At 46.4% G+C, this 71,338-nt stretch overlaps 2 protein-coding genes across 2 annotated transcripts in view; one reads left to right on the forward strand and one right to left on the reverse strand.

The window, feature by feature from the left end:
* The first annotated feature begins 17,511 nt into the window (after positions 1-17,511).
* On the forward strand, positions 17,512-45,213 carry LOC138733863 (lens epithelium-derived growth factor-like). Its single transcript, XM_069881370.1, has 12 exons — positions 17,512-17,605; positions 17,699-17,738; positions 20,478-20,577; positions 22,775-22,868; positions 24,554-24,629; positions 27,703-27,928; positions 28,535-28,653; positions 33,660-33,712; positions 37,184-37,254; positions 37,892-37,993; positions 44,101-44,320; positions 45,098-45,213. Exons 1-12 carry the CDS (start codon positions 17,512-17,514, stop codon positions 45,211-45,213), a joined length of 1,311 nt encoding a protein of 436 aa, XP_069737471.1.
* An 8,003-nt stretch (positions 45,214-53,216) lies between these two features.
* LOC138733856 (lens epithelium-derived growth factor-like) overlaps positions 53,217-71,338 on the reverse strand; it is a 115,354-nt gene continuing 97,232 nt past the window's right edge. The window contains exons 7-9 of the mRNA XM_069881358.1: positions 58,394-58,487; positions 56,633-56,708; positions 53,217-53,559 (exon numbers count right to left, since the gene is read on the reverse strand). Coding sequence (XP_069737459.1) covers positions 53,328-53,559; positions 56,633-56,708; positions 58,394-58,487 — 402 coding nt within the window. The 3' untranslated portion in view covers positions 53,217-53,327. The remainder of the gene's footprint in view (positions 53,560-56,632; positions 56,709-58,393; positions 58,488-71,338) is intronic.

Consider the following 71,338-nt stretch of genomic DNA (forward strand, 5'->3'; position numbering starts at 1 on the left):
GGTCTTGGAGGGTTTGGTGGTCAGGATAAGGGCTGTACTTGGAAGGGGTAGGGTCAAAGGAGTTGGCGGGCATAGAAAAGGTTGGGCTTGGAGTGCTTGGGGTTAGGGAAAAGGTTGGGCTTTGACAGGTTGACAGGCAGGGTGAGGGGTTGGCGGACAGGGTAACGGTTAGACTTGGAAGGATTGGAAACAGAGCTTGGAACCATTTGTCTTGGAAGGTTTGGTGGTTAGGGGAAGGGTCAGGGTAAGAGGGGTTGACATTTGAGTTGGGTAAAGTGTTGGTGTTTAAGGAGTTGGGGGGATCAGGCTGAGAGTTGGTGGTTAAGGTAAGGGGTTTGATTAGAGGGGTGCACTTAGGTTAGACTGTTGGTGTTAAGTGAGTTCGGTGGTTAGACGAGGCCATGTGTTTAGAGGGGTTGGGGGTTAATCTGGGGGCTGGGTTTGAGCTGCTTTCAGTTGGTGTTAGAGTGGTTGGATTTTAGGCTAAGGGTATGGGTTGGGCTTGGAGGAGTTGGCAGGAAGGGTAAAAGCTGGGGTCGGTGGGTTGGCTAGGCCTTGGGCATACAAGGGTTGGTGGTTGGGGATGTTGGCTGTTAGAGGAGTTGGGGTTTAAGCTAGAGGTTGGGCTGAGAGGGGGTTGATGGCTAGGGTGAGGTTTGGGCTTAGCATGCTTGGTACTTAGGGTTAAGGGATGGGCCTGGAGGGGGTGGGCTTAGAGGAGTGAGCAGATAGGTTTAAGGGTAGATCTTTGAGGGCTTAACCGTCTGGATATGGATTGAGCTTGGAGGGCTTGGTGGATAGGGTAGGGGTTGAGACTGGAGGGATGGGGAGACGGGGTAAGAGTTGGGCTTTTGAGGGTTTGAGTTTGGAGGGGTTGGCAGGCAAAGTAAGGATTGGATTTGAAGGAGTTTACTGGCAAGGTAAGAGTTAGGCTTAGAGATGAGCTTTCATGGCTTGGGCCTTGATGTCCTTCACGGGTAGGGGGAGGATTAGAGCCAGAGGGGTTGGCAGTTAGGGGATGTGTCAGGGCTTGGAAGAGGTTGGTGGGTAGAGGAAGAGTTGGGGTTGGCCATTAGTGGAAGTTCTGGGCTTGGATGGCTTGATGGTTGGGGTATGTTTGGGGGTTAAAGGACTTGGAGGTTAGGCTAAGGGTTGGGCTTGGAGGGGCTGGTGGGTAGGGTAAGGGGGGCTTGGAGGATTTGGGGTTGGGGAGAGGGTTGGGATTGGAGGGGATAGCACATGGGGGAAAGGTTGGAGAGATGTATCAGACGTAACTGGCCAAGTTTTGGAAGCGGGGGCAGGCTGCAGGGATGACCTGTGTAGGAGGAGGTCATGGACTGCCCTGTGCAGGTCTTACCCAGTTCCAGATGGCTTAGCGACAGACAAAATGGACCAACTACGCACCAATACTGAACCGCTCAGATGACTTTGTAGTGCCTCTGCGAAAACATATTTAAGGATGGTAGATGCTGAGAAAACAATGCCAGAGCAGGATGACCGGCCCGTGGGGAACCCCTGATGGGGTAGTCTGTTCCTGTACCCTGAGGAAAGGATCCATGCTAGAGCAAGGGAAAAGCGTGAGGAAGATGTGGCAGAGATGAACTGTTATGAACTGACTGCAACTCCCCATTCCCCACCCTCTCCCTGTACTGCTCGTGGGGGCAGGAGGTAGAAGAGTCAGGAAAAAGAAGTGAAGATGAGTCTGGGAAGAAGAGGTGGGAGAAGGTGGTTTTAGTTTCGTCTTTGTTTCTCACCATCCTGCTCTATTTTTAATTGGCAGCAAATTGAATCAAATTTTTCCCCAAGTTGAGTCTGTTTTGCCCATCATGGTAATTGGTGAATGATCTTCCTGTCCTTATCTCGACCCACGAGCATTTCTATCTTATTTTCTCCCCCTGTCCTGCTAAGGAGAGGGAGTGAGAGAGTGGCTGGGTGGGGGTTTGGCAGCCAGCCCAGGTCAATCCACCACAGTGTGTATATTTATTTGTATTGTATACCTCTGTTTGTTCGTGTGCCTACTGGGAATACATGCTTAGCCTTGCTACTGGTTGGACCTGGGGACATGGAGCTTTGGCAGCCTCGCTTCTCTCAGGCTGTCGGATTCAGGAACCCCTAACATCAGGGACAGAGAGAGAGGGAAAGCAGAGAGAGGGGGAGAGAGAAGGCGAAGACAGAGACAGGGCAAAAGGAGGGGCAGAGAAAGAGAGGCAGTGTCATGGTTTAGGTCAGGACAGACTAAATGCACGCATTAATTACTATGCAATAATTGTATCTACGTGAAGGAGTTTGGCAATTTATTGCCTCTGTGAAAGAGTGATTATTAATGCATAGAACCCTATTTCAAATGTCTACAGGGACAATTTTGGTTTGTTCACTGTCTTTTCATAGCCATGGAGACATCAAGCTATGCATCCATAACTGACCAGCCATTATGACTGGTAATTCCACATCTCAGACGTATGTAGCCCACACAGATTGGGTTTTCCACCTAATTCTTAGAAGTGCCCTCACATCTTAGGTGTGCAGCTCACAGCTAAGTACTTCTCCTGCTGAAGTATTAGGAAGATGCAACATACAGGCTCCGCTATCCCAATGTTTTCCTTCACAGATTAACCATACTTGTACATTATTAGTAAAGTGGCCCATTGCAGATAGTGTCCAAAGAGTCATTCTGAATACCAGTAGGAATAGTCTTAGATACGTTTTTCATGACTTCCCGCGTCTGTCTTTCTATTCAGTGCAATTGCAGGCGAGCCATTTCTAATTGTATAGCAGCTTTAGCTAGCCCCTCAAGGCACTGAGAGGTTAGTTGTCCAACCTGTTGCAGCTGGACTTGGAGGGCTTGGATATGCATGGTGTTTAGGGCAACTTCTCGTGTACCTGATATGTTTCTCTTAGTTCTTCTGTAGATGCCTTGTTCGGGGAACATGGTATGTTGAATACTTATAATAAAAGGCGCACAGGGGTATTGTATCAATTTACATTCCAGTCCCACTTGATGTGGTACTCCTTCTCTTATTGGATTGTTCCAAGTCAAGTTTGCCACTTGCCTATGGTAAACATATCAAAGGGTGGTGTTACAAATTGTGGGGTTCACCATGTTCTTTGGCAAGATAGTACTGAGGTTAATTCACTAGTGTTGGTTTCTGTTTCTTCCATTAGATAGGGTCTCATATTTAAATTTTAATCTTAGATTGTTTTGGGTACATTTATAAATGCTTGTGAAGTTGGTGGTCCAATAAAGTCTTGTCATCATACTGGTGAGAAGTCCTTTGTGTTCACTGATAAAGCCTACATACTAGGCTTCATTTTTACCTGCTCCCCTCTGGCTTCTATTCATAGAATCAAAAAATCATAGAATAGTTAGGGTTGGAAGGGACCTTAAATATCATCCAGTTCCAACCCCCCCTACAATGGGCAGGGGCACGTCCCACCACATCAGGCTGCCCAAGGCCCCATCCAATCTGGCCTTGAACACCTCCAGGGATGGGGTAGCCACAACTTCCCTGGGCAACCTGTGCCAGTGCCTCACCACTCCCATGGTGAAGAAATTCTTCCTAATGTCTAGTCTAAATCTGTCCCTCTCCAGTTTATACCCATTCCCCCTCCCCTATCACTACAAGCCTTTATGAATAGTCCCTCCCCAGCTTTCTTGTCGGCCCCCTTCAGGCACTGGAAGGTCACTATAAGATCTCCTCGGAGCCTTCTCTTCTCCAGGCTGAACAAGCCCAACTCTCTCAGCCTGTCCTCATATGGGAGGTGCTCCAGCCCTCGGATCATCTTTGTAGCCCTCCTCTGGACCCCTTCCAACAGTTCCATACTGTTCTGACAGGCTGTGAGCAAGAGTTCCCGCTGGAATATTAGGCTTCAAAACTAGCTAAGGCCTCTGATGGGAACCAGAGGTGTGATGAAAGCTCTTCAAGGGCAGAAGTATGGTGTGAGCACTAGCTGGGTTATGTCATTGCTCTGGTATGTAAACTGCTTGTGCTTAATTAGGAGTAGGTAGGGGTATCAAGGCTAAAGTAAGATAATTCTGTCCGAAAAGCATACAATGAAAATGAAATATAACCATCATGGACCAGAGTCAGAAGGGAGTTGTTGTGGGTTAACCCCGGTAGGCAGCTAAGCACCACACAACCAACCGCTGGCTCGCTCCTCACCCTCTACCCCCAGTGGGATGGGGGAAGAGGAAAAGAAGAGTGAAAGCAAGAAAACTCATGGGTCGAGATAAAAATTTATAAGCAAAGGAGCAGCGGAAGAAGTGAGGAAGAAAACAAAACAAAGCAAGTGCCCAGGAGAGCAGGCAGAGTAAGAAACAGAGAAGGCCTTGACTTTGTGCAACCACTGTTCAGCAATAGCTAAAACATGTGTGTGTTATCAGCACTGCTTTGGTCACAAATCTAAAACACAGCACCATACAAGCTGTTATGAAGATAATTAACTCCGTCCCAGCCAGACTCAGCACAGGAGTCTTGGGATGCAAGGCCACCTTAATCTAGGTAACTGTATTGGTAATGTCATAATACCATATTAGGCCAAAATTGCCTAGGTGACAGCGTTGGAAGCACCAAATTTGGGTACAGATGTAACAGATTTGGGACCAATGAGGAAAAGATAATTAGGAATGGGTTGTTTGTTTGGAACATGTTTGGGTGGAGAAAAGGAGATTGCAGGGGTGGTTAAAAGGTGTGTTTGGGAAAAGAGAAAATGGGTAATACGGGATAAAACCAGGTGGAGGACAAAGAACTGGAGGATTTTGCAGTGGTAGAAGTGCAGAGGCCTGCAAATGGTGGTGAAGCTGACCTGCAGACCCAAGCTCCCCAGGACACTAGAGGGAACCCCCTTGGACAACCTGCTGGACTCTCCATCAGGCCTTATGTCCAGAAGACTTGGTGTGGGAGGATGAATAAGAAGGAATAAGCTTGTATGGAGGGATAGACTTGTGCCTTACTACTAAGTGAAGGAGAAAAGGCAATAAAATTGCAACTTAATATCACTTATGTGTGTGTTTTATAAGTTTTCTTTATACTAATGCAACTGTGTATCAATAATGATACTACTAATAAGCAATAGAATCGTAACCCAATATTACTTGCAGTGATCTAATTGTGTACTAATATTGCTAATAATAGTGGTGAGTTTGTTAGCCAACTAAGGTATTACTAGTTTTTAAAGTTGTGTCTCTTAATCAGTAAATATAACCATCTCAATCAGCTATTTCTCAAGCCTTCAGTCTAAAAGGGGAGAGTCAGAGAGGTAAAACATGTCTAGCCTGGCCCGGGCCTGGTTGGGATGATGCCTCTCCAGTATTTACAAGCCAAGTGGCTTCTGGCAAATGAACATCCCAGTTTCTCATATCCCCTTTTCTCTGGGCTTGTAGCATTTTTTTCAGGAGTCCATTAAGCCATTCTACATTTCCCGAGGCCTGGGGTTAATAGGGAATACGGTATATCCAGTCAATTCCATGTTCCCAACTTTATAATTTCATTTTTTAAATGACAGCCATTGTCAGACTCAGTTCTTTCAGGTGTACCATGCCTCCACAAAAATTTGTTTTTCAACACTACCGTGCTTTTAGCAGTGACACGTGTCACTGGGTAAGTCGCAAGCCAGCCTGTAGTCATTTCTACCATGGCTAGGACCTATCAATGCCCCTTAGTAGTCCTGCACAAAGGTCTGGTGTAGTCTACTTGCCACGCATCTCCAAATTGGTGGTTTAAATGTCATCTTCCATGCCTCAATGTTTTTTTGCTGTTTAGCTTTTTCACTAATGCACAAATTTCAGCCCTTTGTTATTTGTATAATAGAATTTGTAGACAAGTCCACCCCTCATCTCTTGGCCAGCTATAGGTGACATCTCATCGCATATGTCCTGATGTTTCATGAGCCCATCGAGCTACAAATAGTTCCCCTTTATGTTCCCAGTCCAGGTCTTTGTCGATTGTGGTGATCTGAGCATCTTGGTCCACTTGATGGTTGCTGACTTGTTCTTCAGGGGCACTTCCCTTTGGTACATGGGTACTGTGAAACATGGACTCGAACTCCCTTCATATGCTGCTAGTATCTCTGTTTTGGGCAGGGTGTAGCAGGTTGTTCTTTCAGGCCACTCAATAGAGAGAGATCACAATCTAACTGTAACCTGGCATGTGCATTCCCCAGAAGCCCACAATGCCTGGGAAAGCTTGAGGGCTTTTTTTTTATTATTATTTGGTGGGGGCATAGCTGTTATTTTATTGATCACATCCATTGGGATATGATGATGCCCATCTTGCCATTTTATTCCTAAAAACTGAATCTCCTGTGCAGGTCCTTTGACCTTGCGTTCTTTTATGGCAAAGCCATCTTTCAGAAGGAAACACAAACATTTCCACTGCTGTGTTGCGCCACACGATGATGTCATCGATGTATTGCAGGTGTTGAGGGGCTGCGCCCTGTTCCAGCGCAGTCTGGATCAGTCCATGGCAAATGGTGGGGCTGTGCTTCCACCCCTGGGGCAGTCATTTCCAGGTGTACTGGACACTCCTCCGCCACATAAAAGCAAACTGTGGCCTGCACTCTGCTGCCAAAGGGATCAAGAAAAACACATTGGCAATATCAGTTGAGGCATACCACTTGGCTGCTTTTGACTCCAGTTCATATTGGAGTTCTAGCGTGTTCGATACGGCAGCACTCAACGGCAGCATGACTTTGTTCAGACTGCTGTAGTCCACTGTTGGCCTCCACCCTCCAACAGACGTTTGCACTGGCCATATGGGACTACTAAAGGGTGAGTGAGTCTTGCTGATCACTCCTTGGTTCTCCAGTCAATGGCAAAAAGCCCTCATGGATGGGAACCAGGGAGCCTCGGTTGGTGCGATATTGCTGCCGGTGCGCCATCATGGTAACAGTCGACACCTGCTGTTCCTCGATCCACAGCAAGCCCACGATGGAGGGATCCTCCAAGAGGCTGGGCAAAGTAGACACCGGTTTAATCTTCTCTGTACCCATGGCAGCTACACCAAAGGCCCACTGGTACCATTTTGGGTCTCTGAAGTACCCACTCCTGAGGTAGTCTATGCCAAGGATGCACGGAGACTCCAGACCCATCACAATAGGATACTTCTTATCACAGCCCACTTGAAAAGAGAGTGAGTTCTTTTTTCCCAGCACAGCGCCCGGGTAATTTAAAATCACTCAGAGGTAGAGGTGTACACTATATCTTTTACTAAATAAGATGCATGCCCTTAAAACACTGGATTCAAACGATTACACTGGATTCAAACGATCAAACAACCTGCACGGAACAGAGCACAGACAGGAAAAGCCGCACCCGCAAAAGTGACCGAAACAGCCCATCAGTGGCAACGTTTCACAACACCGTAACAATCTGCTTAACTGAGCCCCAAACAGCACTGAGAGCCCTAATGTTTCCTGGAGTCAAACCTGAAATCAAATCAAAACTGCCCACTACTGCCCACTGCAGCCGCACGCATTGCAAAGAGAAAAGGAGAAAGGCAGAAAAGGAGAAAAGCTAGGAAAGGATAAAAGAGTTACAAGAAGCAAATAGTTGCAAGAGATGAGAGGTAGTCACCACCTTAGGAGCTCCACATGTAGCAGCATGTGTTTCTTTGTCCAGTGGGTCCAGAAGATGGTGGGCGTCCACACACAACACACAAACACGAGACAAGACAAGCAGAGAGGGACAAGCAGACAGAGAGAGAGAGTTGCAGAGAGAGTTGCAGAGAGAGAGAGAGAACAGACAAACAGAGACAACAGACAAACAGAGAGAGACAAGACAAACAGACAAACAGAGATGAAATTACAGAGCGTTGCATAGAGAGTTGCAGGCTTTCGAGGGGTTTTTTGAACTCTCTGTCCCCATCCCTTACCTCGTCAGGTGGGGAGGACAGGTAACAGGCTCAGGCATGTCCCTCCTCCCTAGACAAGTTCAGACATGCTCTCCAGCACTTCCGGCCTTGCCACTGAGGCTGGGGGCATACACCTGCTTAGAGCCATTCAACCCATGCCAGGCCAGGTCCACACGCTTCTGCCACTTGTCCCCTGTTAGGCTCACCCCAGCCTCCAATACAGACAACTGTTGGGATGTCTCCGTCACTCCTGAAATCCAGATGGGTTCTGCTCCCTTGTACCCTGATGGCATTAGGGTATGCTGTGCACAGGTGTCCACCAGAGCCTTATACTCCTGTGGTTCCAATGTGCCACGCCATTGAATCTTGAATCCATATAGGCCAATAAACACAATTGTCCCTTTCTTCCACCTGGCCAGAGGCAGGGCCCTTCTGTTCCTGGTCAGAGTATCCATTATCTTACTCCTGTAACTGCAAACCAGAAGTCCCTTCATTAGGATCAGAAAAAGGATCATCCCTTCTGCTCTGCCTGGGGAATTGCTCAACAGTAACCAGAGCAGTAATCTTCCTGGATGGACCCTTTTTTGGCCACTGTTTTTCCTCGCAAGTCACTTACCTGATCTTCTAGGTTCGTCCCACTTCCTCATGTCCTCCCTGGGGTCACGCAGATAGAACCACAGGGTGGCATGAGGTGTGTGCCCACAGTACCCTTTCCTCTGAGAAGAGAAAGGCAGGCCAGTCTAGCCACAGTTGGTGCCTCGATGTCTGTCCATTCCATTAACACCAGGGTATTGGCATATGACATTGGTGCACTCTGTTCAAACTTCTGCCACGTGGATCACATGCGCTGGACTTCATCTGGGTCTTTGGATCCCTGGTCATTGTCTAGGTTGCTGTAGATCACCTCCACCGCTGCTTATTCCCTCAGATATTGCATACTTCCCTTGGTGGTGGCCCACTTGCCTCAGTAGTTTACAAGGTCTTCCTTGAGAGGCTACCTTGCCTTCACGCTCGTCAGGAGCTGCCTCCAGAGGCTGTGGATTGTTGCCCCTCTTCTGATCCCTTTGTCGATATCCCAGTCCCTAGTGAAGGATCCCAGCTGCTGGGCTTCCTTGCCCTCTAATTCCTGACTGTTGGCTCCAATATCCCAGCATTGGAGCAAACAGGAGATAATTTGCTTGCCTGGATGACAGCCAAAATCTTTCTGCATATCTCGCAGCTCACTCAGGGATAGGTACGGGGTGGTTTCTGTCTCGTTTATGATTTCAGTCTCTTTCCCCTCCTGTTCTTGCAACTGCTCTGCTGCAGAACACACTGTCTTTCTGATTCTCCCTCTCCTGCTCCCTCTTAGGAGAAGCTTCTTCCTCCCTTACTAACTGAGGTGACTTCCATTTCCATTGTTTATTCTCGACTACCAGGTGACTGATATATTTGAGGGTTGAGTCTCTGGTTTAGCCACAATGTCCATTTGTATGTCTTCAGATCCAGAGACCCTCAGAGACCCTCTCGCCCCCTTGAGGGTGCTGAACAGCGGCTCGGTTAGGCATAGGCCAGGCCCCAGCATAGTGTGAGAAGTTGTGTCTCTCTGGAATAGCCAGGGCATCCTTTTTTCAAGTGTTCTGTTGCTTCATCAGGATTCCACACTTGTTTAGAAGTGAAGTCCCAGACCATCGGAGCTGAAAACCGCTCTAGCTACCTGCCCATATTCTCCCATGCACCTTGCCACCCATGATCAGACTGCGTTAGGGCACATCCCTGTGTGATATTCCAAAATAGTCAGTTAACATTGCTTTTTCCAGAAAAGCCAGAAACAGATTCTTAACTGTACTGAATTTAGCTGGGACATTTCTTCATAGTAGCTTGTACGGGGCTACGTTTTGGATTTGTGCTGAAAACAGTCTCGATAATACAGGGATGTTTTAGTTACTGCTGAGCAGCACTTACACAGCATCAAGGCCTTTTCTACTTCCTACTGTATTGGGGTTGCGTGGTAGGGGGGCTACAGGGGTGGCTTCTATGAGAAGCTGCTAGAAGATTCCCAATAGATTGTCTGATAGAGCTGATGCCAGCCAACTCCAAGATGGACCCGCCACTGGCCAAGGCCATGCCAATTACTGATGGTGGTAGCGCCTCAGTGACAGCATATTTAAGAAGGGAAAAAGAGAATCCAAAACCCACCAGCACAACATCAGCAGCAGACGATTGAGGACCCTGCAGACACCAAGGTCAGTGAAGAAGGAAGGGGAAGAGGTGCTCCAGGCACCTGAGCAGAGATTGCCCTGCAGCCCGTGGTAAAAACCATGGTGAGGCCGGTTGTCCCCCTGCAGGTCATGGAGGTTAACGGTGGAGCAGCTATCCACCTGCAGCCCGTGGAGGACCCTACGCCAGAGCAGGTGGGCATGCCCGAAGGAGGCTATGATCCCATGGAGAGTCCGCGCTGGAGCAGGCTCCAGGCAGGTCCTATGAAACCATGGAGAGAGAGGAGCCCACACTGGAGCAGGTTTGCTGGCAGGACTTGTAACCTTGTGGGCGATCCACAAGGGTCCCCCAGTTTGTGAAGAAATCACAGAATCATAGAATAGTTTGAGTTGGAAGGGACTTTAAAGATCATCCAGTTCCAACTCCCCTGCCATGGGCAGACATCTCCCACCAGATCAGGCTGTCCAAGGCCTCATCCAACCTGGCCTTGAACACTTACTGCTTGCGGTAAGGAGGTAGCAAAAACTGGGAGTGAAGTTGAGCCCGGGAAGATGAGAAGGGTGTGGGGAAGGCATTTTAAAAGTTAGGTTTTATTCCTCATTATCCTACTCTGATTTGACAGGCAATAAATTAAATTAATATCCCCAAGTTGAGCCTGTTTTGCCTGTGATGATAATGGCTGAGTGATCTCTCCCTGTCCTTATCTCGACCCCCAAGCATTTTGTCATCTTTTCTCTCCCATTTCCAGCTGAGGAGGGGAGTGATAGAGTGGCTTTGGTGGATACCTGACGTCCACACTTACACCGCCCCACGAGTGAGTAGGCTGGGGGTATACAAGAAGCTGGGAGGAGACACATCTGGGACAATGGGTTCAAGTAACCACCCCTTGACTTTCAAGCTCTTTGACAAGACTGTATTATGGGACTGAGAAAAATTCCTTTTGGTTCGATATTACTGTCAGTGTACCGTTTGGGTTGCCACTAGCACTGATTGAGGCGATGCCAATAGCAGTCCTACTACTGACTCTCCCCCTGAGAGACCAGTTAGTTGAGGTACCAAAGGTGTGTCTATAGGGATATGTGGAAGGAGCGTGTCTGTTCCTTTAAGGGTATCTGGTCAAAGGAGCCGCAAAGAAGAATATACAGAGACAAACAGTACAGTACTTAAGGGCAAGGGAGCCCATGAGGACAGTACTTAAGGGCAAGGGAGCCCACGAGGGCTGGGAGCTCTACAAAAAGGAAATCCTAGCAGCTCAGGAGAAAGCCATCCCCATGTTCCAGAAAAAGAGCCGGCAGGGGAGAAAAACAGCTTTGTTGAACAGAGAGATCTTGAGTGATATCAAGAAGAAGAGAAATGTTTATGGGCTCTGGAAGAGGGGACAGGCCTCTTGGGTGGACTACAGGAGGGGAGTGAGATTGTGTAGAGAAAAAATCAGAAGGGCTAAGGCTCAACTAGAAATCAGATTGGCCAAGTCTGTGAAAGATAACAAAAAATCCTTCTATAAATATATAAATAATAAAAGGAGGACTAGGGAGACCATACAGTCCCTATTGGACGCAGAAGGAACAACAGTGAGAGGGGATGAGAACAAGGCTGAGGTACTTAATGCCTTCTTTGCCTCAGTCTTTAACAGTAAGGAAAGTTGTTCCATCTGTGTACAAACCCAGGAGCTAGAGGAGCAAAATGAGGCTCCCATGATCCAAGAGGAGGTGGTCAGAGCCTTGCTAGCCCGACTAGACATCCACAAGTCTATGGGGCCGGATGGGATTCATCCAAGGGTATTGAAGGAGCTGTCGGATGTGCTGGCCAAACCCCTTTCCATCATCTTCCAGGGGTCCTGGCTGACTGGGGAAGTCCCACTGGACTGGAGGCTGGCTGATGTTGTGCCCATCTACAAGAAGGGTCGCAGGGAGGACCCAGGAAACTACAGGCCTGTCAGTCTGACCTCAGTGCCAGGGAAAATCATGGAGCAGGTGATCTTGAGTGCTATCATGAAGCACATGCAAGAGAACCGGGTGATCAGGTCCAGTCAACATGGGTTCACAAAAGGCAGGTCTTGCCAAACTAACCTGATCACCTTCCATGACAAAGTGACTCCCCTACTGGATGAGGGAAAGGCTGTGGATGTGGTCTTCTTGGACTTCAGTAAAGCCTTTGACACAGTTTCTCACAGCATTCTGCTTAGGAAACTGTCAGCCTCTGGCCTGGACAGGCGCACACTCTCCTGGGTGGAAAACTGGTTGGATGGTCGGGCCCAGAGAGGGGTGGTAAATGGAGTTAACTCCAGCTGGAGGCCAGTGACAAGTGGGGTTCCCCAGGGCTCAGTGCTGGGTCCAGCCCTGTTCAATGTCTTTATCAATGACCTGGATGAAGACATTGAGTGCACCCTTAGCGAGTTTGCGGATGACGCTAAACTGGGTGGAAGTGTCAATCTGCTGGAGGGTAGGGAGGCTCTGCAAAGGGATCTGAAAAGGCTGGACCGCTGGGCTGAGTCCAATGGGATGAGGTTTAACAAGGCCAAATTCCGGGTCCTGCACTTGGGGCACAACAACCCTATGCAGTGCTACAGACTAGGAGAAGTCTGGCTAGAAAGCTGCCTGGAGGAGAGGGACCTGGGGGTGTTGGTTGACAGCCGACTGAACATGAGCCAGCAGTGTGCCCAGGTGGCCAAGAAGGCCAATGGCATCTTGGCTTGTATCAGAAACGGCGTGACCAGAAGGTCCAGGGAGGTTATCCTCCCTCTGTACTCGGCACTGGTGAGACAGCTCCTTGACTACTGTGTTCACTTCTGGGCCCCACACCACAAGAAGGATGTTGAGGCTCTGGAACGAGTCCAGAGAAGAGCAACAAAGCTGGTGAAGGGACTGGAGAACAGGCCTTATGAGGAGCGGCTGAGAGAGCTGGGGTTGTTTAGCCTGGAGAAGAGGAGGCTGAGGGGAGACCTCATTGCTCTCTACAACTACCTGAAAGGAGGTTGTGGAGAGGAGGGTGCTGGCCTCTTCTCCCAAGTGACAGGGGACAGGACGAGAGGGAATGGCCTCAAGCTCCGCCAGGGGAGGTTTAGGCTGGACATTAGGAAAAAATTCTTCACAGAAAGGGTGATTGGGCACTGGAACAGGCTGCCCAGGGAGGTGGTTGGGTCCCCTTCCCTGGAGGTGTTTAAGGCATGGGTGGACGAGGTGCTAAGGGGCATGGTTTAGTGTTTGATAGGAATGGTTCGACTCGATGATCCAGTGGGTCTCTTCCAACCTGGTTATTCTGTGATTCTGTGATTCTGTAAAAGAGGCCAGCATGCAAAGGCACACCCCCACATCATTGTGGTACATTTTTCATCCATTCCTTGTAGTTATGTGGTGGGTTGACCCCAGCCAGCAGCAAGGCACCCACCAGCTGCTTGGGTTTCAGTTCCCAAGCCACTAGAGGATTCATCCAAGCCGGGCATTGAGCCAAAGGCACCCATTCCTCATCCCACCCAGGCAATGGAGGTTCAGGAGCCACTTTTTAGGTCCCCTTGCTCTTACGTCAGAACATATTTGAAAATGTCCTACCTACCTCAAGTAGGAGTACTAAACATGCTTCCTGCCAGACTCTTACCCCCACGTGTCCACCTTCACGATCTGCAAGATTACACTCGGGCAAACACATTTGGCAGCTGTAGGTGGTCTCCGTGTTGTGGACATTTGTTGGATGGATGCACTACAGCCCCACAGTCCTCTTTTCACAGCCCAAAGCTTCCTTCAGATCCCACTTCTGACAGCGGTTTTAGTAATGTCATTGTTCAGGTCTGGACAGACTAAACACATGCATTGATTACTGTGCAATAATTGGTTGCACGTGAAGGAGTTTGGATATTTATTGTCCCTATGAAAGAGTGATTATTAATGCAAAGAACACTACAGAGTTACAGGAAAAGTGACTATCTCTAGTTCCCCTTTCCTTGCTGACAGGAGCAGCAGTTGTCAGAAGCGGGGAGGAGTAGGGTGCTGAGTGTGTCTGTTCTGGCCATGCATGAGCATGGTCCCAGGCATCCCCAAAGGCAGAGTCATGCTGCCCCCACTTCGAGTTGAGGTGGATGTGTTTTATAAGGGTAGAGAGCACCTTCCAGATTGCTTCATCTTTAGTTATTGTTGGACTTCTCTGAACTGTTGCGCATTGATTGGTGTAGAGAGTCACCAGGCAAATAGAATCATAGAATCATAGAATAGTTAGGGTTGGAAGGGACGTTAAAGATCATCTAGTTCCAAGCCCCCTGCCATGGGCAGGGACATCCCACTAGATCAGGTTACCCAAGGCTCCATCCAACCTGGCCTTGAACAACTCCAGGGATGGGGCATCCACAACTTCCCTGGGCAAACTCTGCCAGTGCCTCACCACTCTCATGGTGAAGAAATTCTTCCTAATGTCTAGTCTAAATCTGTCCCTCTCCAGTTTATACCCATTCCCTCTCATCCTATCACCACAAGCCTTTATGAATAGCCCCTCCCCAGCTTTCTCGTTGGCCCCCTTCAGGTACTGGAAGGCATCTATAAGATCTCCTCGGAGCCTTCTCTTCTCCAGGCTGAACAAGCCCAACTCTCTCAGCCTGTCCTCATAGGGAAGGTGCTCCAGCCCTCGGATCATCTTTGTAGCCCTCCTCTGGATCCCTTCCAACAGTTCTGTATCCTTCTTAAGTTGAGGATTCCAGAACTGGACACAGTACTCCAAATGAGGTCTCACAAGAGAGGGATAGAGGGGCAGAATCCCCTCCCTCGACCTGCTGGCCACACTTCTTTTGTATGCGGCCCAGGATACGGTTGGCCTTCTGGGCTGCGAGCGCACATTGCCAGCTCATGTCAAGCTTCTCATCAACCAGCACCCCCAAGTCCTTCTCTGCAGGGCAGCTCTCAACCACGTCATCCTCTATCCTGTACTGAAATTGGGGATTGCCCCGACCCGGGTATAGGACCTACACTTGGCCTTGTTGAACCTCATGAGGTTCTCACAGGCCCACTTCTCACGCCTGGCCAGGACCCTCTGGATGACATCCCATCCTTCCGATGTGGCAACTACACCACGCAGCTTGGTGTCATCTGCAAACTCGCTGAGGGTACACTCGATCTTGCTGTCAATATCATTGATGAAGATATTAAACAGCACTAGCCCCAGTATGGACCCCGAGGGACACTGCTTGTCACGGACCTCCATCTGGAGTTTCAACCATTGACCACTACTCTTTGAATGTGACCATTCAACCAGTTTCTTATCCACCGTACCGTCCACCCATCAAATCTATATCTCTCCAATTTAGAGAGGAGGATACACACACAAAATCACAAACAAATAATCACTAGGTTGGAAAAGACCCACTGGATCATCTAGTCCAACCATTCCTATCAATCACAAAATCATGCCCCTCAGCACCTCATCCACTCATCTTTTAAACACCTCCAGGGAAAGTGATTCAATCACCTCCCTGGAAAGCCTGTTCCAGCCTGAATCTCCCCTGGTGGAGCTTGAGGCCATTCCTTCGTGTCCTGAACCCTGTCACTTGGGAGAAGAGGCCAGCTTCCTCCTCTCCACAACCTCCTTTCAGGTAGTTGTAGAAAGCAATAAGGTCTCCCCTCAGCCTCCTCTTCTCTTGTTCTCTACACAACCCCCGTTCCCTCAGCCGCTCCTCCTAAGACTTTTTCTCCAGCCCCTTCACCAGCTTTGTCGCTCTTCTCTGGACTCGCTCCAGAGCCTCAACATCCTGCTTGTGGTGAGGGTCCCAGAAGTGAACACAGTATTTGAGGAGCGGTCTCACCAGTGCTGAGTACGGGGGGAGGATGACCTCCCTAGGCCTGCTGGTCACGCCGTTTCTGATACAAGCCAAGATGCCATTGGCCTTCTTGGCCACCTGGGCACACTGCTGGCTCATGTTCAGTCGGCTGTCAACCAACACCCCCAGGTCCCTCTCCTCCAGGCAGCTTTCTAGCCAGATTTCTCCTAGTCTGTAGCACTGCATAGGGTTGTTGTGCCCCAAGTGCAGGACCCGGCATTTGGCCTTGTTAAACCTCATGCCATTGGACTCAGCCCAGCGGTCCAGCCTGTTCAGATCCCTTTGCAGAGCCTCCCTACCCTCCAGCAGATCGACACTTCCACCCAGTTTAGCGTCATCCGCAAACTCGCTAAGGGTGCACTCAATGTCTTCATCCAGGTCATTGATAAAGACATTGAACAGGGCTGGACCCAGCACTGAGCCCTGGGGAACCCCACTTGTCACTGGCCTCCAGCTGGAGTTAACTCCATTTACCACCCCTCTCTGGGCCCGGCCATCCAACCAGTTTTCCACCCAGGAGAGTGTGCGCCTGTCCAGGCCAGAGGCTGACAGTTTCCTAAGCAGAATGCTGTGAGAAACTGTGTCAAAGGCTTTGCTGAAGTCCAAGAAGACCACATCCACAGCCTTTCCCTCATCCAGTAGGGGAGTCACTTTGTCATGGAAGGTGATCAGGTTAGTTTGGCAAGACCTGCCTTTTGTGAACCCGTGTTGCCGGGGCCTGGTCACCCGTTCATGTGCTTCATGTTAGCACTCAAGATCATCTGTTCCATGACTTTCCCCGGCACTGAGGTCAGACTGACAGGCCTGTAGTTTCCTGGGTCCTCCCTGCGACCCTTCTTGTAGATGGGCACAACATCAGCCAGCCTCCAGTCAAGTGAACTTCCCCAGTCAACCGGGACTGCTGGAAGATGATGGAAAGGGGTTTGGCCAGCACATCCGCCAGCTCCTTCAATACTCTTGGGTGGATCCCATCTGGCCGCATAGACTTGTGGGTGTCTAGCTGGGCAAGCAAGTCTCTAACCACCTCCTCTTGGATCATGGGAGCCTCATTTTGCTCCTCTAGCTCCTGGGTTTGTACACAGACGGAACAACTTTCCTTACAGTTAAAGACTGAGGCAAAGAAGGCATTAAGTACCTCAGCCTTGTTCTCATCCCCTCTCACTGTTGTTCCTTCTGCGTCCAATAGGGACTGTATGGTCTCCCTAGTCCTCCTTTTATTATTTATATATTTATAGAAGGATTTTTTGTTATCTTTCACAGACTTGGCCAATCTGATTTCTAGTTGAGCCTTAGCCCTCCTGATTTTTTCTCTGTACGATCTCACTTCCTCCCTGCAGTCCACCCAAGATGCCTGTCCCTTCTTCCAAAGCTCATAGACATTCCTCTTCTTTTTGATGTCTCTCAAGGTCTCCCTACTCAACCAAGCTGGTTTTTCCCCCGCTGGCTCCTTTTCCGGAACATGGGGACGGCTTGCTCCTGTGCTGCTAGGATTTCCTTTTTGAAGAGCACCCAGTCCTCGTGGGCTCCCTTGCCCTTAAGGACTGTCTCCCATGGGACTTTGTCAACCAGCCTTCTAAACAGTCCCAAGTCTGCCCTCTGGAAGTTTAATGTGACTGTTCTGCTAATCCCCCTCTTCATCTCACCTAGAACAGAAAAACCTATCATATCATGATCGCTTTGTCCCAGGCGTCCTCCAACCGTCACATCCCCCGCAAGGCCTTCTCTGTTCACAAACAGCAGGTCCAGGAGGGCGCCTTCCCTTGTCGGTTCACTCACCAGTTGTGCGAGGAAGTTGTCTTCCACGCACTCCAGGAACCTCCTACACTGCTTCCTTTCTGCTGTATTGTACTTCCAGCAGATATCCGGAAGATTGAAGTCTCCCACGAGGACAAGAGGTAGTGATCTGGAGACTACTCCCAGTTGTTTATAGAAGAGCTCGTCACCTGCTTCTTCTTGGCTGGGTGGTCTATAACGGACTCCCATCACAATATCTACCTTCTTTTGGGCTCCTCTGATTTTAACCCACAGGCACTCAATCCCATCATCACCATAATCGAGCTCAAGGGTATCAAAGCACTCTCTAACATAGAGAGCTACCCTGCCTCCTCTCCTGGCCTTCCTGTCCCACCTGAAGACTTTATACACCACCATAGCTGTACTCCAGTTATACGAGTCGCCCCACCACGTTTCCATGATGGCAACGACATCGTAGTCTCCTCAGTGCCAGTTTCATCCTTACCGTCACCAGATGTACTTGCCCCCACTCGTAAGGGCTTTAGTACCTCTAGGAGACAAGCGCGCCCCATCCCTAGCAAGGAAGCCTGGGGGTGCATTGGCCACCCCATGATCAAAGAACCCAAAGCCTCTCTCCTCACACCAGGCTCGGAGCCATGTATTAATCAAGTGATTTTTTTTTGACCTATTGCTTGTCATTCTTTAGCGTTGGAATGGAGCTAAACACTACTTGTGCCCCAGAGCCCTCCATCGTTCTACGCAGAGACTTGAAGTCTTTCTTAATGGCTTTCATGTGTGTCAATGATGCGTGTCATCATTACCGATTTAAAATACTACCAGAGGGTAATAATCTGTCTCTTTCACCAAGGAAGGAAGTTTTCTAGTTACGTCCTTCACTGATGCCCCGGATAAGCAGCAGACCTCCCTGTGGAGCAGGTCCGATCTGCAGATAGGTCCCTCTGTTCCTTTTAGAAGGGGATCCTTTGGGCATAATGATTCCAGTATTGTGTGTATGCTGGGGCGAGTGGCCGATGCCTTGGTATACCTGCAATATTAGCAGCAAGCACGGAACAAACGGCTGATATTCTCATACTTGCTAGCTTGTTGAGACCTTGGAATCTTTATTAAGACCCGTGGGTTAATAGGAAAGGAATGCACTAGGCAGAAAACATGAAGATAAGGGGAACATCTGTGGAAAACAGGGGGTTGCAATCTGTCGCTGTACTGCAGGATTCTCACGGGTGGAAATTCACTGGGATAGCTGTTACTGGATACAGAGGCACTATATAAGGTTTGCACCCGCTCAATAAAGTTGATCTCGTTTGTTGCCTCATTGATGGGGTCTGTGCCTTAATCGCTACAGAATCCCCTAAGACAATCACTCTCTTCTTTTTTTACGGAGGATGTTTTTATGGTTGTGGATGTTTTTTTATGGTGACGGATGTTTTTATGTTGTGGGGGACCATGTCAAAGGCTTTACAGAAGTCCAGATAGATCACATCCATTGGTTTACCCGTGTCCACTGCTGCAGTTACCCCATCACAGAAAGCCACTGAGTTGATCATACAGGATTGATTTGCCCTTGGTGAAGCTGTGCTGGCTGCCATTAATCGCCTCCCTGTCCTCCATGTGCATTAGCATAGCTTCCAGGAGGATCTGTTCCCTGATCTTCCCAGGCACAGAGGTGAGGCTGACAGATCTGTAGTTCTCAGGGTCGTCTTTTCTACCCTTTTTAAAAATGGGCACAGCGTTACCCTTCTTCTGTTCACCAGGGAATTCTCCTGATTGCCATGACTTTTCAAATATCATGGAGAGTGGCTTGGCAACCACACCAGCCAATTCCCTCAGGACTCTGGGATGCATCTCATCAGGTCCCATAGACTTATAAATGTTCAGGTTCCTCAGGTGGTCATGAACCTGATCCTCCTCTACTGTGGGAGGGGGTTTACCCCCTGGACACCCTCTTGCTTTCCCATAACCCAGGAGGGGTGAGAAGAGTGGTTATCGGTGAAGACTGAGGCAAAATTTGTTGAGTACCTCAGCCTTCTCCTCGTCTGTTGATACGAGATCACCATTCCCAACCATCAGTGGGGGTACGTTCTCTTTGACCTTCCTCTTTTGATTGATGTACCTGTAAAAGCCCTTCTTGTTAGTCTTCACTTCCCTTGCCAAGTTTAGCTCCAGCTGCGCCTTAGCCTTCCTGACTTGCTCCCTCCACATCCAGGCAGCGTCCCTATACACGTCCCAGGTTCCCTGTCCCTGCTTACAATGTCTGTGCAGTTCCCTCTTCTTCTTTAGCTTAACCAGCAGGTCTTGACTCAGCCACGCCGGTCTCTTCCCTTCCCTGCCTGATTTTCTACATATGAGGACTGAGCGCTCTTGCGCTTTGTGGAAAGCATACTTGAATATTTTCCAGCTCTGTTCTGCTCCCTTGTCTTGGATCATAGAATCATAGAATCACCAGGTTGGAAGAGACCCACTGGATCATCGATTCCAACCATTCCTATCAAACACTAAACCATGCCCCTTGGCACCTCATCCACCCGTGCCTTAAACACCTCCAGGGAAGGTGACTCAACCACCTCCCTGGGCAGCCTGTTCCAGTGCCCAATCACCCTTTCTGTGAAGAATTTTTTCCTAATGTCCAGCCTAAACCTCCCCTGGCGGAGCTTGAGGCCATTCCCTCTTGTCCTGTCCCCTGTCACTTGGGAGAAGAGGCCAGCACCCTCCTCTCTACAACCTCCTTTCAGGTAGTTGTAGAGAGCAATGAGGTCACCCCTCAGCCTCCTCTTCTCGGAGGACCATGTCCCAGGGGATCCTACTGAGTAACTCCTTGAAGAGCTGGAAGCCTGCTTTCCTGAAATTTAGTGTCCTGACTATACTCCTCACCTGTCCCGTAGCCCTCTGGACCTTGAACTCCACCAGTGCATGATCACTGCAGCCCAGGCTGCCTCCAATCCTAATATCACCGATGAGTTCGCTCCTATTGGTGACCATAAGGTCCAGTATTGCATCTCCTCGGGTGGGGGTCTCTATCAGCCGGAGTAGTCTTGTATACATTTAGTTCTGCTATTTCTGCCAACTATGTGTTTTTATAACACCTGCTTCCTTGTGCTTCATCTAACAAAGGTTACAACCCTAACAACTACATAGCAACATACCGAAGGCCAGGTCAAACAGTGGGTCGCCAACATTAATGTAGTTATTCGAGTGATGTCAGCTCAGTAGGCCAAGACAAGCAGAGGAGGGCAGAGAGCACAGGGAGCAGAGACAGCACAGTTAGAGAAGGGGGGCCAGGGGAGCAGAGAGAGAGAGAGAGTGTGCAAGGGGGTGAGTGGGTGGGGGAGGGAGCATTGCACGAGAGTGGGGACAGGGCTGAGGAATTTTACAAGTGTAGCATCTCTCTGTCTCCTTCCTTTCTTGCCTTCAGAAATCTTTACAAGTTGGGTTTGTTTGGGTTTTTTTGAATACCTAAGGTCTAAACCCCTCAAGTTCATGCCAAGGTAAAGTTCTTAACCGCTTTGATTTAGACATTCCAACAGTTATAGCCCTCATGAATGCCTTAATTTCTACAATTTGAACATTAGACTCATACAAAGAAGTTGATTCTTAAAGACTTTATTTTTTTTAAAAAGCATTCAAGACTGTTTTCTAACCAATGTGCATCACCGACAGGTTCAGTGAAAACAACAGATTTCTTCCTAGTATGACACCTATAATACCAAAAGCATACTATGAGAATTCACGCAGCATAAATTGGTACATAGCATCACTTGGTACAATGTTTTACAAGAACAAAATTAAACTCTAACATTAACTGCTATAAAAACAACATTTCCAACTCATACAAAGCACAGTAAAAAGCCATCCTGACACATGTTGAAAAACTACGCACTAACAGGTCAGTTTTATACAGATGAAGCAATTAAGGAGTTGAAAAACTATTTACATGCTTTCCTGGTATTAATTGGACAAACATACAGAAGTCAGTTTAAAACATGCTCTAACTTAGTCTCCTGTTTCCTGAATGGGGTTTTGAGATGTGCATTGCTTATTAATACTGGATAAAACCATCAGCAAAGCATTTAAATACTTTTTCAAATGAAGAGTAAAGGCAATTTAATGTTAAAATTGAATGTTAAAATGCTATGCTTATAAAATTTTTAAAACTTTTGATCCATAGATTTCAAATGCAAAGCTTAATAACTTATATTTTGTATTAAAAAAAATACTCCAGTGGCATCATTTCTTTTCAAAGAGATTCCTTTGGATTTTCAAGCTCTCTCTCTTCACCTGATGTTCTAGAAAAATAATAAAGCAACATTAATAGCTATAGAAAGAATCTTAGACATAAGTCTTATTTTAAAATTCATTGACCTGGAATAAGACGAGAATCTAAGTGTGTTGATGCACGTTCAGCAGCAGATGAATTTGGTAGACCGAAGCAGTTAGTGATGCCAGCTTCTCTCCTTGAGAGGACTGTGTGTCCCATCCCCCATCCTGTGTCCCCATGTCCCCATCCCCATTCCCCCTCCTGCCCAAACTGAGCTCAAGTCAACGTGCCAAGCTCTGAACTTGCAGTTATTCAGGATCTGATTTGCATTCCATTCAGGCGTTCCTGAATAGTAAGGCAAACAGTTTTTTACTGTAGTTTTGACACTGGTACCAATACCAAACTCGATGCCATTGGAAGCGTAGATGATGGAATCCAATATTCTTTTTGTGCTGGGAAAAGAAAAGGAAGTTTGTGTTGACTGCAGGACCATGCCGTCAGCAGCACGCACATTCAAACTTGTAGCTTCCTTTCACTCCAACCAGCACTAATGTATTGGTTTGCTAGAAAACTTTTCACATCCTCCTTCTGGATTTTAGCAGTGGGATTTCTTCCACTGAGTTATAAAACCTGAATGATTGCAGCATATTGCTCCAAGTTGTTTGGGGTGACCATTGCAACAATCATTTGAGGTTTACTTTCCCCCTTATGAAACAGAGTGCTTTGTCTCAAAAATTTATGAATTTTTATCGAGAAACTGTTGGGCTTTTTATGCATCCTCGCTCTATTAAACTAGTTTCTTTAATTTTTTTTAGCAGTTTAGAAACGTATTTTACGCAATATTTTAGGAAGCAAGTAAGAAATAGCTGCTTTATGGGGAGAGGGTCTGTGATTTTAATTTGTGAATTGCTCTTTTTAAATTAGGCTGAAAAACAAGCTGAAACTGTGGAAGCTGCAGTGGTAGCAGCTGCAGTAGCTGTGACTCAAAAAGTAAGCCCTAAAAGAGGAAGACCAGCAGGTAAGTTTAAACAGAAAGGAATTTTATGAATTTTTCCCCATACAAAATAACTTAATAGAGATGGCCGGAGGATTTATTGCCCCCAGTTCTCCAGAGTATTACAGAATATGTACTAATATGCAAAATTCCATTTATATACATATATATATATATATGTACACACACAGAGAGATCTAAATGATCCTACATGGCAACCTGAGGTATTCAGCAATTTAGCACATAAAGAACCTTAAAATGTTTATGGTTATGCTGCGTCCTCTGAAATAAGGATCATTGTAGGATTCTGCTAACTTACAGACTATGCAATATGACTTCTGTTTCACTGTGGCTTCACAAAGATTTATATTACTCAAAGTTGTATAAAATTGGTACTTAGGTTGTGATAGAATATCCGCAAAACAAGTTTTAAATAAATGGGGAGAGGGAGACTGTCTATAGGTAGAGCTCAGAGGACAGTCAAAACAAGTGAAGAGCTGGAGAGATTTTGCTAAAAAGACGTTTAAAGGCAATCTCTGTAGACCGACAGACAACTGAGAAGAAAATATAGCTAGTAGAAGAAGCGTGTAATTTACAAGATTTTGCTAATAGTTCTGCAGTACTTGTTTGTGAAAGTACCAATGATTTAATTGTAATTTTTATGGCAAGCTTGCAAGTATTCTTGAAAGAAACATTTTAAATTTCTTTACCACTGACATGGGAGAAGTTATTGGAGCACTTAAATATGCTATATGAACATTTAGTCTGGGAAACAGGTAATTTAATACTTTATACTCACCTGTATCTGGTAGCATTATGCAAATAACTTTTAGAAAGCACAACCACACTTAGCTCCCAAAGCAAACTATTTAAGACTAGATGTGAGGAAACAAAGTATTACCTTGGCGCTTCACCCACTTTCAGTATATTTATTAAATGAACTTTTAAAATATTTTAGTTTGTGTGGGATTATATTGATCATTCAAATGAATTGTGTTTACACAGGCTATTGTCTGTAAGAGCAGGAAAGGACCTTTACAAGAGATACTTTGGCACCACTAGATGTGTTTGGCACCCTATGGGAAATGTGTTGCTAGTCATGGCTGCCCCATCCCTGGAGGTGTTCAAGGCCAGGTTGGATGAGGCTTTGAGCAACCTGATCCAGTGGGAGGTGACCCTGCCTGTGGCAGGAGGTGGAACTGGATGATCTTTAACGTCCCTTCCAACCCAAACCATTCTATGATTCTATTCTGTGATATACTGTGCGGCATTCTCTCGCATAAATATGTTCACTGGGGATAGCAGATAAGTATGTTCCATAAATTTCAGTCCACAGTGGCAGCATACTAAGTATTTTCATTTTACAGAATTCAAAGGGTATAAACATCAAGAAGGAGGATAAACTATTTAGCTCACTTTTACACTGAAACATGGTGAATTGCACTGGGTGGAAAAGTCCCAGGAACAGATGTTTTAAACCCCTTAGACTGCTATCTTAAAGTACCAAAGCGTTGGTTGAGATTTTAATTTTTATCGATTAAACTTTGATACACAGTTCCAACAGTTGATTTTTTTTTTTTTTTTAGATAGAATATTTACCCTACTAAGTTTGACTCAATTGTTGCTTCTATCTGTTGACATGAGAAACAATCCTTTTAGATAGGAATGGGTGGTAGCTGTAGACTAACATGTTCTTTTTGTGTAATTAGCTACTGAAGTAAAGGTTCCGAAACCAAGAGGGAGACCCAAATTGATGAAACCAATTTGTCATTCAGGGACCGACATGTGAGTTGGCTTTTTATATAAAATGTCTGTCTTTATTGTAAACCAAGTGGTTGCATTTGATGAACTGTCATGAATTACTGAGTTCCTGCCCAGCATTTTCCTTGTAGTACTCAGTATAAGCTGGATGTTGCAGTTGGGATGGGTGGACAAAGAGATGGGTAAAACAGTGGTTGGAAGATTGGGTTCAGAGGATAGGGGTTAATAGGTTGTTTTCGACCGAGAGGCTGGTAACAAGTGGAATACTGCAGGGTCTATCCTGGGACCTGTCTTGCTTAACATCTTTATCAGTGACCTGGAGGAGGCGACAGAGGGCACTCTCTTCAAGTTTGCAGATTGCATCCAACTGGGGGAGGAGGGGTCAGTCACAGAATCACAGAATCACAGAATAACCAGGTTGGAAGAGACCCACCGGATCATCGAGTCCAACCGTTCCAATCAAGCACTAAACCATATCCCTCAGCACCTCGTCCACCCGTGCCTTAAACACCTCCAGGGAAGGGGACCCAACCACCTCCCTGGGCAGCCTGTTCCAGTGCCCAATGACCCTTTCTGTAAAGAATTTTTTCCTAACGTCCAGCCTAAACCTCCCCTGGCGGAGCTTGAGGCCATTCCCTCTTGTCCTGTCCCCTGTCACTTGGGAGAAGAGGCCAGCACCCTCCTCTCTAACACCTCCTTTCAGGTAGTTGTAGAGAGCAATGAGGTCTCCCCTCAGCCTCCTCTTCTCCAGGCTAAACAACCCCAGCTCTCTCAGCCGCTCCTCATAAGGCCTGTTCTCCAGCCCCTTCACCAGCTTTGTTGCTCTTCTCTGGACTCGCTCCAGAGCCTCAACATCCTTCTTGTGGTGAGGGGCCCAGAAGTGAACACAGTATTCGAGGAGCGGTCTCACCAGTGCCGAGTACAGAGGGAGGATAACCTCCCTGGACCTGCTGGTCACGCCGTTTCTGATCCAAGCCAAGATGCCATTGGCCTTCTTGGCCACCTGGGCACACTGCTGGCTCATATTCAGTCAGCTGTCAACCAACACCCCCAGGTCCCTCTCCTCCAGGCAGCTTTCTAGCCAGACTTCTCCTAGTCTGTAGCACTGCATAGGGTTGTTGTGCCCCAAGTGCAGGACCCGGCATTTGGCCTTGTTAAACCTCATGCCATTGGACTCAGCCCAGTGGTCCAGCCTGTTCAGATCCCTTTGCAGAGCCTCCCTACCCTCCAGCAGATCGACACTTCCACCCAGCGTAGTGTCGTCCGCAAACTTGCTAAGGGTGCACTCAATGCCTTCATCCAGGTCATTGATGAAGACATTGAACAGGGCTGGACCCAGCACTGAGCCCTGGGGGACACCACTTGTCACTGGCCTCCAGCTGGATTTCACACCATTTACCACCCCTCTCTGGGCCCGGCCATCCAACCAGTTTTCCACCCAGGAGAGCGTGCGCCTGTCCAGGCCAGAGGCTGACAGTTTCTCAAGCAGAATGCTGTGAGAAACTGTGTCAAAGGCTTTGCTGAAGTCCAGGAAGACCACATCCACAGCCTTTCCCTCATCCAGCAGCCGAGTCACTTTGTCATAGAAGTCAACATACTTGAGGACAGAGCTGCCATCCAGAGGGAACTAGACAGGTTGGATGAACAGGTTGACAAGAATCTCATGAAATCCAGCCACCACAAATGCAAAGTCCTGCTCCTGGGAAGGAAGAAGCCCTGGCGATGGTACAGGCTGGGGACTGACTGCAGAGCAGCTCTGCTGAAAAGGACCTGGGGATCCTGGTAGACAGAAAGCTGACCATGAGCCAACAGCGTACCCTGGCAGCAAAGGAGGCCAACAGTATCATGGGCTGTATGGGCAGGAGCATACACAGTTGTAGTGGGTCTGGCTGGGATGGAGTTAACTTTCCCCATAGCAGCCCTCATAGTGCTTTGCATTTGTAGCTAGAACAGTGTTGATAGCACAAGTGTTTTGGCTACTGCTGAGCAGTGCTCACCCAGCATCAAGGCTGTCTCGACACCACCCCCTCCATCTCCTCAAAGGCTGGTGGGCAAGAGGTTAGGAAGGGACATAGCCGTGACAGCTGACCCAAACTGGATATCCAAAGGGATATTGCATACCATATGGCATCATGCTCAGCAATAAAAGCGAAGAGAAAGGAGAGGGAGGAGGGAGGAGGGGCATTTGTCTTCTGAAGTAACTGCTATGTGTGCTGAGGCCCTACTACCCAGGAAGTGTCTGGACATGGCCTGCTGACCTTTGCTTTCTTTCATTAAACCACCTTTATCTCGACCCATGAGTTTTTCATCTTATTTTCTCACCCTGTGCTGCTGAGGAAGGGGAGTGACAGAACAACTTGGTGGGCATCTGGCCATCAGCCAAGGCCAACCCACCACAGCAGTAGATTGAGAAAAGTGATTATCCCCCTCTGTTCAGCACTTATTATACCACATCTAGAACCCTGGGTCCCCCAGTACAAGAAAGATGCCCACTAACTGGAGCGAGTTCAGTAGAGGACCACCAAGCTGGTGAGAGGAACATATGTCCTATGAGGAAGGGCTAAGGGAACTAAGTCTGTTCAGCCTGGAGAAGAGAAGGCTTTGGGGGAGATCTAATAACAGCCTTCTAATACCTACAAGAAGGAGCCAGGCTCGTCATGACGGTGCATGGTGGGAGGATAAGAGGCAATGGGCATAAACTGAAACAAGGGAGGATAAGACTGAATATAGGGAAATACTTTTTCACCCGGAGGACAGTCAAACGGTAGGGCAGGTTGCCCATAGAGGTTGTCCAGTCTCCATCCTTGGAGGTTTTCAAGACCAGACTGAAGAAAGCCCTGAGTAACTTGGCCTGACACACACACCCCCATCCCACACCCAGCAATGGGTTGGAGAAGAAACTTCCAGAGGCCCCTTTCTACCTGAACTATCCTATAACCCTATGTAACAAAAGATCTAGGAGCAAGCCAACTTTGTGCGGGTGGAGTATTTGATAGAAAAGAATGAAAAGTACATCTTTCTGAATTGAGGTCTAGGTTCTCTTTTAAACTGGGTATAGGTAATGAATACGAAACTGAAATAATTTACTGTGTTTTAGTGTTCATGAAGAGGAGAAGACAAAGAAAAAAGGATTGGAAGAAAAGACAAAAAAACAAGGGAAAAAAGATGAGGAGAGTCAAAAGGAAGAAGACAAATCGAGGAAGGAATTTGATAGAAGAGAAGCAAAGAGGGAGACTGAACCAAAAAGGAGAAATACTTCCCAAGTGGGTTCTGCATCAGCATCTGATTCTGAAGAGGGTGAAGGAGAAGACGATGATGATGAAGTATAGTGCTCTTTATTGACTTACTTATTGTAAAGAACAGTAGTTCACTGAAAATATTTCTTAAAGCTAATACTAGGTTTTCAATTTTGTCTATTAAGCATTGGTGCCTTTTGTCTGGCTAATATAGATGCATTTCTTGGAAATGAGAAGCTGCAGAATTCCTTTCTGTCAAATAATCATTTCAATAACTTTTAGATATTTACAAAGGAAAAAAAAAATCTAATACTTTTTTTTAATATGCTTACCTGAATGCATTTTTTTTCTTGAGTGTTGAGAATCTGTGGGGTCCGTGAAATATATTTTTGAGAGATAGGAAGCTGTCTCTAGCTGATCATTTGGGAATGACTTTGGAAGTTTTGATGTTTGGGTTACTCTTCTGCATATCTGAGAGAAAGCACTAATAAAATTCAGCTTCCTATCTCCATATAAAAGATTTGGATTTAGTTACAGAAGAATGCTAACTCATCAGGGTGTAGGGCGTTTCATGGACTAGAGCAATAACGTGTAGACATTTAGAGCAGGTAGGTTTAACTAGTAATGGTTTTGACGTCCAGTAATCTAAAGACTCCTTCTCTTTTCTCATCCTAAAATCCTAAATAAAAACAGAGGAAAAGAGGAGGGAGAAACTTTCAAGGAGCTCATAGAAGAAGCATGTTACAAGGCCAATATGAGAGAGAACTGGCAGAAAGAAAGTGTAAGCAAGAGGAGCAAAAGGAATCAGAGCCGTGAGTATGTTTTAATACATAGTGTCTATAGGTTGTGGTAGTATTTGAAACTAAGAAGAGGCACAAAACCTGACAAAATTCCCAATTAGTTTGCACTGTGTTCTGTGTCCTCTCTCTGTCTTTTCCTCCCAAGTATCATTTAAGTGGAGAATAAAAAGGCTCTTGTAAATCGATATGTAGTATTGTGGGAGGATGGGAAAAATTGAATCTGGAAATTAAGTGATGCCAGTCTTTCAGTGACTTAGATTTCCTAACAGTAGGACAGAGTTATACTATCAAGACAGAACAAGGAAGAAGTTGATTTGTGCTACCCCGGCTCTACAGAGCCAGTTGAGTAATAGCAAGCAGTTTGCAGTCAGAAGATAAATTATCACAAATGAACCAAGCATTAGCATGGAGAGAAGATCTTGTGAGAAACTTAAGGGGTTGGGACAGCAGGAAGAAATCAATCTGATCCATTCTCAAGACCTATTCCACAAGTGGGCGAAGAAGCCACCACCGTTCAAGATGTTCCCATTCACACATTTCTTGGGAAGAAGGAAGAAGGGGGAGAACAAGGTAAAACATCTGGGAATTAGGATAAGGAAACGGTTTCCTTCATCTATTACAATAAAATGATAACTATTCTCTATCCTTTAACAAGAATCTAGATTTATTTACTTCCCCCCCAGGTGATTTAGTCTCTTCCTTGTCAGTTATTCATTCTCTAGAAACCTAAACACACTTCTTCCTTGGGGCAAACCTAAACTTTAACAACGGCCCAAAGACACTAAATTGTTTTTATTGTTCCTGCAATTCTTAATATATCATTATGTAAATCTGACATGACTTTCAATCTCTGCAATAAATTGTCGTGTGTTGTTTTGGTTATTGTAGAATCATAGAATGGTTTGGGTTGGAAGAGACCTTAAAGATCATCCAGTTCCACCCCCCCTGTGATGGGCAGGGACACCTTCCACTAGATCAGGTTGCTCAAAGCCCCATCCAACCTGGCCTTGAACGCTTCCATGGAGGGAGCATCCACGACTTCTCTGGACAACCTGTGCCAGTGCCTCACCACCCTCATGGAAAAAAATTCTTCCTAGTATCTAATCTAAATCCCCTCTTTCAGCTTAAAACAGTCACCCCTCACTACACTCCCCGATAAAGAGCCCCTCCCCATCTCTCCTGTAGGCTCTCCCCTCCCCTCCCCTCCCCTCCCCACCCCTCCTCCTCTCCTCTCCTCCATGCTAAACAACCCCAACTCTCTCAGTCTGTCCTCATGGGGGTAGGGGGGGGGGGGTGGCGCTCCAAGTGCCCTGATCATCTTCTTGGCCCTCCTGTGGACCCACTCAAGCATGTCCACGTCTTTTTTTGCCTGGGGCCCCGGAGCTGAACACAGTACTCCAAATGAGGTCTCATGAGAGCCGAGTCTTAGAATCATAGAATCATAGAATCATAGAATAACCAGGTTGGAAGAGACCCACCAGATCATTGAGTCCAACCATTCCTATCAAACACTAAACCATTCCCCTTAGCACCTCGTCCACCCGTGCCTTAAACACCTCCAGGGAAGGTGACTCAACCACCTCCCTGGGCAGCCTGTTCCAGTGCCCAATGACCCTTTCTGTGAAGAACTTTTTCCTAATGTCCAGCCTAAATCTCCCCTGGCGGAGCTTGAGGCCATTCCCTCTTGTCCTGTCCCCTGCCACTTGGGAGAAGAGGCCAGCACCCTCCTCTCTAACACCTCCTTTCAGGGAGTTATAGAGAGCAATGAGGTCTCCCCTCAGCCTCCTCTTCTCCAGGCTAAACAACCCCAGCTCTCTCAGCCGCTCCTCATAAGGCCTGTTCTCCAGCCCCTTCACCAGCTTTGTTGCTCTTCTCTGGACTCGTTCCAGAGCCTCAACATCCTTCTTGTGGTGAGGGGCCCAGAAGTGAACACAGTATTCGAGGAGCGGTCTCACCAGAGCAGAGTACAGAGGGAGAATAACCTCCCTAGGCCTGCTGGTCACGCCGTTTCTGATACAAGCCAAGATGCCATTGGCCTTCTTGGCCACCTGGGCACACTGCTGGCTCATGTTCAGTTGGCTGTCAACCAACACCCCCAGGTCCCTCTCCTCCAGGCAGCTTTCTAGCCAGATTTCTCCTAGTCTGTAGCACTGCATAGGGTTGTTGTGCCCCAAGTGCAGGACCCGGCATTTGGCCTTCTTAATCCTCATCCCATTGGACTCTGCCCAGCGGTCCAGCCTGTTCAGATCCCTTTGCAGAGCCTCCCTACCCTCCAGCAGACAGACACTTCCACCCAGTTTAGCGTCATCCGCAAACTCGCTAAGGGTGCACTCAATGTCTTCATCCAGGTCATTGATAAAGACATTGAACAGGGCTGGACCCAGCACTGAGCCCTGGGGAACCCCACTTGTCACTGGCCTCCAGCTGGAGTTAACTCCATTTCCCACCACTCTCTGGGCCCGGCCATCCATCCAGTTTTCCACCCAGGAGAGCGTGCGCCTGTCCAGGCCAGAGGCTGACAGTTTCTCAAGCAGAATGCTGTGAGAAACTGTGTCAAAGGCTTTACTGAAGTCCAGGAAGACCACATCCACAGCCTTTCCCTCATCCAGCAGCCGAGTCACTTCTTTACTTTTAAGTAGATTTCATATTTTTTGCATCTAGGGAGCTATACAGAGCTCCACTTCAATGAAAGTAAGGAGGAGTAGCTTATCTTAGTGACTGCATAGTTTAGATTATGCCTAATTATTAAGCAAAAACCCTAATATTTATAAAATGTGAAAAGGTGGGGTTGTTTTTCCTTTTCTGCAACTTCCTCTGTCAGCATAATGGTTATAAATTGAATTTTTTGTTCCATTTTTTTTAATCATTATTTTCAATTTTTCTGGTCTAGCCAGCTACCTCATCAATATTTGTTAGGCAAACTCAATTCAGTGCTTTGTAAATAAAACACAGCCTTGCTTAAAGAATGTGAGTCTGTGCAGGTACAACTGTGTTGCTCCGCAGTCTACTGCCAAATTTGTGCCAACGTCCTCAACTATTTATCCTCTCAGTTGGTAAAAAGAAACAAAGAAGCTTGTTGAACAATGTTGCAGAAAAAGACCTTGACTTTTGCTGATTTAACATACATTACCAATTACAGCTTCTCTTAGTACCAATGAATAATTCAACATGATCCAGACTTTAAAAAGGTAAATTAAGGAAACATCATATATGCTTATCGGCACATTTGGAAGTAGTTCTTAAGCACAATCACTTGGAATACATTATTTTCTAGGATGCACCGAATCATAGTCATTCAGTCTGAAATGGACCTCAGGAGGTCATCCAAGTTCAACTTTGCTCAAAGCAACATTAGCTATGGGATCAGATTGTTCAAGTACATATTAAAAAAGATATGAAAGCATCATATCTCTAGCCTACAAATGGAGTAAAGTTACAGCAATATTTAAAATACAGAACTGGAGACATTTACAAACCATTTGCTCAGATGCAATACTCAGTGCTTACGAGTGTCTTGTAAATTCATGTTTCACTCATCTTTACTCTGCTTAATGGTCTCTTCTTTAAACAGTTTAACACTGTGTATGATATTGTGAGCAAGTTTCGCGTGACAGAAATATAGGTTGCAGATTGTTCAAGTTTTTACATGTGCAGCATATGCATTTCTCAGCATGAAAGGTGTACCAGTTTAGTCAGAGTGGTAAGCTTACAAGCGGACTTTTACTGCAAAACTTGTAAACTAACGTTGGTTTAAGCAATGGTTCCTTGTCTTTCTTGAGCTGAGGAGCCCAGAACTGGACACAATACTCCAGATGGGGCCTCACCAGGGCAGAATAGAGGGGGAAGATAACCTTTTGAACAACTCATCAATTAAACACAGTGCTATGTTGCATTACTTGGGTTTGGAACCTGCACTGATCCTTTATTTATAAAAGGTACTCCTTTAGTATGCCACACATCCAGGCAAAACAAACATTTGTAATTATCATTATTTAGCTGAAAACTCCCAAATGACATTTTTTAAACCAATAATTCCAAGACTACCTCTGGAGCAAAATCAAATTCCCATTCATGTAAAAGAAGATTTATATGCAAAGTTTTAGCTTCCAGGCAGCCATAAGGAATGCTGGACACCACAAGTCTCTCAGACTCTTTCACGCTTCTAAAACTAAGGAGAACACTGCTGACAGTATAGCCTCCTCTAGCGAATACTGCTGGACAAAAACAATCTGTGAGCATTGACAAAAAGAATACTTGAAGAAAAAAAAAGTTGCACTTCAAGGAAAGAGTTCAGCTAAAGGCTGATCTTTGAATTTTCCCCCTTGTTTTACAAAATTGTTCAGAATTTTATAATAATTTTAAGCTTTCAGAAGTCTGATTCAGTATCTGAATAAAATACATCAGGAGTTTGGAAACTGATATACATGCAGGATTTTTATTTAATGGATGCTTACTTTTACGACATTTGGAAAACCTTACAGAATGGTGGAATACACCAATTGGAAAAAGAGATTTAAACTCTATGATAAAACAAGACTGTAGACTTGATAAACAGGGTTTATTTGGGTTTTTTTTCTGAATAAATATATTTTATGAATTTGTGGTATACTTATAGCTTACATTTTTCTGTACTTTTAGTACAGTTATTTTATTTGTCATATAATCGATCTTTTTCCCATAATTACTGAATGTCAGTTTTAAATTTGAGTCTCCTTACAATATTCTCTCTCCATCAATCTGTTTCATACACAGTTTTATCTTAATGTCTACATTTTATTAAGACTGCCATTTGCTGCTTCGAGGGGAAACAGTCTGCTCTTCTGGAGGATTCCTTATCTGCAGTATCTTAATAAATAAATGTATTTATCTTATTTTGGTCTTTGAAGAAAACAGAGTTTGACTTTTGCATTTTTACACACAGTATGAATACCTCAAAGCATCTCATTTAAAATTAATAATAAAAATAGATTCGAGACCTTGGATGACAGCATTGTAAAAATGCTTTCTTGTTTTAATAGGCAAAATAAAGACGGTAAGAAATCAGAAGTTAAGAGGATGGAGAAGAAGAGAGGTTAGTTTAAAGAATATTAAATATTCTTAATATATATACACGTACACAAAATATATAAGTACAAGATATTTTTTGCTATCTTGAATTTTTTTTTAAAGAAGTGCATATCTAAACTTATCTGTGCTGCTCCTTCCTCCTCACAGTTTTCCCTACTCCAATACAAGTCCTTCCCGTGGGCTGCAGTTCCTAGCTGGAGCCTGCCTCCGTGGGCTCTCCACGGGCTGCAGGGTAGATACTTGCTCTGGCATGGTCCGCTCCACGGGTTGCAAGGGACTCTCTGCTCTGGCACCTGAAGCACCTCCCTCCCCTCTGTACTGGCTTTGCCTGGCAAGGTTTTGGTAGCAGAGGATGGGGGGACGGGGGACGGACAACACACGGACTGACGGACAGCTGCAGGGGTAGATTCTGTGACAAGAGATCAGGAGCTGCTCCCATGTCAGACAGAACCAGTTCCAGTTGGCTCCAAGATGGACTCACCGCTGGCCAAAGCTGAGCCAATCAGCAGCAATGTTGGTGTCACCGCCGTAAAAACATATTTAAGAAAGGGTAAAAAAATGCTGCACAGCAGCTGTGAGAGAGAGAGTAATGAGAAAAATGCAAGAGAAGCAATGATGTAGACACCAAGGTTAGGGAAGAAGGAGAAGAAGGAGGTTGTCCAGGTGCCAGTTCCGATGCAGCCCCTGGTGAAGATCATGGTGACGCAGGTTGTCCCTTTGCAGCCCATGGAGGATCCCATGATCCCAGAGCAGGTGGATGTGCCTTAAATGAAGCTGTGACCCCACAGAGAGCCCACGCTGGAGCAGGTCTTCTGGCAGGACCTGTGGCCCCACAGGGGACCCACGCTGGAGCAGTCCATTCCTGAAGGAATGCACCACGTGGGAAGCATCCACATTGGAGAAGTTTGTGAAGGGCTGTCTCCCATGGGTGGGAACCCACGCTGGAGCAGGGGAAGACCATGAGGAAGAAGGAATGGCAGAGATGAACTGTTATGAACCGACCACAACCCACATTCCCTGTGCCACTTGGGGGAGGAAGGGGCGTGGGGAAGATGTTTTAAGATTTAGTTCTTACTTCTCATTATCCTATTCTGATCTGATGCCTAATTATTAAGCACAAAACCTAATATTGGTAAAACGTGAAAAGGTGTCACAGTTTATCCCCAGCCCAGACAATTTCAGCAGCTAAAAATGAGCAGTTGTGCTCCCAGTTCTCTTCCTCCCTCCACTCTTAGGGAAATGAGAGGAAGAGGCTTGCGAGTTGGAAAGTAAAACTAAAACAGCTTAAATGAAATAAGAATCATAGAATGGTTTGAGTTGGAAGGGACCTTAAAGATCATCCACTTCCAACCCCCCTGCCATGGGAAGGGACATCTTCCACCAGGCCATGCTGCCCAAGGCCCCATCCAACCTGGCCTTGAACACCTCCAGGGATGGGGCAGCCACAACTTCCCTGGGCAACCTGTGCCAGTGACTCACCATATGAAGAAAATAATAATAAAATATATACAGATCTACGCAGATCTATGAATGAAATCATGCTTTCCCCCACCCCCCTTGATGACTATGTCACCACAGATACTGTAGAGCAAGTCAGGGAAGGGGTCAGCAGCAGGAGAGAGCTGGACACAGGAACTGGATTCAGGAATGCGCGCATCCGGGATCAGAGACAAACAGACAGATGGGGTCCTCACTGGATTTTGGCCATCACAGAAGAGAGACCCTTGTGATCTCAGTTTTATACCGAGTGTGACGTATACAGGATGGAATGTTCTGTTGGTCAGTTTGGGGTCACCCGTCCTGTTCATCCCTCCCTGCAGGTGCAACCCTTCTTTGTCTTTCACTTAAGGCACCCCACCAGCTCAAGGATGGCCTTGGTTTCTATAGGAATAAGTATAAGCAATGGCCTTTCTGCATACCAATGCCCCACTGCTAGAGAGAAACACTGTCTGAAAAACATGCAGTTAGCTTTCAGAAAATGAAGTTACTTAGGCAAGACTTAGCTGGAGTTAGAAAACTGATTCTAATTTAGCTCAAACCACAACAAAAGGTTCATTTTGTCTTTTTGCTTTCTTCCAACTTCCTCTGTCAGCATAATGGCTATAAATTTAACTTTTTGTTTCTTTATTTAAAATCATTACTTTCCATTTTTCTGGTCTAGCTAGCTACCTCATTAACATTTGTTAGGCAAACTCAATTCAGTGCTTTGTACATAAGACACACAGCCTTACTTAAAGAATGTGAGTCTGTGCAAGTACAACTGTGTTGCTCTTCAGTCTACCAAATTAAGGAGAACACTGCTGACAGTATAGCCTCCCTCAATGAATACTGCTGTACAAAACCAGTCTGTAAGCACTGACAAGAGAAGTACTTGAAGAACTTGAGCATGTAGAAATTCAAGCATACTTCTGTACCTTCGACCAGAACGGTTTAATGGCAACTTTATGCAGATGTCAGCCAAAGAACTCTGAAATTTCTGATTTGATTGGCAATAAAATAATCTTCCCACAGTTCAGCCTGTTTTGCCTGTGACAGTAATTGATGAGTGATATCCATGTCCTTATCTTGACCCAAAGATACTTGCCATACTTTCTTCCCCTGTCCTGTTGAGGAGAGGGTGTGGCAGAGCAGCTTGATGGGCGCCTGGCAGCATGCTAAGATCAACCTGCCACATCCTACTTCTTCACTGATCTTTGTGTTTGCAGTATTGGTTTGCATACTGTTTGGGTTTTTTTTTACCTCTGCGTGTGTGTGTGTGTCCATCCGCACTCCTTTCACACTCTTGTATGTTGCATTTTTTTCAACCCTTTCTTAAATACATTTTCACAGATGCACCATTGGCTTTGCTGATTGGCCAAGCTTGTTCAACAGCAGGTCCATTGCAGAACTGGCTGGAATCAGTCCTGTCAGCACAGGAACAGCCCCTGGTCTATTCTCAAAGAGGTTATCCCTGCAGCGCCCCCCTGCTACACAGACCTTCCCCATATACCCAATACATAACTTCAGCAATTATGAGTTAAAAATCAACTTATTCATTTGTCTTTACTGGTTGTTAGGGCACATGCATTGTGAACTAGGTCATTCAGATGGATTTGGACTATGACTATGTCCAAGTGTCTGAAATTCAATGCATCAATATTCAGGAATCCTCACACTACAAAGCTTCTACAATTTCCCAGTATTTTCTATTTTTTAAAACTTCGTTTTAATCTGGGTAAACTTCTAGAAGGTGACAGTTCTATATTACAGCAGAAAAATGATCAGTTATAAATCCATGTTGTTGTTGTGCATCCACTTAAAAAAAAAGCTAAATGCAGCTTTTTGCTACCTTAATGCACCTTCGGAAAACTTATATTAAGTTGCTTACACATAGATTTTTGCCTTCCGTATGTGATGTTCAGATTTGTAGAAATGTTTCTACAAAAATATCTCATGATATTATAATATATTCATGTCTGCTATTTCTGATCTTTAGAAACATCGATGGATTCTAGGCTTCAAAGGATACATGCAGAAATTAAAAACTCACTCAAAATTGATAATCTAGTAAGTATTTTTTTTCATGGATGCATGTGTAAAATTCAGGTTTGAAGTATGATTTATTAAACAATATATCTTGAGAAGTAAAGGAATTCTTTAATTTGCAAGACCTGGTTTGGAAAACTCCTTTCTTGATCACTCACCTGTTGTCAGTGTGCTATTGTGTGAAAAGTGTTCTAAGGGATTTGGCCTCTGACTTAGTACTTATACTTCATGAAGGCTATTTGTGTGATGAGAAACTACTAGTTTAAGCAAAGAAGTCTCACAACAAACACTGCAGTGGCTTCTGCATTTAGCAGCATGAGTAGCAGCGAGTAGTTTCAACTCAGTCTATGAGTTCGTGCTGTCATGCTAAAGAAGAAAACATTTTTTGTCTAGTACAGCCAACCCTTAACTCTATAAAAGATAACTGACTTAAAAGTAATTAATATCAAATTTAAAAAATTTCTCCTCAGAAAACTGGCTTAGTTTAAATACATTTATCAGCTGAGCTCCAGATAGAAAATTCACTTCAACTGTAAAAATCCCTGAAATAAAAGCTCACAGAGATATAATCTTAACCTTGCCTGGTTTAGAAGATATTATAAGATTCATGGTCAGCATTTAAAGAACATTTTCAATTAAAACTTGTGTTTATATACAGGATGTGAACAGATGTATAGAGGCACTTGATGAGCTTGCTTCCCTTCAGGTCACAATGCAGCAAGCTCAAAAACACACAGAGATGATTCTGACTCTAAAGAAGGTGAGTTTTGCAACTTCATTTAATGTAACTTCAAAAGGAAAACATTTTTTTAATTGACATAAAATTTATTTATTACTTGGAAGTGTGCTTTACTTCAAGTCTAAACATAACATACAATTCACAGAATCACTAGGTTGGAAAGGACAAACAGGATCATCGAGTCCAACCATTCCTATCAAACACTAAAACATGCCCCTCAGCACCTCGTCCACCCGTGCCTTAAACACCTCCAGGGAAGGTGAATCAACCACCTCCCTGGGCAGCCTGTTCCAGTGCCCAATCACCCTTTCTGTGAAGAATTTTTTCCTAACGTCCAGCCTAAATCTCCCCTGGCGGAGCTTGAGGCCATTCCCTCTCGTCCTGTCCCCTGTCACTTGGGAGAAGAGGCCAGCATCCTCCTCTCCACAACCTCCTTTCAGGTAGTTGTAGAAAGCAATAAGGTCTCCCCAAAGCCTCCTCTTCTCTTGTTCTCTACACAACCCCCCTTCCCTCAGCCGCTCCTCCTAAGACTTTTTCTCCAGCCCATTCACCAGCTTCGTCGCTCTTCTCTGGACTCACTCCAGAGCCTCAACATCCTTCTTGTGGTGAGGGTCCCAGAAGTCAACACAGTATTCAAAGAGCGGTCTCACCAGTGCTGAGTACGGGGGGAGAATAACCTCCCTAGGCCTGCTGGTCATGCCGTTTCTGATACAAGCCAAGATGCCATTGGCCTTCTTGGCCACCTGGGCACACTGCTGGCTCATGTTCAGTCGGCTGTCAACCAACACCCCCAGGTCCCTCTCCTCCAGGCAGCTTTCTAGCCAGATTTCTCCTAGTCTGTAGCACTGCATAGGGTTCTTGTGCCCCAAGTGCAGGACCCGGCATTTGGCCTTCTTAATCCTCATGCCATTGGACTCTGCCCAGCGGTCCAGCCTGTTCAGATCCCTTTGCAGAGCCTCCCTACCCTCCAGCAGATCGACACTTCCACCCAGTTTAGCGTCATCCGCAAACTCGCTAAGGGTGCACTCAATGTCTTCATCCAGGTCATTGATAAAGACATTGAACAGGGCTGGACCCAGCACTGAGCCCTGGGGAACCCCACTTGTCACTGGCCTCCAGCTGGAGTTAACTCCATTTACCACCCCTCTCTGGGCCCGGCCATCCAACCAGTTTTCCACCCAGGAGAGTGTGCGCCTGTCCAGGCCAGAGGCTGACAGTTTCCTAAGCAGAATGCTGTGAGAAACTGTGTCAAAGGCTTTGCTGAAGTCCAGGAAGACCACATCCACAGCCTTTCCCTCATCCAGTAGGGGAGTCACTTTGTCATGGAAGGTGATCAGGTTAGTTTGGCAAGACCTGCCTTTTGTGAACCCGTGTTGCCGGGGCCTGGTCACCCGTTCATGTGCTTCATGTTAGCACTCAAGATCATCTGTTCCATGACTTTCCCCGGCACTGAGGTCAGACTGACAGGCCTGTAGTTTCCTGGGTCCTCCCTGCGACCCTTCTTGTAGATGGGCACAACATCAGCCAGCCTCCAGTCAAGTGAACTTCCCCAGTCAACCGGGACTGCTGGAAGATGATGGAAAGGGGTTTAGCCAGCACATCCGCCAGCTCCTTCAATACTCTTGGGTGGATCCCATCTGGCCGCATAGACTTGTGGGTGTCTAGCTGGGCAAGCAAGTCTCTAACCACCTCCTCTTGGATCATGGGAGCCTCATTTTGCTCCTCTAGCTCCTGGGTTTGTACACAGACGGAACAACTTTCCTTACTGTTAAAGACTGAGGCAAAGAAGGCATTAAGTACCTCAGCCTTGTTCTCATCCCCTCTCACTGTTGTTCCTTCTGCGTCCAATAGGGACTGTATGGTCTCCCTAGTCCTCCTTTTATTATTTATATATTTATAGAAGGATTTTTTGTTATCTTTCACAGACTTGGCCAATCTGATTTCTAGTTGAGCCTTAGCCCTCCTGATTTTTTCTCTGTACGATCTCACTTCCTCCCTGCAGTCCACCCAAGATGCCTGTCCCTTCTTCCAAAGCTCATAGACATTCCTCTTCTTTTTGATGTCTCTCAAGGTCTCCCTACTCAACCAAGCTGGTTTTTCCCCCGCTGGCTCCTTTTCCGGAACATGGGGACGGCTTGCTCCTGTGCTGCTAGGATTTCCTTTTTGAAGAGCACCCAGTCCTCGTGGGCTCCCTTGCCCTTAAGGACTGTCTCCCATGGGACTTTGTCAACCAGCCTTCTAAACAGTCCCAAGTCTGCCCTCTGGAAGTTTAATGTGACTGTTCTGCTAATCCCCCTCTTCATCTCACCTAGAACAGAAAAACCTATCATATCATGATCGCTTTGTCCCAGGCGTCCTCCAACCGTCACATCCCCCGCAAGGCCTTCTCTGTTCACAAACAGCAGGTCCAGGAGGGCGCCTTCCCTTGTCGGTTCACTCACCAGTTGTGCGAGGAAGTTGTCTTCCACGCACTCCAGGAACCTCCTACACTGCTTCCTTTCTGCTGTATTGTACTTCCAGCAGATATCCGGAAGATTGAAGTCTCCCACGAGGACAAGAGGTAGTGATCTGGAGACTACTCCCAGTTGTTTATAGAAGAGCTCGTCACCTGCTTCTTCTTGGCTGGGTGGTCTATAACGGACTCCCATCACAATATCTACCTTCTTTTGGGCTCCTCTGATTTTAACCCACAGGCACTCAATCCCATCATCACCATAATCGAGCTCAAGGGTATCAAAGCACTCTCTAACATAGAGAGCTACCCTGCCTCCTCTCCTGGCCTTCCTGTCCCACCTGAAGACTTTATACACCACCATAGCTGTACTCCAGTTATACGAGTCGCCCCACCACGTTTCCATGATGGCAACGACATCGTAGTCTCCTCAGTGCCAGTTTCATCCTTACCGTCACCAGATGTACTTGCCCCCACTCGTAAGGGCTTTAGTACCTCTAGGAGACAAGCGCGCCCCATCCCTAGCAAGGAAGCCTGTTGTCTGATTGGGGATAGCAGGCTTCCTGCTCCAGGCAGGAACTTGCTGCCATTCCCCATCTCTTGTTCCCTCAGTCTTGCATTTGGCAGATGGGTGGTGCTCAGCCACACTAGCTCCAGCAGCCTGCTGAGTTCGTGAGAGGGTGCTGCTCCACTGATCCATCTCCCTTTCACACTCCCTGATAGCCTAGCTAGTCTAGCTACCCTCAGCTCATCCACCATGGAAAGGAGTTCCCCCACGCGAGCGCATCTTCCACAAGTGAAGTCCTTACCAGTGGCGTGAGTCGGTGTGGGAGGGGGGCACTCCCTGCATCCCAGGGTATGGGTAGCTGCATGAGCCCACTGAGGCTCTGTCTGGGTGGCAACATCTATCCTGGCTGCTGCAGCATCCGGAGCAGCTTTAATCTTCTTCCGGGTGGACAGCATGGTCCTTGGTCCCTTCTGGCCAGCCTCCAGCCCCTCTCTGGGCCCTCCATGCTCGCCCTGCTGCTCAAACTGCCCTGTTACACTAATGCACCTCCTATATGTTTGCCATGCTCCTCTTCGCCACACTCCGAGTCACCGTGCTCCCAAATGGACCGTTTAAATCTCCCACGGGAGTCGCCAGGACCGCCCCCTCCCATCAGGCACCACGCGGGAACGGCTGCTTCCGAGGGTCAGGAGCCCAGCGCCGCCCGCGTGGGTTTTGCTGGGCTTTTTCTGGCTCAGGGAAGCGCCCCACCGCCTCAAATGGCCACCCCACCACAGAACTCACCTTGCTGCCGCTGGATGCCACTGAAAAAGCCTGTATGACCGACTTAGTGGTTTTCTATGATGGGGTCAACGCAGCAGTGGACATGGGTAAACCAACAGATATGATCTATCTGGACTTCTGTAAAGCCTCTGACGTGGTCCCCTACAACATCCTCCTCTCTAAATTGGAGACATACGGATTTAATGGGTGGATGGTTCAGTGGAGAAGTCCAAATGGAGATCTGCGACAAGTGATGCCCCTCAGAGGTTCATATTGGGACCAGTGCTGTTTAATATCTTCATTAATGATACTGACAGCGAGATCAAGTGCACCCTGAGCAAGTTTGCAGATGACACCCAGCTGAGTGGTGCAGTTGATGCAGTGGAAGGAAAGGATGTCATCCAGAGGGACCTGGCTGGGCGTGAGAAGTAGGCCCGTGAGAAGCTCATGAGGTTCAACAAGACCAAGTGCAAGGTCCTACATCTGGGTCAGGGCAATCCCCGATTTCAGTACAGCATGGGTGATTGAGAGTAACCCTGCAGAGAAGGACTTGGGGTGCTGGTTGATGAGAAGCTCGACATGCATTTCTCATAGCATTCTGCTTACAAAATTGTCTGCCTCTGGCCTGGAGAGGCGCACACTTGCTTGGGTGACAAACTGGTTGGATGGCCGGTCCCAGAGAGTGGTGGTAAATGGAGTTAACTCCAGCTGGAGGCCGGTCACAAGTGGTGTCCCCAGTGCTCAGTGCTGGGTCCAGCCTTGTTCAATGTCTTTATCAATGACCTGGATGAAGACATTGAGTGCACTCAAATTAAGTTGGCAGATGACACTAAGCTGAGTGGAACTGTCAATCTGCTTGAGGGGAGGGATGCTCTTAAAAGGGATCTGAACAGGCTGGACTGATGGGCAGAGTCCAATGGTATAAGATTTAACAAGGCCAAATGCCAGGTCCTGCACTTGGGGCACAACAAACCTGTGCATTGCTACAGACTAGGGGAAGAGTGGCTAGAAAGCTATCCAGAGGAGAAGGACCTCGGGGTGTTGTTTGACAGCCGACTGAACATGAGCCAGCAGTGTGCCCAGGTGGCCAGGAAGGCCAATGGCATCTTGGCTTGTCTCAGAAAAGGTGTGACCAGCAGGTCCAGGGAGGTTATTCTCCCTCTGTACTCGGCACTGGTGAGACCGCTCCTTGACTACTGTGTTCACTTCTGGGCCCCTCACCACAAGAAGGATGTTGAGGCTCTGGAGCGTGTCCAGAGAAGAGCAACGAAGCTGGTGAAGGAGCCAGAGAACAAGTTTTATAAGGAGCGGCTGAGAGAGCTGGGGTTGTTTAGCCTGGAGAAGAGAAGACTAAGGGGAGACCTCATTGCTCTCTACAACTACCTGAAAGGAGGTTATAGCAATATGGGTGCTGGCCTCTTCTCCCAAGTGACAGGGGACAGGACGAGAGGGAATGGCCTCAAGCTCCACCAGGGGAGGTTCAGGCTGGACGTAAGAAAAAACAAATTCACGGAAAGGGTCATTTGGCACTGCAGAGGCTGCCCAGGGATGTGGTTGAATCAACTTCCCTGGAGGCGTTTAAAGGAAGGGTGGATGAGGTGCTGAGGGGCATGGTTTAGTGTTTGATAGGAATGATTGGACTCGATGATCCTGGAGGTCTTTTCCAACCTAGATTCTATGAGCTGGAAATGTGCGCCCGCAGCCCAGAAGGCCAAGCATATCCTGGGTCACATCAAAAAAGTGTGGCCAGCAGGTGGAGGGAGGGGATTCTGCCCCTCTATTTTTCTCTTATGAGTCCTCATTTGGAGTATTGTGTCCAGTTCTGGAATCCTCAACATAAGACGGATACGGAACTCTTGGAAGGGGTCCAGTGGAGGGCTACAAAGATGATCCGAGGGCTGGAGCACCTTCCCTATGAGGACAGGCTGAGAGAGTTGGGCTTGTTCAGCCTGGAGAAGAGAAGAGATCTTATAGCAACCTTCCAGTACCTGAAAGGGGCCTACAAGAAAGCTGGGGAGGGACTGTTCACAAAGGCTTGTGGTGATAGGACAAGGGGGAACAGGCATGAACTAGAGAGGGGCATTTAGACTAGACATTAGGAAGAATTTCTTCACCATGAGAGTGGTGAGGCATTGGAACAGGTTGCCCCGGGAAGTTGTGGATTCCCCATCTCTCGAGGTGTTCAAGGCCAGGTTGGATGGGGCCTTGGGCAGCCTGATCTAGTGGGAGGTGTTCCTGCCCATGGCAGCGGGGTTGGAACTGGATGATCTTTAAGGTCCCTTCCAACCCGAACTCTTCTATGATTCTATGATTGTATGAGTTAAGAATTTCATTTAGCACTTAATGGGATTACGTCGTATGTATATATATAAAGTGGATTTGACTGTTTTACCTTTTCATTTTCAGATACGGAAGTTCAAAGTTAGCCAAGTTATCATGGAAAAGTCTACAATGCTCTATAACAAGTTCAAGACCATGTTTCTAGTTGGAGAAGGAGATTCTGTTCTTTCACAGGTACTAAATAAATCACTTACTGAGCAGAAGCATCATGAGGAAACCAAAAAACCCAGAGAACATTGGAAGAAAGGTCCAACTAAAAAAATAGAAAAGGAAAAAGAACTAACAGGTAGGTGTTAGTATACTTCATCCCACACTGCCCATGTGACTTCACTATAGTAGCACAGAGACTGAAATGTTACTAGCTATGTTTGTGCCATATTTTTAAATGAACTTTATAGTACAGTAGGATTTATTTACTGACTAATTATATTGCAGTTATCTTACAAGTTGCATCATGGGAGTAGGAAGAAGATTAGCACTGAAGTCAATTCAGTTGGCATACTTTTAGGAGTAAAATAACTGAATGAATGCCCATGGTTAATACTTTATGGGGTGTTTTAAATAAAATATTTATTTCAGTTAGCCTCACAGTTAATTTTTAGTTTCTTGTTTACATCCAATCTCCAGTACTTTGTGAGACAAGTTCAAATTGTTAAGGGATATTAAAGAGTGGCTGCTTCCTCTTACAACTCTGGCCCAGGACTCCCTCTTGCCTAGACACTCCTGAAATATATGCTGATCACTTCAGGGTAACTATCATACACTTAATAGTTCTCAAGTTAATTTTCCAGTGTTCTTGAGTTTGTCTTAAAATATGTTGTAAATTGTACAGTATTGTGCTGTATCCTTTGGCAATATTTTATATGCTTGCTTATTTTATTTAAATAACAGTTTATGGGATTGAGGTACACTGAATTCTAAAAAGTCATCATATTATCTCTTCTTGTTCTTATATTTCTGGCAGATTTCAAGATTATAAGAAAAATATTTGTAGTGTTCAAAGTGACAGAATTGTGCTTTTATTGCTTCCCACAGTGCTGATTATTTCCCCTTCATTTTAAAGGTGCGAAGACACTAAATGGAGCATCTGAAACTCAGGACGTGAACCAAACACAACAGAATGAAGAGAACAGTAAGGAAAAAAAAGAGAAGCATGAAGTTGACACTAAGAAAAAGTGAGTTAATGTTAGTAAGTTCACTGGGCTAATCGTTTCTAATTTTAAGCTACTTACTCATATTTAACTAACGTTTTATTTACAGGGTTTTCTACTTAACTTTATAGAAGTTTATAACAGGATGTTAATTCAACTATAGTTTTGAACAAACATTTTTAGAAGAAATGCTTCACTCATTTCTGTAAGCATAGATAGAAGGAAGTTCTATAGGATGTTTTGCTAGAAGGCTAGATAGCTTTAGATGTGACAGAGTTCAGTATAAACTTTCTTCTGTGTTATACAGAAGTATTAAGTTGGAAGCAAACCCTTGGAGCTAAAATAGAATCAGTTTTCTAACTCCAGCTAAGTCTTGCCTAAGTAACTTCATTTTCTGAAAGCTAACTGCATGTTTTTCAGACAGTGTTTCTCTCTAGCAGTGGGGCATTGGTATGCAGAAAGGCCATTGCTTATACTTATTCCTATAGAAACCAAGGCCATCCTTGAGCTGGTGGGGTGCCTTAAGTGAAAGACAAAGAAGGGTTGCACCTGCAGGGAGGGATGAACAGGACGGGTGACCCCAAACTGACCAACAGAACATTCCATCCTGTATACGTCACACTCGGTATAAAACTGAGATCACAAGGGTCTCTCTTCTGTGATGGCCAAAATCCAGTGAGGACCCCATCTGTCTGTTTGTCTCTGATCCCGGATGCGCGCATTCCTGAATCCAGTTCCTGTGTCCAGCTCTCTCCTGCTGCTGACCCCTTCCCTGACTTGCTCTACAGTATCTGTGGTGACATAGTCATCAAGGGGGGTGGGGGAAAGCATGATTTCATTCATAGATCTGCGTAGATCTGTATATATTTTATTATTATTTTCTTCATATGGTGAGTCACTGGCACAGGTTGCCCAGGGAAGTTGTGGCTGCCCCATCCCTGGAGGTGTTCAAGGCCAGGTTGGATGGGGCCTTGGGCAGCATGGCCTGGTGGAAGATGTCCCTTCCCATGGCAGGGGGGTTGGAAGTGGATGATCTTTAAGGTCCCTTCCAACTCAAACCATTCTATGATTCTTATTTCATTTAAGCTGTTTTAGTTTTACTTTCCAACTCGCAAGCCTCTTCCTCTCATTTCCCTAAGAGTGGAGGGAGGAAGAGAACTGGGAGCACAACTGCTCATTTTTAGCTGCTGAAATTGTCTGGGCTGGGGATAAACTGTGACACCTTTTCACGTTTTACCAATATTAGGTTTTGTGCTTAATAATTAGGCATCAGATCAGAATAGGATAATGAGAAGTAAGAACTAAATCTTAAAACATCTTCCCCACGCCCCTTCCTCCCCCAAGTGGCACAGGGAATGTGGGTTGTGGTCGGTTCATAACAGTTCATCTCTGCCATTCCTTCTTCCTCATGGTCTTCCCCTGCTCCAGCGTGGGTTCCCACCCATGGGAGACAGCCCTTCACAAACTTCTCCAATGTGGATGCTTCCCACGTGGTGCATTCCTTCAGGAATGGACTGCTCCAGCGTGGGTCCCCTGTGGGGCCACAGGTCCTGCCAGAAGACCTGCTCCAGCGTGGGCTCTCTGTGGGGTCACAGCTTCATTTAAGGCACATCCACCTGCTCTGGGATCATGGGATCCTCCATGGGCTGCAAAGGGACAACCTGCGTCACCATGATCTTCACCAGGGGCTGCATCGGAACTGGCACCTGGACAACCTCCTTCTTCTCCTTCTTCCCTAACCTTGGTGTCTACATCATTGCTTCTCTTGCATTTTTCTCATTACTCTCTCTCTCACAGCTGCTGTGCAGCATTTTTTTACCCTTTCTTAAATATGTTTTTACGGCGGTGACACCAACATTGCTGCTGATTGGCTCAGCTTTGGCCAGCGGTGAGTCCATCTTGGAGCCAACTGGAACTGGTTCTGTCTGACATGGGAGCAGCTCCTGATCTCTTGTCACAGAATCTACCCCTGCAGCTGTCCGTCAGTCCGTGTGTTGTCCGTCCCCCGTCCCCCCATCCTCTGCTACCAAAACCTTGCCAGGCAAAGCCAGTACAGAGGGGAGGGAGGTGCTTCAGGTGCCAGAGCAGAGAGTCCCTTGCAACCCGTGGAGCGGACCATGCCAGAGCAAGTATCTACCCTGCAGCCCGTGGAGAGCCCACGGAGGCAGGCTCCAGCTAGGAACTGCAGCCCACGGGAAGGACTTGTATTGGAGTAGGGAAAACTGTGAGGAGGAAGGAGCAGCACAGATAAGTTTAGATATGCACTTCTTTAAAAAAAAATTCAAGATAGCAAAAAATATCTTGTACTTATATATTTTGTGTACGTGTATATATATTAAGAATATTTAATATTCTTTAAACTAACCTCTCTTCTTCTCCATCCTCTTAACTTCTGATTTCTTACCGTCTTTATTTTGCCTATTAAAACAAGAAAGCATTTTTACAATGCTGTCATCCAAGGTCTCGAATCTATTTTTATTATTAATTTTAAATGAGATGCTTTGAGGTATTCATACTGTGTGTAAAAATGCAAAAGTCAAACTCTGTTTTCTTCAAAGACCAAAATAAGATAAATACATTTATTTATTAAGATACTGCAGATAAGGAATCCTCCAGAAGAGCAGACTGTTTCCCCTCGAAGCAGCAAATGGCAGTCTTAATAAAATGTAGACATTAAGATAAAACTGTGTATGAAACAGATTGATGGAGAGAGAATATTGTAAGGAGACTCAAATTTAAAACTGACATTCAGTAATTATGGGAAAAAGATCGATTATATGACAAATAAAATAACTGTACTAAAAGTACAGAAAAATGTAAGCTATAAGTATACCACAAATTCATAAAATATATTTATTCAGAAAAAAAACCCAAATAAACCCTGTTTATCAAGTCTACAGTCTTGTTTTATCATAGAGTTTAAATCTCTTTTTCCAATTGGTGTATTCCACCATTCTGTAAGGTTTTCCAAATGTCGTAAAAGTAAGCATCCATTAAATAAAAATCCTGCATGTATATCAGTTTCCAAACTCCTGATGTATTTTATTCAGATACTGAATCAGACTTCTGAAAGCTTAAAATTATTATAAAATTCTGAACAATTTTGTAAAACAAGGGGGAAAATTCAAAGATCAGCCTTTAGCTGAACTCTTTCCTTGAAGTGCAACTTTTTTTTTCTTCAAGTATTCTTTTTGTCAATGCTCACAGATTGTTTTTGTCCAGCAGTATTCGCTAGAGGAGGCTATACTGTCAGCAGTGTTCTCCTTAGTTTTAGAAGCGTGAAAGAGTCTGAGAGACTTGTGGTGTCCAGCATTCCTTATGGCTGCCTGGAAGCTAAAACTTTGCATATAAATCTTCTTTTACATGAATGGGAATTTGATTTTGCTCCAGAGGTAGTCTTGGAATTATTGGTTTAAAAAATGTCATTTGGGAGTTTTCAGCTAAATAATGATAATTACAAATGTTTGTTTTGCCTGGATGTGTGGCATACTAAAGGAGTACCTTTTATAAATAAAGGATCAGTGCAGGTTCCAAACCCAAGTAATGCAACATAGCACTGTGTTTAATTGATGAGTTGTTCAAAAGGTTATCTTCCCCCTCTATTCTGCCCTGGTGAGGCCCCATCTGGAGTATTGTGTCCAGTTCTGGGCTCCTCAGCTCAAGAAAGACAAGGAACCATTGCTTAAACCAACGTTAGTTTACAAGTTTTGCAGTAAAAGTCCGCTTGTAAGCTTACCACTCTGACTAAACTGGTACACCTTTCATGCTGAGAAATGCATATGCTGCACATGTAAAAACTTGAACAATCTGCAACCTATATTTCTGTCACGCGAAACTTGCTCACAATATCATACACAGTGTTAAACTGTTTAAAGAAGAGACCATTAAGCAGAGTAAAGATGAGTGAAACATGAATTTACAAGACACTCGTAAGCACTGAGTATTGCATCTGAGCAAATGGTTTGTAAATGTCTCCAGTTCTGTATTTTAAATATTGCTGTAACTTTACTCCATTTGTAGGCTAGAGATATGATGCTTTCATATCTTTTTTAATATGTACTTGAACAATCTGATCCCATAGCTAATGTTGCTTTGAGCAAAGTTGAACTTGGATGACCTCCTGAGGTCCATTTCAGACTGAATGACTATGATTCGGTGCATCCTAGAAAATAATGTATTCCAAGTGATTGTGCTTAAGAACTACTTCCAAATGTGCCGATAAGCATATATGATGTTTCCTTAATTTACCTTTTTAAAGTCTGGATCATGTTGAATTATTCATTGGTACTAAGAGAAGCTGTAATTGGTAATGTATGTTAAATCAGCAAAAGTCAAGGTCTTTTTCTGCAACATTGTTCAACAAGCTTCTTTGTTTCTTTTTACCAACTGAGAGGATAAATAGTTGAGGACGTTGGCACAAATTTGGCAGTAGACTGCGGAGCAACACAGTTGTACCTGCACAGACTCACATTCTTTAAGCAAGGCTGTGTTTTATTTACAAAGCACTGAATTGAGTTTGCCTAACAAATATTGATGAGGTAGCTGGCTAGACCAGAAAAATTGAAAATAATGATTAAAAAAAATGGAACAAAAAATTCAATTTATAACCATTATGCTGACAGAGGAAGTTGCAGAAAAGGAAAAACAACCCCACCTTTTCACATTTTATAAATATTAGGGTTTTTGCTCAATAATTAGGCATAATCTAAACTATGCAGTCACTAAGATAAGCTACTCCTCCTTACTTTCATTGAAGTGGAGCTCTGTATAGCTCCCTAGATGCAAAAAATATGAAATCTACTTAAAAGTAAAGAAGTGACTCGGCTGCTGGATGAGGGAAAGGCTGTGGATGTGGTCTTCCTGGACTTCAGTAAAGCCTTTGACACAGTTTCTCACAGCATTCTGCTTGAGAAACTGTCAGCCTCTGGCCTGGACAGGCGCACGCTCTCCTGGGTGGAAAACTGGATGGATGGCCGGGCCCAGAGAGTGGTGGGAAATGGAGTTAACTCCAGCTGGAGGCCAGTGACAAGTGGGGTTCCCCAGGGCTCAGTGCTGGGTCCAGCCCTGTTCAATGTCTTTATCAATGACCTGGATGAAGACATTGAGTGCACCCTTAGCGAGTTTGCGGATGACGCTAAACTGGGTGGAAGTGTCTGTCTGCTGGAGGGTAGGGAGGCTCTGCAAAGGGATCTGAACAGGCTGGACCGCTGGGCAGAGTCCAATGGCATGAGGATTAAGAAGGCCAAATGCCGGGTCCTGCACTTGGGGCACAAGAACCCTATGCAGTGCTACAGACTAGGAGAAATCTGGCTAGAAAGCTGCCTGGAGGAGAGGGACCTGGGGGTGTTGGTTGACAGCCAACTGAACATGAGCCAGCAGTGTGCCCAGGTGGCCAAGAAGGCCAATGGCATCTTGGCTTGTATCAGAAACGGCGTGACCAGCAGGCCTAGGGAGGTTATTCTCCCTCTGTACTCTGCTCTGGTGAGACCGCTCCTCGAATACTGTGTTCACTTCTGGGCCCCTCACCACAAGAAGGATGTTGAGGCTCTGGAACGAGTCCAGAGAAGAGCAACAAAGCTGGTGAAGGGGCTGGAGAACAGGCCTTATGAGGAGCGGCTGAGAGAGCTGGGGTTGTTTAGCCTGGAGAAGAGGAGGCTGAGGGGAGACCTCATTGCTCTCTATAACTCCCTGAAAGGAGGTGTTAGAGAGGAGGGTGCTGGCCTCTTCTCCCAAGTGGCAGGGGACAGGACAAGAGGGAATGGCCTCAAGCTCCGCCAGGGGAGATTTAGGCTGGACATTAGGAAAAAGTTCTTCACAGAAAGGGTCATTGGGCACTGGAACAGGCTGCCCAGGGAGGTGGTTGAGTCACCTTCCCTGGAGGTGTTTAAGGCACGGGTGGACGAGGTGCTAAGGGGAATGGTTTAGTGTTTGATAGGAATGGTTGGACTCAATGATCTGGTGGGTCTCTTCCAACCTGGTTATTCTATGATTCTATGATTCTATGATTCTAAGACTCGGCTCTCATGAGACCTCATTTGGAGTACTGTGTTCAGCTCCGGGGCCCCAGGCAAAAAAAGACGTGGACATGCTTGAGTGGGTCCACAGGAGGGCCAAGAAGATGATCAGGGCACTTGGAGCGCCACCCCCCCCCCCTACCCCCATGAGGACAGACTGAGAGAGTTGGGGTTGTTTAGCATGGAGGAGAGGAGAGGAGGAGGGGTGGGGAGGGGAGGGGAGGGGAGGGGAGAGCCTACAGGAGAGATGGGGAGGGGCTCTTTATCGGGGAGTGTAGTGAGGGGTGACTGTTTTAAGCTGAAAGAGGGGATTTAGATTAGATACTAGGAAGAATTTTTTTCCATGAGGGTGGTGAGGCACTGGCACAGGTTGTCCAGAGAAGTCGTGGATGCTCCCTCCATGGAAGCGTTCAAGGCCAGGTTGGATGGGGCTTTGAGCAACCTGATCTAGTGGAAGGTGTCCCTGCCCATCACAGGGGGGGTGGAACTGGATGATCTTTAAGGTCTCTTCCAACCCAAACCATTCTATGATTCTACAATAACCAAAACAACACACGACAATTTATTGCAGAGATTGAAAGTCATGTCAGATTTACATAATGATATATTAAGAATTGCAGGAACAATAAAAACAATTTAGTGTCTTTGGGCCGTTGTTAAAGTTTAGGTTTGCCCCAAGGAAGAAGTGTGTTTAGGTTTCTAGAGAATGAATAACTGACAAGGAAGAGACTAAATCACCTGGGGGGGAAGTAAATAAATCTAGATTCTTGTTAAAGGATAGAGAATAGTTATCATTTTATTGTAATAGATGAAGGAAACCGTTTCCTTATCCTAATTCCCAGATGTTTTACCTTGTTCTCCCCCTTCTTCCTTCTTCCCAAGAAATGTGTGAATGGGAACATCTTGAACGGTGGTGGCTTCTTCGCCCACTTGTGGAATAGGTCTTGAGAATGGATCAGATTGATTTCTTCCTGCTGTCCCAACCCCTTAAGTTTCTCACAAGATCTTCTCTCCATGCTAATGCTTGGTTCATTTGTGATAATTTATCTTCTGACTGCAAACTGCTTGCTATTACTCAACTGGCTCTGTAGAGCCGGGGTAGCACAAATCAACTTCTTCCTTGTTCTGTCTTGATAGTATAACTCTGTCCTACTGTTAGGAAATCTAAGTCACTGAAAGACTGGCATCACTTAATTTCCAGATTCAATTTTTCCCATCCTCCCACAATACTACATATCGATTTACAAGAGCCTTTTTATTCTCCACTTAAATGATACTTGGGAGGAAAAGACAGAGAGAGGACACAGAACACAGTGCAAACTAATTGGGAATTTTGTCAGGTTTTGTGCCTCTTCTTAGTTTCAAATACTACCACAACCTATAGACACTATGTATTAAAACATACTCACGGCTCTGATTCCTTTTGCTCCTCTTGCTTACACTTTCTTTCTGCCAGTTCTCTCTCATATTGGCCTTGTAACATGCTTCTTCTATGAGCTCCTTGAAAGTTTCTCCCTCCTCTTTTCCTCTGTTTTTATTTAGGATTTTAGGATGAGAAAAGAGAAGGAGTCTTTAGATTACTGGACGTCAAAACCATTACTAGTTAAACCTACCTGCTCTAAATGTCTACACGTTATTGCTCTAGTCCATGAAACGCCCTACACCCTGATGAGTTAGCATTCTTCTGTAACTAAATCCAAATCTTTTATATGGAGATAGGAAGCTGAATTTTATTAGTGCTTTCTCTCAGATATGCAGAAGAGTAACCCAAACATCAAAACTTCCAAAGTCATTCCCAAATGATCAGCTAGAGACAGCTTCCTATCTCTCAAAAATATATTTCACGGACCCCACAGATTCTCAACACTCAAGAAAAAAAATGCATTCAGGTAAGCATATTAAAAAAAAGTATTAGATTTTTTTTTTCCTTTGTAAATATCTAAAAGTTATTGAAATGATTATTTGACAGAAAGGAATTCTGCAGCTTCTCATTTCCAAGAAATGCATCTATATTAGCCAGACAAAAGGCACCAATGCTTAATAGACAAAATTGAAAACCTAGTATTAGCTTTAAGAAATATTTTCAGTGAACTACTGTTCTTTACAATAAGTAAGTCAATAAAGAGCACTATACTTCATCATCATCGTCTTCTCCTTCACCCTCTTCAGAATCAGATGCTGATGCAGAACCCACTTGGGAAGTATTTCTCCTTTTTGGTTCAGTCTCCCTCTTTGCTTCTCTTCTATCAAATTCCTTCCTCGATTTGTCTTCTTCCTTTTGACTCTCCTCATCTTTTTTCCCTTGTTTTTTTGTCTTTTCTTCCAATCCTTTTTTCTTTGTCTTCTCCTCTTCATGAACACTAAAACACAGTAAATTATTTCAGTTTCGTATTCATTACCTATACCCAGTTTAAAAGAGAACCTAGACCTCAATTCAGAAAGATGTACTTTTCATTCTTTTCTATCAAATACTCCACCCGCACAAAGTTGGCTTGCTCCTAGATCTTTTGTTACATAGGGTTATAGGATAGTTCAGGTAGAAAGGGGCCTCTGGAAGTTTCTTCTCCAACCCATTGCTGGGTGTGGGATGGGGGTGTGTGTGTCAGGCCAAGTTACTCAGGGCTTTCTTCAGTCTGGTCTTGAAAACCTCCAAGGATGGAGACTGGACAACCTCTATGGGCAACCTGCCCTACCGTTTGACTGTCCTCCGGGTGAAAAAGTATTTCCCTATATTCAGTCTTATCCTCCCTTGTTTCAGTTTATGCCCATTGCCTCTTATCCTCCCACCATGCACCGTCATGACGAGCCTGGCTCCTTCTTGTAGGTATTAGAAGGCTGTTATTAGATCTCCCCCAAAGCCTTCTCTTCTCCAGGCTGAACAGACTTAGTTCCCTTAGCCCTTCCTCATAGGACATATGTTCCTCTCACCAGCTTGGTGGTCCTCTACTGAACTCGCTCCAGTTAGTGGGCATCTTTCTTGTACTGGGGGACCCAGGGTTCTAGATGTGGTATAATAAGTGCTGAACAGAGGGGGATAATCACTTTTCTCAATCTACTGCTGTGGTGGGTTGGCCTTGGCTGATGGCCAGATGCCCACCAAGTTGTTCTGTCACTCCCCTTCCTCAGCAGCACAGGGTGAGAAAATAAGATGAAAAACTCATGGGTCGAGATAAAGGTGGTTTAATGAAAGAAAGCAAAGGTCAGCAGGCCATGTCCAGACACTTCCTGGGTAGTAGGGCCTCAGCACACATAGCAGTTACTTCAGAAGACAAATGCCCCTCCTCCCTCCTCCCTCTCCTTTCTCTTCGCTTTTATTGCTGAGCATGATGCCATATGGTATGCAATATCCCTTTGGATATCCAGTTTGGGTCAGCTGTCACGGCTATGTCCCTTCCTAACCTCTTGCCCACCAGCCTTTGAGGAGATGGAGGGGGTGGTGTCGAGACAGCCTTGATGCTGGGTGAGCACTGCTCAGCAGTAGCCAAAACACTTGTGCTATCAACACTGTTCTAGCTACAAATGCAAAGCACTATGAGGGCTGCTATGGGGAAAGTTAACTCCATCCCAGCCAGACCCACTACAACTGTGTATGCTCCTGCCCATACAGCCCATGATACTGTTGGCCTCCTTTGCTGCCAGGGTACGCTGTTGGCTCATGGTCAGCTTTCTGTCTACCAGGATCCCCAGGTCCTTTTCAGCAGAGCTGCTCTGCAGTCAGTCCCCAGCCTGTACCATCGCCAGGGCTTCTTCCTTCCCAGGAGCAGGACTTTGCATTTGTGGTGGCTGGATTTCATGAGATTCTTGTCAACCTGTTCATCCAACCTGTCTAGTTCCCTCTGGATGGCAGCTCTGTCCTCAAGTATGTTGACTTCTATGACAAAGTGACTCGGCTGCTGGATGAGGGAAAGGCTGTGGATGTGGTCTTCCTGGACTTCAGCAAAGCCTTTGACACAGTTTCTCACAGCATTCTGCTTGAGAAACTGTCAGCCTCTGGCCTGGACAGGCGCACGCTCTCCTGGGTGGAAAACTGGTTGGATGGCCGGGCCCAGAGAGGGGTGGTAAATGGTGTGAAATCCAGCTGGAGGCCAGTGACAAGTGGTGTCCCCCAGGGCTCAGTGCTGGGTCCAGCCCTGTTCAATGTCTTCATCAATGACCTGGATGAAGGCATTGAGTGCACCCTTAGCAAGTTTGCGGACGACACTACGCTGGGTGGAAGTGTCGATCTGCTGGAGGGTAGGGAGGCTCTGCAAAGGGATCTGAACAGGCTGGACCACTGGGCTGAGTCCAATGGCATGAGGTTTAACAAGGCCAAATGCCGGGTCCTGCACTTGGGGCACAACAACCCTATGCAGTGCTACAGACTAGGAGAAGTCTGGCTAGAAAGCTGCCTGGAGGAGAGGGACCTGGGGGTGTTGGTTGACAGCTGACTGAATATGAGCCAGCAGTGTGCCCAGGTGGCCAAGAAGGCCAATGGCATCTTGGCTTGGATCAGAAACGGCGTGACCAGCAGGTCCAGGGAGGTTATCCTCCCTCTGTACTCGGCACTGGTGAGACCGCTCCTCGAATACTGTGTTCACTTCTGGGCCCCTCACCACAAGAAGGATGTTGAGGCTCTGGAGCGAGTCCAGAGAAGAGCAACAAAGCTGGTGAAGGGGCTGGAGAACAGGCCTTATGAGGAGCGGCTGAGAGAGCTGGGGTTGTTTAGCCTGGAGAAGAGGAGGCTGAGGGGAGACCTCATTGCTCTCTACAACTACCTGAAAGGAGGTGTTAGAGAGGAGGGTGCTGGCCTCTTCTCCCAAGTGACAGGGGACAGGACAAGAGGGAATGGCCTCAAGCTCCGCCAGGGGAGGTTTAGGCTGGACGTTAGGAAAAAATTCTTTACAGAAAGGGTCATTGGGCACTGGAACAGGCTGCCCAGGGAGGTGGTTGGGTCCCCTTCCCTGGAGGTGTTTAAGGCACGGGTGGACGAGGTGCTGAGGGATATGGTTTAGTGCTTGATTGGAACGGTTGGACTCGATGATCCGGTGGGTCTCTTCCAACCTGGTTATTCTGTGATTCTGTGATTCTGTGACTGACCCCTCCTCCCCCAGTTGGATGCAATCTGCAAACTTGAAGAGAGTGCCCTCTGTCGCCTCCTCCAGGTCACTGATAAAGATGTTAAGCAAGACAGGTCCCAGGATAGACCCTGCAGTATTCCACTTGTTACCAGCCTCTCGGTCGAAAACAACCTATTAACCCCTATCCTCTGAACCCAATCTTCCAACCACTGTTTTACCCATCTCTTTGTCCACCCATCCCAACTGCAACATCCAGCTTATACTGAGTACTACAAGGAAAATGCTGGGCAGGAACTCAGTAATTCATGACAGTTCATCAAATGCAACCACTTGGTTTACAATAAAGACAGACATTTTATATAAAAAGCCAACTCACATGTCGGTCCCTGAATGACAAATTGGTTTCATCAATTTGGGTCTCCCTCTTGGTTTCGGAACCTTTACTTCAGTAGCTAATTACACAAAAAGAACATGTTAGTCTACAGCTACCACCCATTCCTATCTAAAAGGATTGTTTCTCATGTCAACAGATAGAAGCAACAATTGAGTCAAACTTAGTAGGGTAAATATTCTATCTAAAAAAAAAAAAAAAATCAACTGTTGGAACTGTGTATCAAAGTTTAATCGATAAAAATTAAAATCTCAACCAACGCTTTGGTACTTTAAGATAGCAGTCTAAGGGGTTTAAAACATCTGTTCCTGGGACTTTTCCACCCAGTGCAATTCACCATGTTTCAGTGTAAAAGTGAGCTAAATAGTTTATCCTCCTTCTTGATGTTTATACCCTTTGAATTCTGTAAAATGAAAATACTTAGTATGCTGCCACTGTGGACTGAAATTTATGGAACATACTTATCTGCTATCCCCAGTGAACATATTTATGCGAGAGAATGCCGCACAGTATATCACAGAATAGAATCATAGAATGGTTTGGGTTGGAAGGGACGTTAAAGATCATCCAGTTCCACCTCCTGCCACAGGCAGGGTCACCTCCCACTGGATCAGGTTGCTCAAAGCCTCATCCAACCTGGCCTTGAACACCTCCAGGGATGGGGCAGCCATGACTAGCAACACATTTCCCATAGGGTGCCAAACACATCTAGTGGTGCCAAAGTATCTCTTGTAAAGGTCCTTTCCTGCTCTTACAGACAATAGCCTGTGTAAACACAATTCATTTGAATGATCAATATAATCCCACACAAACTAAAATATTTTAAAAGTTCATTTAATAAATATACTGAAAGTGGGTGAAGCGCCAAGGTAATACTTTGTTTCCTCACATCTAGTCTTAAATAGTTTGCTTTGGGAGCTAAGTGTGGTTGTGCTTTCTAAAAGTTATTTGCATAATGCTACCAGATACAGGTGAGTATAAAGTATTAAATTACCTGTTTCCCAGACTAAATGTTCATATAGCATATTTAAGTGCTCCAATAACTTCTCCCATGTCAGTGGTAAAGAAATTTAAAATGTTTCTTTCAAGAATACTTGCAAGCTTGCCATAAAAATTACAATTAAATCATTGGTACTTTCACAAACAAGTACTGCAGAACTATTAGCAAAATCTTGTAAATTACACGCTTCTTCTACTAGCTATATTTTCTTCTCAGTTGTCTGTCGGTCTACAGAGATTGCCTTTAAACGTCTTTTTAGCAAAATCTCTCCAGCTCTTCACTTGTTTTGACTGTCCTCTGAGCTCTACCTATAGACAGTCTCCCTCTCCCCATTTATTTAAAACTTGTTTTGCGGATATTCTATCACAACCTAAGTACCAATTTTATACAACTTTGAGTAATATAAATCTTTGTGAAGCCACAGTGAAACAGAAGTCATATTGCATAGTCTGTAAGTTAGCAGAATCCTACAATGATCCTTATTTCAGAGGACGCAGCATAACCATAAACATTTTAAGGTTCTTTATGTGCTAAATTGCTGAATACCTCAGGTTGCCATGTAGGATCATTTAGATCTCTCTGTGTGTGTACATATATATATATATATGTATATAAATGGAATTTTGCATATTAGTACATATTCTGTAATACTCTGGAGAACTGGGGGCAATAAATCCTCCGGCCATCTCTATTAAGTTATTTTGTATGGGGAAAAATTCATAAAATTCCTTTCTGTTTAAACTTACCTGCTGGTCTTCCTCTTTTAGGGCTTACTTTTTGAGTCACAGCTACTGCAGCTGCTACCACTGCAGCTTCCACAGTTTCAGCTTGTTTTTCAGCCTAATTTAAAAAGAGCAATTCACAAATTAAAATCACAGACCCTCTCCCCATAAAGCAGCTATTTCTTACTTGCTTCCTAAAATATTGCGTAAAATACGTTTCTAAACTGCTAAAAAAAATTAAAGAAACTAGTTTAATAGAGCGAGGATGCATAAAAAGCCCAACAGTTTCTCGATAAAAATTCATAAATTTTTGAGACAAAGCACTCTGTTTCATAAGGGGGAAAGTAAACCTCAAATGATTGTTGCAATGGTCACCCCAAACAACTTGGAGCAATATGCTGCAATCATTCAGGTTTTATAACTCAGTGGAAGAAATCCCACTGCTAAAATCCAGAAGGAGGATGTGAAAAGTTTTCTAGCAAACCAATACATTAGTGCTGGTTGGAGTGAAAGGAAGCTACAAGTTTGAATGTGCGTGCTGCTGACGGCATGGTCCTGCAGTCAACACAAACTTCCTTTTCTTTTCCCAGCACAAAAAGAATATTGGATTCCATCATCTACGCTTCCAATGGCATCGAGTTTGGTATTGGTACCAGTGTCAAAACTACAGTAAAAAACTGTTTGCCTTACTATTCAGGAACGCCTGAATGGAATGCAAATCAGATCCTGAATAACTGCAAGTTCAGAGCTTGGCACGTTGACTTGAGCTCAGTTTGGGCAGGAGGGGGAATGGGGATGGGGACATGGGGACACAGGATGGGGGATGGGACACACAGTCCTCTCAAGGAGAGAAGCTGGCATCACTAACTGCTTCGGTCTACCAAATTCATCTGCTGCTGAACGTGCATCAACACACTTAGATTCTCGTCTTATTCCAGGTCAATGAATTTTAAAATAAGACTTATGTCTAAGATTCTTTCTATAGCTATTAATGTTGCTTTATTATTTTTCTAGAACATCAGGTGAAGAGAGAGAGCTTGAAAATCCAAAGGAATCTCTTTGAAAAGAAATGATGCCACTGGAGTATTTTTTTTAATACAAAATATAAGTTATTAAGCTTTGCATTTGAAATCTATGGATCAAAAGTTTTAAAAATTTTATAAGCATAGCATTTTAACATTCAATTTTAACATTAAATTGCCTTTACTCTTCATTTGAAAAAGTATTTAAATGCTTTGCTGATGGTTTTATCCAGTATTAATAAGCAATGCACATCTCAAAACCCCATTCAGGAAACAGGAGACTAAGTTAGAGCATGTTTTAAACTGACTTCTGTATGTTTGTCCAATTAATACCAGGAAAGCATGTAAATAGTTTTTCAACTCCTTAATTGCTTCATCTGTATAAAACTGACCTGTTAGTGCGTAGTTTTTCAACATGTGTCAGGATGGCTTTTTACTGTGCTTTGTATGAGTTGGAAATGTTGTTTTTATAGCAGTTAATGTTAGAGTTTAATTTTGTTCTTGTAAAACATTGTACCAAGTGATGCTATGTACCAATTTATGCTGCGTGAATTCTCATAGTATGCTTTTGGTATTATAGGTGTCATACTAGGAAGAAATCTGTTGTTTTCACTGAACCTGTCGGTGATGCACATTGGTTAGAAAACAGTCTTGAATGCTTTTTAAAAAAAATAAAGTCTTTAAGAATCAACTTCTTTGTATGAGTCTAATGTTCAAATTGTAGAAATTAAGGCATTCATGAGGGCTATAACTGTTGGAATGTCTAAATCAAAGCGGTTAAGAACTTTACCTTGGCATGAACTTGAGGGGTTTAGACCTTAGGTATTCAAAAAAACCCAAACAAACCCAACTTGTAAAGATTTCTGAAGGCAAGAAAGGAAGGAGACAGAGAGATGCTACACTTGTAAAATTCCTCAGCCCTGTCCCCACTCTCGTGCAATGCTCCCTCCCCCACCCACTCACCCCCTTGCACACTCTCTCTCTCTCTCTGCTCCCCTGGCCCCCCTTCTCTAACTGTGCTGTCTCTGCTCCCTGTGCTCTCTGCCCTCCTCTGCTTGTCTTGGCCTACTGAGCTGACATCACTCGAATAACTACATTAATGTTGGCGACCCACTGTTTGACCTGGCCTTCGGTATGTTGCTATGTAGTTGTTAGGGTTGTAACCTTTGTTAGATGAAGCACAAGGAAGCAGGTGTTATAAAAACACATAGTTGGCAGAAATAGCAGAACTAAATGTATACAAGACTACTCCGGCTGATAGAGACCCCCACCCGAGGAGATGCAATACTGGACCTTATGGTCACCAATAGGAGCGAACTCATCGGTGATATTAGGATTGGAGGCAGCCTGGGCTGCAGTGATCATGCACTGGTGGAGTTCAAGGTCCAGAGGGCTACGGGACAGGTGAGGAGTATAGTCAGGACACTAAATTTCAGGAAAGCAGGCTTCCAGCTCTTCAAGGAGTTACTCAGTAGGATCCCCTGGGACATGGTCCTCCGAGAAGAGGAGGCTGAGGGGTGACCTCATTGCTCTCTACAACTACCTGAAAGGAGGTTGTAGAGAGGAGGGTGCTGGCCTCTTCTCCCAAGTGACAGGGGACAGGACAAGAGGGAATGGCCTCAAGCTCCGCCAGGGGAGGTTTAGGCTGGACATTAGGAAAAAATTCTTCACAGAAAGGGTGATTGGGCACTGGAACAGGCTGCCCAGGGAGGTGGTTGAGTCACCTTCCCTGGAGGTGTTTAAGGCACGGGTGGATGAGGTGCCAAGGGGCATGGTTTAGTGTTTGATAGGAATGGTTGGAATCGATGATCCAGTGGGTCTCTTCCAACCTGGTGATTCTATGATTCTATGATCCAAGACAAGGGAGCAGAACAGAGCTGGAAAATATTCAAGTATGCTTTCCACAAAGCGCAAGAGCGCTCAGTCCTCATATGTAGAAAATCAGGCAGGGAAGGGAAGAGACCGGCGTGGCTGAGTCAAGACCTGCTGGTTAAGCTAAAGAAGAAGAGGGAACTGCACAGACATTGTAAGCAGGGACAGGGAACCTGGGACGTGTATAGGGACGCTGCCTGGATGTGGAGGGAGCAAGTCAGGAAGGCTAAGGCGCAGCTGGAGCTAAACTTGGCAAGGGAAGTGAAGACTAACAAGAAGGGCTTTTACAGGTACATCAATCAAAAGAGGAAGGTCAAAGAGAACGTACCCCCACTGATGGTTGGGAATGGTGATCTCGTATCAACAGACGAGGAGAAGGCTGAGGTACTCAACAAATTTTGCCTCAGTCTTCACCGATAACCACTCTTCTCACCCCTCCTGGGTTATGGGAAAGCAAGAGGGTGTCCAGGGGGTAAACTCCCTCCCACAGTAGTGGAGGATCAGGTTTGTGACCACCTGAGGAACCTGAACATTTATAAGTCTATGGGACCTGATGAGATGCATCCCAGAGTCCTGAGGGAATTGGCTGGTGTGGTTGCCAAGCCACTCTCCATGATATTTGAAAAGTCATGGCAATCAGGAGAATTCCCTGGTGAACAGAAGAAGGGTAACGCTGTGCCCATTTTTAAAAAGGGTAGAAAAGACGACCCTGAGAACTACAGATCTGTCAGCCTCACCTCTGTGCCTGGGAAGATCAGGGAACAGATCCTCCTGGAAGCTATGCTAATGCACATGGAGGACAGGGAGGCGATTAATGGCAGCCAGCACAGCTTCACCAAGGGCAAATCAATCCTGTATGATCAACTCAGTGGCTTTCTGTGATGGGGTAACTGCAGCAGTGGACACGGGTAAACCAATGGATGTGATCTATCTGGACTTCTGTAAAGCCTTTGACATGGTCCCCCACAACATAAAAACATCCGTCACCATAAAAAAACATCCACAACCATAAAAACATCCTCCGTAAAAAAAGAAGAGAGTGATTGTCTTAGGGGATTCTGTAGCGATTAAGGCACAGACCCCATCAATGAGGCAACAAACGAGATCAACTTTATTGAGCGGGTGCAAACCTTATATAGTGCCTCTGTATCCAGTAACAGCTATCCCAGTGAATTTCCACCCGTGAGAATCCTGCAGTACAGCGACAGATTGCAACCCCCTGTTTTCCACAGATGTTCCCCTTATCTTCATGTTTTCTGCCTAGTGCATTCCTTTCCTATTAACCCACGGGTCTTAATAAAGATTCCAAGGTCTCAACAAGCTAGCAAGTATGAGAATATCAGCCGTTTGTTCCGTGCTTGCTGCTAATATTGCAGGTATACCAAGGCATCGGCCACTCGCCCCAGCATACACACAATACTGGAATCATTATGCCCAAAGGATCCCCTTCTAAAAGGAACAGAGGGACCTATCTGCAGATCGGACCTGCTCCACAGGGAGGTCTGCTGCTTATCCGGGGCATCAGTGAAGGACGTAACTAGAAAACTTCCTTCCTTGGTGAAAGAGACAGATTATTACCCTCTGGTAGTATTTTAAATCGGTAATGATGACACGCATCATTGACACACATGAAAGCCATTAAGAAAGACTTCAAGTCTCTGCGTAGAACGATGGAGGGCTCTGGGGCACAAGTAGTGTTTAGCTCCATTCCAACGCTAAAGAATGACAAGCAATAGGTCAAAAAAAAATCACTTGATTAATACATGGCTCCGAGCCTGGTGTGAGGAGAGAGGCTTTGGGTTCTTTGATCATGGGGTGGCCAATGCACCCCCAGGCTTCCTTGCTAGGGATGGGGCGCGCTTGTCTCCTAGAGGTACTAAAGCCCTTACGAGTGGGGGCAAGTACATCTGGTGACGGTAAGGATGAAACTGGCACTGAGGAGACTACGATGTCGTTGCCATCATGGAAACGTGGTGGGGCGACTCGTATAACTGGAGTACAGCTATGGTGGTGTATAAAGTCTTCAGGTGGGACAGGAAGGCCAGGAGAGGAGGCAGGGTAGCTCTCTATGTTAGAGAGTGCTTTGATACCCTTGAGCTCGATTATGGTGATGATGGGATTGAGTGCCTGTGGGTTAAAATCAGAGGAGCCCAAAAGAAGGTAGATATTGTGATGGGAGTCCGTTATAGACCACCCAGCCAAGAAGAAGCAGGTGACGAGCTCTTCTATAAACAACTGGGAGTAGTCTCCAGATCACTACCTCTTGTCCTCGTGGGAGACTTCAATCTTCCGGATATCTGCTGGAAGTACAATACAGCAGAAAGGAAGCAGTGTAGGAGGTTCCTGGAGTGCGTGGAAGACAACTTCCTCGCACAACTGGTGAGTGAACCGACAAGGGAAGGCGCCCTCCTGGACCTGCTGTTTGTGAACAGAGAAGGCCTTGCGGGGGATGTGACGGTTGGAGGACGCCTGGGACAAAGCGATCATGATATGATAGGTTTTTCTGTTCTAGGTGAGATGAAGAGGGGGATTAGCAGAACAGTCACATTAAACTTCCAGAGGGCAGACTTGGGACTGTTTAGAAGGCTGGTTGACAAAGTCCCATGGGAGACAGTCCTTAAGGGCAAGGGAGCCCACGAGGACTGGGTGCTCTTCAAAAAGGAAATCCTAGCAGCACAGGAGCAAGCCGTCCCCATGTTCCGGAAAAGGAGCCAGCGGGGGAAAAACCAGCTTGGTTGAGTAGGGAGACCTTGAGAGACATCAAAAAGAAGAGGAATGTCTATGAGCTTTGGAAGAAGGGACAGGCATCTTGGGTGGACTGCAGGGAGGAAGTGAGATCGTACAGAGAAAAAATCAGGAGGGCTAAGGCTCAACTAGAAATCAGATTGGCCAAGTCTGTGAAAGATAACAAAAAATCCTTCTATAAATATATAAATAATAAAAGGAGGACTAGGGAGACCATACAGTCCCTATTGGACGCAGAAGGAACAACAGTGAGAGGGGATGAGAACAAGGCTGAGGTACTTAATGCCTTCTTTGCCTCAGTCTTTAACTGTAAGGAAAGTTGTTCCGTCTGTGTACAAACCCAGGAGCTAGAGGAGCAAAATGAGGCTCCCATGATCCAAGAGGAGGTGGTTAGAGACTTGCTTGCCCAGCTAGACACCCACAAGTCTATGCGGCCAGATGGGATCCACCCAAGAGTATTGAAGGAGCTGGCGGATGTGCTGGCCAAACCCCTTTCCATCATCTTCCAGCAGTCCCGGTTGACTGGGGAAGTTCACTTGACTGGAGGCTGGCTGATGTTGTGCCCATCTACAAGAAGGGTCGCAGGGAGGACCCAGGAAACTACAGGCCTGTCAGTCTGACCTCAGTGCCGGGGAAAGTCATGGAACAGATGATCTTGAGTGCTAACATGAAGCACATGAACGGGTGACCAGGCCCCGGCAACACGGGTTCACAAAAGGCAGGTCTTGCCAAACTAACCTGATCACCTTCCATGACAAAGTGACTCCCCTACTGGATGAGGGAAAGGCTGTGGATGTGGTCTTCTTGGACTTCAGCAAAGCCTTTGACACAGTTTCTCACAGCATTCTGCTTAGGAAACTGTCAGCCTCTGGCCTGGACAGGCGCACACTCTCCTGGGTGGAAAACTGGTTGGATGGCCGGGCCCAGAGAGGGGTGGTAAATGGAGTTAACTCCAGCTGGAGGCCAGTGACAAGTGGGGTTCCCCAGGGCTCAGTGCTGGGTCCAGCCCTGTTCAATGTCTTTATCAATGACCTGGATGAAGACATTGAGTGCACCCTTAGCGAGTTTGCGGATGACGCTAAACTGGGTGGAAGTGTCGATCTGCTGGAGGGTAGGGAGGCTCTGCAAAGGGATCTGAACAGGCTGGACCGCTGGGCTGAGTCCAATGGCATGAGGTTTAACAAGGCCAAATGCCGGGTCCTGCACTTGGGGCACAACAACCCTATGCAGTGCTACAGACTAGGAGAAATCTGGCTAGAAAGCTGCCTGGAGGAGAGGGACCTGGGGGTGTTGGTTGACAGCCGACTGAACATGAGCCAGCAGTGTGCCCAGGTGGCCAAGAAGGCCAATGGCATCTTGGCTTGTATCAGAAACGGCGTGACCAGCAGGCCTAGGGAGGTCATCCTCCCCCCGTACTCAGCACTGGTGAGACCGCTCCTCAAATACTGTGTTCACTTCTGGGACCCTCACCACAAGCAGGATGTTGAGGCTCTGGAGCGAGTCCAGAGAAGAGCGACAAAGCTGGTGAAGGGGCTGGAGAAAAAGTCTTACGAGGAGCGGCTGAGGGAACGGGGGTTGTGTAGAGAACAAGAGAAGAGGAGGCTGAGGGGAGACCTTATTGCTCTCTACAACTACCTGAAAGGAGGTTGTGGAGAGGAGGAAGCTGGCCTCTTCTCCCAAGTGACAGGGTTCAGGACACGAAGGAATGGCCTCAAGCTCCACCAGGGGAGATTCAGGCTGGAACAGGCTTTCCAGGGAGGTGATTGAATCACTTTCCCTGGAGGTGTTTAAAAGATGAGTGGATGAGGTGCTGAGGGGCATGATTTTGTGATTGATAGGAATGGTTGGACTAGATGATCCAGTGGGTCTTTTCCAACCTAGTGATTATTTGTTTGTGATTTTGTGTGTGTATCCTCCTCTCTAAATTGGAGAGATATAGATTTGATGGGTGGACGGTACGGTGGATAAGAAACTGGTTGAATGGTCACATTCAAAGAGTAGTGGTCAATGGTTGAAACTCCAGATGGAGGTCCGTGACAAGCAGTGTCCCTCGGGGTCCATACTGGGGCTAGTGCTGTTTAATATCTTCATCAATGATATTGACAGCAAGATCGAGTGTACCCTCAGCGAGTTTGCAGATGACACCAAGCTGCGTGGTGTAGTTGCCACATCGGAAGGATGGGATGTCATCCAGAGGGTCCTGGCCAGGCGTGAGAAGTGGGCCTGTGAGAACCTCATGAGGTTCAACAAGGCCAAGTGTAGGTCCTATACCCGGGTCGGGGCAATCCCCAATTTCAGTACAGGATAGAGGATGACGTGGTTGAGAGCTGCCCTGCAGAGAAGGACTTGGGGGTGCTGGTTGATGAGAAGCTTGACATGAGCTGGCAATGTGCGCTCGCAGCCCAGAAGGCCAACCGTATCCTGGGCCGCATACAAAAGAAGTGTGGCCAGCAGGTCGAGGGAGGGGATTCTGCCCCTCTATCCCTCTCTTGTGAGACCTCATTTGGAGTACTGTGTCCAGTTCTGGAATCCTCAACTTAAGAAGGATACAGAACTGTTGGAAGGGATCCAGAGGAGGGCTACAAAGATGATCCGAGGGCTGGAGCACCTTCCCTATGAGGACAGGCTGAGAGAGTTGGGCTTGTTCAGCCTGGAGAAGAGAAGGCTCCGAGGAGATCTTATAGATGCCTTCCAGTACCTGAAGGGGGCCAACGAGAAAGCTGGGGAGGGGCTATTCATAAAGGCTTGTGGTGATAGGATGAGAGGGAATGGGTATAAACTGGAGAGGGACAGATTTAGACTAGACATTAGGAAGAATTTCTTCACCATGAGAGTGGTGAGGCACTGGCAGAGTTTGCCCAGGGAAGTTGTGGATGCCCCATCCCTGGAGTTGTTCAAGGCCAGGTTGGATGGAGCCTTGGGTAACCTGATCTAGTGGGATGTCCCTGCCCATGGCAGGGGGCTTGGAACTAGATGATCTTTAACGTCCCTTCCAACCCTAACTATTCTATGATTCTATGATTCTATTTGCCTGGCGACTCTCTACACCAATCAATGCGCAACAGTTCAGAGAAGTCCAACAATAACTAAAGATGAAGCAATCTGGAAGGTGCTCTCTACCCTTATAAAACACATCCACCTCAACTCGAAGTGGGGGCAGCATGACTCTGCCTTTGGGGATGCCTGGGACCATGCTCATGCATGGCCAGAACAGACACACTCAGCACCCTACTCCTCCCCGCTTCTGACAACTGCTGCTCCTGTCAGCAAGGAAAGGGGAACTAGAGATAGTCACTTTTCCTGTAACTCTGTAGTGTTCTTTGCATTAATAATCACTCTTTCATAGGGACAATAAATATCCAAACTCCTTCACGTGCAACCAATTATTGCACAGTAATCAATGCATGTGTTTAGTCTGTCCAGACCTGAACAATGACATTACTAAAACCGCTGTCAGAAGTGGGATCTGAAGGAAGCTTTGGGCTGTGAAAAGAGGACTGTGGGGCTGTAGTGCATCCATCCAACAAATGTCCACAACACGGAGACCACCTACAGCTGCCAAATGTGTTTGCCCGAGTGTAATCTTGCAGATCGTGAAGGTGGACACGTGGGGGTAAGAGTCTGGCAGGAAGCATGTTTAGTACTCCTACTTGAGGTAGGTAGGACATTTTCAAATATGTTCTGACGTAAGAGCAAGGGGACCTAAAAAGTGGCTCCTGAACCTCCATTGCCTGGGTGGGATGAGGAATGGGTGCCTTTGGCTCAATGCCCGGCTTGGATGAATCCTCTAGTGGCTTGGGAACTGAAACCCAAGCAGCTGGTGGGTGCCTTGCTGCTGGCTGGGGTCAACCCACCACATAACTACAAGGAATGGATGAAAAATGTACCACAATGATGTGGGGGTGTGCCTTTGCATGCTGGCCTCTTTTACAGAATCACAGAATCACAGAATAACCAGGTTGGAAGAGACCCACTGGATCATCGAGTCGAACCATTCCTATCAAACACTAAACCATGCCCCTTAGCACCTCGTCCACCCATGCCTTAAACACCTCCAGGGAAGGGGACCCAACCACCTCCCTGGGCAGCCTGTTCCAGTGCCCAATCACCCTTTCTGTGAAGAATTTTTTCCTAATGTCCAGCCTAAACCTCCCCTGGCGGAGCTTGAGGCCATTCCCTCTCGTCCTGTCCCCTGTCACTTGGGAGAAGAGGCCAGCACCCTCCTCTCCACAACCTCCTTTCAGGTAGTTGTAGAGAGCAATGAGGTCTCCCCTCAGCCTCCTCTTCTCCAGGCTAAACAACCCCAGCTCTCTCAGCCGCTCCTCATAAGGCCTGTTCTCCAGTCCCTTCACCAGCTTTGTTGCTCTTCTCTGGACTCGTTCCAGAGCCTCAACATCCTTCTTGTGGTGTGGGGCCCAGAAGTGAACACAGTAGTCAAGGAGCTGTCTCACCAGTGCCGAGTACAGAGGGAGGATAACCTCCCTGGACCTTCTGGTCACGCCGTTTCTGATACAAGCCAAGATGCCATTGGCCTTCTTGGCCACCTGGGCACACTGCTGGCTCATGTTCAGTCGGCTGTCAACCAACACCCCCAGGTCCCTCTCCTCCAGGCAGCTTTCTAGCCAGACTTCTCCTAGTCTGTAGCACTGCATAGGGTTGTTGTGCCCCAAGTGCAGGACCCGGCATTTGGCCTTGTTAAACCTCATCCCATTGGACTCAGCCCAGCGGTCCAGCCTTTTCAGATCCCTTTGCAGAGCCTCCCTACCCTCCAGCAGATTGACACTTCCACCCAGTTTAGCGTCATCCGCAAACTCGCTAAGGGTGCACTCAATGTCTTCATCCAGGTCATTGATAAAGACATTGAACAGGGCTGGACCCAGCACTGAGCCCTGGGGAACCCCACTTGTCACTGGCCTCCAGCTGGAGTTAACTCCATTTACCACCCCTCTCTGGGCCCGACCATCCAACCAGTTTTCCACCCAGGAGAGTGTGCGCCTGTCCAGGCCAGAGGCTGACAGTTTCCTAAGCAGAATGCTGTGAGAAACTGTGTCAAAGGCTTTACTGAAGTCCAAGAAGACCACATCCACAGCCTTTCCCTCATCCAGTAGGGGAGTCACTTTGTCATGGAAGGTGATCAGGTTAGTTTGGCAAGACCTGCCTTTTGTGAACCCATGTTGACTGGACCTGATCACCCGGTTCTCTTGCATGTGCTTCATGATAGCACTCAAGATCACCTGCTCCATGATTTTCCCTGGCACTGAGGTCAGACTGACAGGCCTGTAGTTTCCTGGGTCCTCCCTGCGACCCTTCTTGTAGATGGGCACAACATCAGCCAGCCTCCAGTCCAGTGGGACTTCCCCAGTCAGCCAGGACCCCTGGAAGATGATGGAAAGGGGTTTGGCCAGCACATCCGACAGCTCCTTCAATACCCTTGGATGAATCCCATCCGGCCCCATAGACTTGTGGATGTCTAGTCGGGCTAGCAAGGCTCTGACCACCTCCTCTTGGATCATGGGAGCCTCATTTTGCTCCTCTAGCTCCTGGGTTTGTACACAGATGGAACAACTTTCCTTACTGTTAAAGACTGAGGCAAAGAAGGCATTAAGTACCTCAGCCTTGTTCTCATCCCCTCTCACTGTTGTTCCTTCTGCGTCCAATAGGGACTGTATGGTCTCCCTAGTCCTCCTTTTATTATTTATATATTTATAGAAGGATTTTTTGTTATCTTTCACAGACTTGGCCAATCTGATTTCTAGTTGAGCCTTAGCCCTCCTGATTTTTTCTCTGTACGATCTCACTTCCTCCCTGCAGTCCACCCAAGATGCCTGTCCCCTCTTCCAGAGCCCATAAACATTTCTCTTCTTCTTGATATCACTCAAGATCTCTCTGTTCAACAAAGCTGTTTTTCTCCCCTGCCGGCTCTTTTTCTGGAACATGGGGATGGCTTTCTCCTGAGCTGCTAGGATTTCCTTTTTGTAGAGCTCCCAGCCCTCGTGGGCTCCCTTGCCCTTAAGTACTGTCCTCATGGGCTCCCTTGCCCTTAAGTACTGTACTGTTTGTCTCTGTATATTCTTCTTTGCGGCTCCTTTGACCAGATACCCTTAAAGGAACAGACACGCTCCTTCCACATATCCCTATAGACACACCTTTGGTACCTCAACTAACTGGTCTCTCAGGGGGAGAGTCAGTAGTAGGACTGCTATTGGCATCGCCTCAATCAGTGCTAGTGGCAACCCAAACGGTACACTGACAGTAATATCGAACCAAAAGGAATTTTTCTCAGTCCCATAATACAGTCTTGTCAAAGAGCTTGAAAGTCAAGGGGTGGTTACTTGAACCCATTGTCCCAGATGTGTCTCCTCCCAGCTTCTTGTATACCCCCAGCCTACTCACTCGTGGGGCGGTGTAAGTGTGGACGTCAGGTATCCACCAAAGCCACTCTATCACTCCCCTCCTCAGCTGGAAATGGGAGAGAAAAGATGACAAAATGCTTGGGGGTCGAGATAAGGACAGGGAGAGATCACTCAGCCATTATCATCACAGGCAAAACAGGCTCAACTTGGGGATATTAATTTAATTTATTGCCTGTCAAATCAGAGTAGGATAATGAGGAATAAAACCTAACTTTTAAAATGCCTTCCCCACACCCTTCTCATCTTCCCGGGCTCAACTTCACTCCCAGTTTTTGCTACCTCCTTACCGCAAGCAGTAAGTGTTCAAGGCCAGGTTGGATGAGGCCTTGGACAGCCTGATCTGGTGGGAGATGTCTGCCCATGGCAGGGGAGTTGGAACTGGATGATCTTTAAAGTCCCTTCCAACTCAAACTATTCTATGATTCTGTGATTTCTTCACAAACTGGGGGACCCTTGTGGATCGCCCACAAGGTTACAAGTCCTGCCAGCAAACCTGCTCCAGTGTGGGCTCCTCTCTCTCCATGGTTTCATAGGACCTGCCTGGAGCCTGCTCCAGCGCGGACTCTCCATGGGATCATAGCCTCCTTCGGGCATGCCCACCTGCTCTGGCGTAGGGTCCTCCACGGGCTGCAGGTGGATAGCTGCTCCACCGTTAACCTCCATGACCTGCAGGGGGACAACCGGCCTCACCATGGTTTTTACCACGGGCTGCAGGGCAATCTCTGCTCAGGTGCCTGGAGCACCTCTTCCCCTTCCTTCTTCACTGACCTTGGTGTCTGCAGGGTCCTCAATCGTCTGCTGCTGATGTTGTGCTGGTGGGTTTTGGATTCTCTTTTTCCCTTCTTAAATATGCTGTCACTGAGGCGCTACCACCATCAGTAATTGGCATGGCCTTGGCCAGTGGCGGGTCCATCTTG

This window comes from Phaenicophaeus curvirostris (genome assembly GCF_032191515.1).
Source record: "Phaenicophaeus curvirostris isolate KB17595 chromosome Z unlocalized genomic scaffold, BPBGC_Pcur_1.0 scaffold_52, whole genome shotgun sequence".
Taxonomy (NCBI): domain Eukaryota; kingdom Metazoa; phylum Chordata; class Aves; order Cuculiformes; family Cuculidae; genus Phaenicophaeus; species Phaenicophaeus curvirostris.

What these genes read in the sequence shown, in the direction of transcription:
- LOC138733863 (XM_069881370.1), top strand. Translation starts at nt 17,512, where the DNA reads ATGATCGCTTTGTCCCAGGCGTCCTCCAACCGTCACATCCCCCGCAAG. An exon ending in GAGCAAAAGGAATCAGAGCC is followed by an intron (nt 28,654 to 33,659) that starts GTGAGTATGTTT and finishes TTGTTTTAATAG; the next exon opens with GCAAAATAAAGACGGTAAGA. An exon ending in AAAGGAAAAAGAACTAACAG is followed by an intron (nt 44,321 to 45,097) that starts GTAGGTGTTAGT and finishes TTCATTTTAAAG; the next exon opens with GTGCGAAGACACTAAATGGA.